The sequence below is a fragment of the Artemia sp. Qi Xiang Cuo genome, chromosome 13 (genome assembly GCF_049724085.1).
Source record: "Artemia sp. Qi Xiang Cuo chromosome 13, ASM4972408v1, whole genome shotgun sequence".
Classification (NCBI taxonomy): Eukaryota; Metazoa; Arthropoda; class Branchiopoda; order Anostraca; family Artemiidae; genus Artemia; species Artemia sp. Qi Xiang Cuo.
Window position 1 is genome coordinate 57206636 of NC_142806.1, and position 72089 is coordinate 57278724.

The 72089-nt window shown below is 36.1% G+C and overlaps 1 protein-coding gene across 1 annotated transcript; it reads left to right on the top strand.

Moving 5' to 3' along the window:
* Positions 1-8176: 8176 nt before the first annotated feature.
* LOC148945460 (opsin, ultraviolet-sensitive-like) lies at positions 8177-44782 on the top strand. The gene is made up of 3 exons (XM_089099235.1): positions 8177-8285; positions 41120-41250; positions 43950-44782. The coding sequence occupies exons 1-3, from the start codon at positions 8278-8280 to the stop codon at positions 44780-44782; spliced, it is 972 nt and encodes a 323-aa protein (XP_088955361.1). The 5' UTR covers positions 8177-8277.
* Positions 44783-72089: the final 27307 nt, after the last annotated feature.

Genomic DNA, 72089 nt, shown 5'->3' on the forward strand with positions numbered 1-72089 from the left:
TTTTACCCTCGGAATATATTACAAGCAGATCTTTTGACTGTAGATGTGATTCAAATACGTCATAATAAGCCATAAAAGTATATTTTACTCGCAATAAGTGGTTTTAGTCGGTATGTATATGCAGTTCCATTGCAAGCAAAGAGAGGCAATGAAGCTGCTAAGGCCCTTGAAACCATCTTAGAACAAGATTCATATAAAAAAATTCAAACAGACTGTGGAAGTGAATTTTTTAATGCCCATGTTAAGAAGGTTTTATTGAAATATAATACAATACTCTATCATAGTCATAGTCCTATAAAGGCGGCATTGGCTGAACGTTTAATACGAACTATTTACTTTTAATTTCAAGATATTGTACATTGAAAAATACTGCTGCATTTATTCATGAGTTAGATAAAATCATGTAAACATAAAACAAACGTTTTCATCGATCCTTGTTTAATACTAGCCCTCAGGAAGTTCATCATAGTGACAGTACACATTTCCTTAAATGATATTCTAATGAAAAGGCAGGAAAGAAAAAATTTAATGTTGGTGATACTAATCGAATCAATCGTACAAGAAATATTTTTGAAAAGGGAAATTACTTGTGGTCTACTGAACTTTTTAAAGTTTCAAAAATTCTAGATACTAAACCAATAACATATTGGCTTCATGATATGAAAGATGAAAAGATTCTTGGCGGAATTTATGATTACGAATTATAAAAATATAGAAACAGTGGAAACTATCAAATTGAAAAGGTATTAAAGACTCGTACAAACAAGGTTAAGCGACAGTTGCTTGTTCTCTGGCAAGGATACAACTCTGATTTTGATTCGTGGATACCCGCTGAAGACGTTCATAATGTCATAATGTTTTTATCTGACATTCATATCCAATGTTTCTGATCCTCTATATGAAGATTTGAATAAAACGAGCGATTTTTGGACAAAACTTTCCCCTGCCATTAAATTTGAGGGAAGGTATGAAGTTGCTCTGGTGGATTGCATTCTTAAAAAAAGATATGATATCCTAAGAAAGGATCGTACATATTATATAAAAATAAGACCCCATAATTGGCCAATTGTTGACGATCAACATGTGATTAAAACAAGAATTCATTTGAATACCCCTTTGCCACATTATCATATAAGGAGTTTGGGAGTATGAGTGAATTATGTCGTGCTATGAAGAAAAAAAATTCCGCTAGTAAAAATGGTGCCTTTCAATTCAATTATTCAAAAGAAGTGGGAAAAATATATGTTAGTTCGCCCATTGACAATGAAAAGGCTATTCTCAATGATAATCTAGGAGAAGTGCTTGGTTTTAAACATAATTTAATGAACGGTAAAAGTACGTGAAGCGCTAGTGGCATGAATGATTTCATTTCCGCAGAGTATCCACATGGCTTCTCTTCGGACAGTTGTATATTTCTTTATGCATCCTTTGTCGAGAGATCGAGAGTTGGTAATACCAATGTCCCCCTGTTGCGTGTTCTTGAACGACAAACCTCTAATGACCATATTCAACACTACAATATAAAGCACCTTCAATTCGTTCCAGTCAATACTTCGAATTTGGAGCTCTATCAGTTAACATTAAGAAGCAAATTGGGTGATCCTCTCGCATTATCAAATGGTTTGGTTGTAATTACAAGTCATTTTCGACCCATTCAGTGAAATGGTTAATATAACTCAGTTTGTATGTCCTGTTACTGACTCCTGTGTTGCTACTCTTGGACCACAGCAGTTTGGGCATGGAATGGACTGTTATAGGGGTCGTTTGTCAATGTCCGGGTACGGTCTCGGCAGTTGTTTTGTTAAGCTTTTTCGCTCATCTCTACCTTCGGCTAGAAAATATATTGTATTGGTTGCAGCGGATTTTGCATCCTCTATATTACATGATTGATCCCCACGGAAAGATATTCAAGAAAGTGTTTCGCAAAATCTCTGATCGAGCTCGTGATCACTCGATAAGCAATTGAAACAACAAAGAAAAGGTTTAGAAAGGAAGAAAAAGGCCTCATCACTCATCAGTCTCAAGTCAACCCGGAAGCATAAAGCATCAAAGAAAATAAAAAGATCCAAAAAGGATTTCTTTTCCTAAGATGACATATCTACCACATAAAGATTCTTACCCTTCAGTCACCTCACTCTAAGTCTTTTCAACGCGGAAAATGTAGATATCAGTGTAAAACATGGATATTATGAACAATTTTACCCGCAACAACAGCTCTCCGAAAATGTACATTTTCAAATGTATTCTGATTAATACTACTTTATCGATTTGAATTCGACATTTACTGATTTAAATGTCATTGTTAGAAAATCAAACAATGAAAAACCAAGTGCCACTGAAGGGTTACCCTGCGAGAATTGTGTACTACATAATTTATTTCGACAAATAAGTGTCTACATAAATGGAACATTGGTGAGCACGAGAAATAGTTTTTAAATTATGCAATATATACACAATTCATGTTGATGACACCAATTTTCTATAAACAGTTGAGGGGTATGACTATTGGATATGAATATAAAACGAATACTGATACTACTAATATTCTTAGAGAGGTGACAACTAAAGATTTGCATTTAGTTGGGAAACTACTTCATGAACTATTTAATATACCTCAATGGTTGCCTCCTAATGTAAGAATTGATATAAAACTACAACTTGCACCGTCTAATTATATTATGCGAAAAGTACTGAACGCTGCACTAGATGTAACAGTCTTTCTCACCTCGGCAATAATTTATGTTCAAAAATAAAAAGTTATGAGTTCTGTGGCTTTGGCAGTTGGAAAATTAAGAGCCAGTGGTAACAATATCAAATTACTTGTATCTCCTACAATTACAAATTAGCGCCATATTGCTACAGGTACGCGTACCTATTCCGATTTGTCATTTATCAATGGTGAAATTTTATCAACATCGGCAGTGGCTTTTGTAAAAAGTTCTGGCAATGTTGGATCATGGACAGATTCCTCAAATAAATTTGAACTATTTGGACTTTCATCGCTTGTATGTAAAGTAAATTGAATCTCACTCTATAATTTTCCTTTGATAAATCCTGCAGGATCCTCTATGAATTGAAACTGCAATCCCTCGACCGAGATTCTCAATTATTCGAAAAAGATATAAATGAAGAAATGATTGCGAAAACGCATGGCATTATTGTATTAGATTTGTCTGGTACTCAAAATATGAATATCGTCCGGACGGGAAATGTGCGAATAGAGTGTACCTTTGCCAAACCGTTGTAGAAAAGCATTGCATTAATCTCGCTAAAATCAATTTGAAACTTGTTGGGAAATTACCCCTGACGGCAGTGTTTTATTAGACTTGGCACCATGAACACGGAACAAATAATCGAAGTATTTAACATGGACCTCTAGATGTCCCAATATAGATCTTGTTTCCTACCTTCAGATTTCCTGGAGCATATTCAACATGTTCACAATACCCTACTTATTGTTAATAGCAGCCAATCGAGCGTAAAGACGGGGCATTGGCTATGCATCTTTCAAACAAGAAGCAATATAGAATTTTTGATCCGCTTTGCTTGCCGTATACATTCTACAAACCTCAAATTAAAAATTTTGTCGAGCAGAGCGGAAAATATATTATTCAAAATCAGAAGCGGGTACAAGATTTATAAACAAAAATCTGTGATTTTCATGCCCTATTATATTTTATTTTTGAAGTTGTGGACATACTTCCATAGAATTTATCAATATTTATGGTGACACATCCTCGATTGAACGACTTTCTAGTAGAAAATACTCTTTCTTACCTTAATAATATAAATTACGGTAGCATAAGTGTAAAATGCTTTATAAATGTATGTAAATTTGTTTATTGATAAAATTTGTATACAAAACATTTTGTACATTTAGAATTCTTCTTCTACGTATAGGTAATCATCACATACGATAAGTGGTGGTAGCTCCTCAGGCTTCAACTTGTATTCGTCTTGACGTGCAAAGCCAGGCTCATATTTTCTACAATATAGGGTAATTTCATTTTTATTAAATCTCTTTGTAAAGTCAATAATACTACTCTGATTCATATGATAAAATTCACGTGTTTCAATTTGCTTATTTGAAGCAATCTCACATACAAAATTCTCATATGAAGAATCACTTTCTGTAAAAGCCAAATAAAAGTCATTAGGTTTGTAATCATAATAACCAGTTTTTTCACAGCAATGTTGTAAAAACCAGACTCTTTTATTATTCCAACAGTTGAAGCGTAGATCAGGTTCTTCTTTCCAAAATAATTTAAAGCCATGACGATACCAGTCTCTTAAAAATAAACTGAACTCACGTTTAGGGTTTTTCGAGATCAGGCCAGGATAAGTATTTTTCAATTGATCGCATTTATCATAGTGACAATTCGAGCATAAGAACCCTCTATTATGAGAGTCGCAAATCTCTTCAAGACAAGAATTACAGTCTTTAATTTGCAATGCATATCCTCTATGCAATTTACATGGATTAAATAATTTAAACTTTTCATTTTAGTCATCAGCAAAAGTACAATTCTCACAGGATTACCAGCTGCCCAAAGGATACAAGCATAACACATAAAACATTTTTCGATGTTGACAGCTCCACTTCCAAAAACAAACTGACTCTCAAACAACATCTCTTAGGAGCGTTACAAAATGGCCGTCTATGTACTGGATAAGAGCAAAACCACAGTTTCATTTTGTCTTGTCTCAAACAATATATCAATAAGTTGAGCAAAAGCCTGGGGGGTCACGACGACAAAGTTTCATAGTCCAAAAAAAGGGGAACCGGTTCCCATTATATCGATAAGCATTTCTCCAGAAAATATCTTTCTTTGAATAGATAATTCCAGAAAGTCATCATCCAAAACTAACCACTTTTCCAAATTTACCAGATTATTCATGATTTTCTTTTTCTCAAATCTATCCATTTTATTACTCTCTCTTCTAAATACAGATTGTTTTCTATAAATGTTTCTCTTCAATATATTTCGCCAGCGCATTTAATCCATCTTGTAGTCTCTGTATATGTGCTATGTTTACCTTAGCTGCGAAACACAATTGTTCTTCTGACTTGAATTTGCATAGTGTTATAACATATCCATTATACATCGTGTACCATTCTAGGGTTAGTCAAGAACCCCATGTAATATCTACCACCACCTTGAACACTCTAGGTCCCGTTTCATCAACACTTTCAATATTCAATAGTATATAAGCATCCATGTTGACTGTCCCACTTCTAGAAATAAACTGATCCTCGATCAATAGGTTCAACCACCAGGGAACGTGTCTATACATGATTTTGTCTAGTAGCAGGGAAGAGGACGTGTCCTTGAAATCTTTGCTGGAAATGCCTAATCTTGCCCGGACATGCCTAATTTTGCCTGGACATGCTAAATCTTGCCTGGACATGACTAATCTTGTCCCGCGCATGCCTAATCTTGCCTGGGCGGGAATTTTGCCTAGAAACAGGTGCAAGGGTCTCCATTTAGAATTCCCTATTATACGGACCACATTCCAAGTAGTTGAAACACCTAAGAATTTTATATAAAATTGTGACACCTGGTCATGAAAAATCTTGCCTGGGTGGGAATTTTGCCTAAAATTGGGACACCTGGTCACCAAAAGAGGAAATCGCCGTTAAACATTCTTTTTGAACCTCTGGAAGAAAAGAGTAGTCCCTAGGGATGTCACAGAAACCTCAGCACCCCACTACTCCTATTACTCCTTGGGATGTCAACTTGGGTAGTATTTTAATAGTTTTGAGACCTGTAGGCATCTAAAATTGGGATAGCAATTTGGAATACCAATTCTGGTACCCAAGGATAACTAGTAAACAAAAAAAAGATGGCAATATAGTTTTTCCATTTGTATAGGGTAAATCCACTATGCATACGTATCAGCATAAGTACTTAGTTCCGATGACTTTGATTAAATGATTCTGGTGGAGCGGGGCGGGGGAGGTAGATGCTGGATTAGCAGAGATTCTTATCAATTTTTCCCTATCTGCAATATTAATTTCTCTCCCCTTGAAACAGGGAGGCAACCCTTTTAATTCAAAGAGCAAAAATGAGCTTTTTGCAACAATGGACAGCTCAATAAAGAACCCATAAGATTATTTATTACCCATATTATCACCCATGAGAATGTATGTATTGTTCGCTTCGTAACACAAACGTTTAGTAAAAATATCTAATCAAACCGTTAAGTTATCAAAACCATGTTTTTCAAGCCATTTCAGATCAAGATGCAGTAATAAAACCTTATGAAAAATCATCAACATCTGCAATCAGAAGCTCAAAACCCTTTGAAAAAAAGAAAAAAAAGAAAAAAAAACACGCCGAATGTTAACAAAAATCCATAGATTTTCAACTGAACACGAAATAATTAGCAATCATTAACGTTTGATTAATGGAAATAAAAGCCTTACTGCCCAATTAGTAGCCTACTATTAGGCTACACCTGACTATTCAAATCCATTTCTCAAACTTTGCCATCGAGCCATTTTCTCTCATTTGTTGGTCGATAAACTACAAGTACAAATTCTCTCATAAGTGATTGGACAGCACGATGGGGCTTGATCCATACGAGATAAAGCAGCAAAATTACTCACAGATTATACTCCAAACTTTCTTGGAAATTAATTAAAAAACCGTTCTTTAAAATACGTTAAGTTGAAAATATGGATATGAGATGTGTGGACACGCTATGATTTCCAGTTATTCATATTGAAAGGTTCATATGAAGACTTGACTCCGGAGCACAAATAATCAAGATTGACGAAGAGTTTCTCAAGTGCTACACACTCCATATGAGCCGGATTTATATCACAAGTTGCAGGTTTTCGACTGCTACCTAGAGTAGCTGGTCTCACACGTAAAGATGTAGAAAATAAAGATTAGTTTCCTCATTGTTATGAGCGCCAAAATTAGCAATCGGCAATCCCGATTTTAGAAAGCATTTAATTTTTGGTCATTAAATTAGCGAAATTAGCCAGCAGCCGCTCCCACTTTAGATCCAAAAATGTCCAACCTGGGTGCACCAGAATCAAATTTGGTTACCAGAAAAACGTGTCTTACGTTCCTTTACTAAAATCAGCTGCAAAAATTTTATTTGAAGTTGTATTGCTTCAATGGTCGTGTCTAAACATTTTTATAGCCGGAACACCCACCTTAATCGGAGCTACATGAAATTTATTTAACTTGTTTTAGGAATTCATACATTTGATTGGCTAAAGTTACTTATAGAATTTTATGTATAGGCTACCAGTTTTCAGTGGTCGTAATATCAACAGAATGACAGGAGAATCATGACAGGAGACAGGAGACTCACAGATAATACATTCACAACAATGAAGCTTACCTCCTAACATTTGTTTTTGTGTGTTCATTCATGTGTCATTACAGAAGTAAATTTGCTGTTTACAGTTCCATAAACGTCTCGGGGAGGGAGTTAAAGACCATTTTCCTTCCCTTGATGATACGGTTCAACTTTTGACAGTCCTGATATTTGAATTAAGTAAAACATGTGTGTAAGAGTTACATTCAAACAGTGTAGAGCAGTTGGTTAAATTTTATTTTCTGGCACGGTTGTAGATATCAGAAACGGTTTACCAGTACCAGTGCTAATCACCAAAGTGGATGCATTCTAGATCTCTTGGCCTTTAGGAGTTCACTCGAGAACCCCCATTATTGGATTTCAGGTTAATGGATATTGTTCATTTTGTTTTTAGTGTTGTGAAGTGTTGTCCACATTTACTTTTAACAAATTTTTTTTAGTTTTAGTTTGTGTTTCTTTTTAATACGCGATAACCCATTAAGCTTACCGCAATTAGTGTTGATAAACAAATAATATATTCTGAATATTTTTTCTAAGCTAGTTAACAATCTTGATTAAATACTCTTTGCCTAGAAGCATTGATTTCTTTTTATGTAGCTACTAGACCAGGTGTTTTCCCTATTTGTTCCACTCAAAATTCCCTGATTTCTATTGAAATTAAGCGCAGGTACACACCGCCAAAATTCTTCGAAACTGTCGTAGGTTTGATCATTTGTTTCTCGGCTCTTTAGAATGAATAATACAACCGATGTATTTGTTCTACTGTACCCAGTTGATTATTGGGAGGAATTTGGCCTTTTCCCAAAAAGTGATTTGGGAATAATAAACCAGCATTGGAAGACATTTCCCCCGCAGAGCCCTGGGCAGCATTTGTTATTGGCATTGTTATATATCTGTATCACCTCTGTAGGGGTCGGAAGTAATCTAACTGTAATATTACTTATGATCAGGTAAGATTTGAAAGTTTTATTGCGTGTAAAAAACAAAAGTAAAAAAAAAAATTACTATATGAGAATTTAATAACTGGCCAAAAAAGTTTTTTTTTTTACGGACACCATAATGTTTTAATGTGTTTAGTATAAAGTTGGAATCAATTCTATTTTTGTTTTTAAGAATTTCTTTTGAGCCATAGATACTCTGACACAGCCTTTTATATTTTCTTGCGGGAAAATGATAAACGAGAAGCAAAAAACATCACGACACTTTTGTTCTTTTAAAACCTCTTGCAGTAAAGTCAATGAGGCGATTAGGTATAAACGTGTTTAACCTCAAAGTTTTTTTTAGAGGGGGGGGGGGTGGAGGTTATATGACTTTTCAAAAGGCATCCCAATAGCTAAATAAACACAGTGTCAGTTTCAAGAGATGTTGTTACATGTGATCTATCAAATTTCACCGGAAAATATCTGCACAAAGGGAGCCGTTGAGGGACCCTGGTTAAGATATATAGAATTTAATAAATTTTGCTGCTATAAAATGAAACTTATTATAATAAAACAGTTGATTTTCTCCCTTTAGTGTTTTTTCTCTTTTATCCCCTTTCCTCTGACTTGTTTTTTCCAATAAACATGTCCAGGGCGAAATCTTAAATGGCAAGAAAATGACACTTCTAGGGCTTTGAAAAGCTTCACTTTCAAAGCCTGATTGAATTTTTGATTGAAACCACAACTTTTTTTTATTTTCCAATTATCCCTTTCTATCTGTGTAGCCACAGTAGCCGCCAAGTTGCCAAAAAAACAACAAATTTATCAACTGAAAGTAAGGAGCAGCATTAAAACTTAAAATAAACATATATTATCGCATATATGAGGGGGTTAGTCCCCTCGTCCATACCTCGATCTGTACCCTAGTAGAGATGCATTATTGAGTCGTGACAGAACCACATGGTTCTGTCGGCATTTTTAATTCTGAAGGGAGTCCTAATAAGGGCATAGCCTCCCGAGGGAGAAAAATTACGTAATGGGGTTAATGACGTCTTTTTCCAAGATCAATTTATTTGATGTTTCTATATGTAATAGCTCCGGGGCGAAGGTTGCACATGCGCATTTAATTCTAACGGGAACAATGTTATTGATCTGGGACTCGAGGGGGACGTGAATTTCCGAGAACTTGACAGATCAATCAATCAATGACATCATCTGTCAGACTTTAAAAATTTTCGCCCTAGAAACATTTCTCCAGGAATAGATCCAAATCATTAATGTCTTTGCCTCGGGAACAACTCTTTTGGTCGAACTCCAAAGGATATTAATAACCAAAGGCCATGGAAACAATTAGGCAAGAAACATCTTAGCGATGAATTGTTTTAGCGCGCGAAAAGGTTTCTTATTAATTTGAAATGCGTTAGCGCAGAGATGCCAATAACAAAGGAACACGTTGAATTTACGTTTAGGGATTATTTGGGCGAAACCGTTTTAGACAGGTTATGGAACTATTTCGGCGAAACAGATAGAGACATTTTAAAAGAAGATTTTTGAAGAGATTTTGGAAGAGGTTTTGAGTGTGGTCGTTATAATACACAAGTTTCATTTGAACAGTGTTGTGAGGTCCTCTAACCCAACCCCAAAGGGTTCCAATCCTCCTACCCCCACCCCGAAGGAAGCCCCCGGTCCTCAAAAGCCCCCCAAGCTCCCAAAGGCCCTCCACCGGTCCCAAAATGTCCCCCAGGCACCCAACTGTCCCTCCGGACCCTCAAAGGCCCCCCAAGCTTCCAAAGGGCCACCGGCGTCCCCAAAGGCCCACCCAGACCCCCAAAGGCCATCCCCGGGCCCCCCAAAGGCCCATTGAGCTCCCAAAGGACCAACGGGGTCCCAAAGGCCCTCCACCGGCCCCCAACTGCCCCAAAGGCCATCTCCTGGTCCTCAAAGGTCCCCCGGGCTCCCAAAGGACCAACGGGGTCCCAAAGGCCCTCCACCGGTCCCCAAATGTCCCCCACGCCCCCAAAGGCCTTCCCTGTGCCCCAAAGGCCCCCCCAGTGCCCCAAAGGTCCTCCCCTGGTCCTCAAAAGCCCCCCAAGCTCCCAAAGGCCCTCCACCGGTCCCCAAATGTCCCCCAGGCCCCCAACTGCCCCCCGGACCCTCAAAGGCCCCCAAGCTCCCAAAGGCCCACCGGCGCCCCCAAAGGTCCACCCAGACCCCCAAAGGCCATCCCCGGGCCCCCCAAAGGCCCATCGAGCTCCCAAAGGACCAACGGGGTCCCAAAGGCCCGCCACCGGCCCCCAACTGCCCCAAACGCCCTACCCTGGGCCTCAAAGGTCCCCCGGGCTCCCAAAGGACCCACTGGGTCCCAAAGGCCCTCCCCCGGTCCCCAAATGTCCCCCAGGCACCCAAAGGCCCTCCCTGTGCCCCAAAGGCCCACCCAGACCCCCAATGGCCATCACCGGCCCCCCCCCAAAGGCCCATCGAGCTCCCAAAGGACCAATGGGGTCCCAAAGGCCCTCCAACGGCCCCCAAATGTCCCCCAGGCACCCAAATGTCTCCCAGGCCCCCAAAGGCCCTCCCTGTGCCCAAAGGCCCTCCCTGTGCCCCAAAGGCCCTCCCCCGGCCCCCCAAGGTCCCCCGGACCAGAGAAGCGCCACCGGGATAACACACACACACACACACACACACACACACACACACACACACACACACACACACACACACACACACACACACACACACACACACACACACACACACACACACACACACACACACACACACACACACACACACACACACACACACACACACACACACACACACACACACACACACACACACACACACACACACACACACACACACACACACACACACACACACACACACACACACACACACACACACACACACACACACACACACACACACACACACACACACACACACACACACACACACACACACACACACACACACACACACACACACACACACACACACACACACACACACACACACACACACACACACACACACACACACACACACACACACACACACACACACACACACACACACACACACACACACACACACACACACACACACACACACACACACACACACACACACACACACACACACACACACACACACACACACACACACACACACACACACACACACACACACACACACACACACACACACACACACACACACACACACATAAACACACACACACACACACACACATACACACACACATACACATATACACATAAATAAACACACACACACACACACACACAGAAACACACACACACACAAACACACAGACACACACACACACACACACATACACACACACACACATACACACACACATACACAAACATACACACACACATACACACACACATACACACACATATATACACACACACACACACACACACATACACACAAACACACACACATACACACACACACAAATACACACATACACAATACACATGTAATTTGCTATTTCTGACTTTTCATAACCGGATTTCTTAGTCTTTCCTAGGTGTGTGGTGTCTGAAACCTATGATTTGGGATGTGTGGGTTGCTATTTTTTGACTTTTCTGAGCAGGATTTCTTAGCCATTTGTAGGTGTGTGTTGACTGAAACCTATGATTTGGGATGGTTAATTTGCTATTTTTGACTTTTCTGAGCTAGATTTCTTAGCCTTTCATAGGTGTGTCCTTTCAGAATATATGATTTGGGAGGTATAGTTTGCTTTTTGGACTTTTCATAGCTAGGATTCTTAGTCACTCATAGGTGTTTGTTGTCTGAAACTTCGAGTTTGGGATGAGTAGTTGGCTATTTCAGACTTTTCTGAGCTAAGGTTTCTTATTATTTCGTAGGTGAATGCTGTCTGAAACTTATGATTTGGGATATGTAAATTACTATTTCGGGCTTTTTTGAGTTAGATTTCTTAGCCGTTCTTAGGTGAGTGTTGTCTGAAACCTATGATTTGGGATATGTAATTTGCTTTTCTGACTTTTCATAACCGGATTTCTTAGTCTTTCGTAGGTGTGTGGTGTCTGAAACCTATGATTTGGGATGTGTGGGTTGCTATTTTTTGACTTTTCTGAGCAGGATTTCATAGCCAATCGTAGGTATGTGTTGACTGAAACCTATGATTTGGGATGGTTAATTTGCTATTTTTTACTTTTCTAAGCTAGATTTCTTAGCCTTTCATAGGTGTGACCTTTCAGAAAATTATGATTTGGGAGGTATAGTTTGCTTTTTGGACTTTTCAGAGCTAGGATTCTTAGTCACTCATAGGTGTGTGTTGTCTGAAACTTCGAGTTTGGGATGAGTAGTTGGCTATTTCAGACTTTTCTGAGCTAAGGTTTCTTAGTATTTCGTAGGTGAATGCTGTCTGAAACTTATGATTTGGGATATGTAAATTACTATTTCGGGCTTTTCTGAGTTGGATTTCTTAGTCTTTCATAGGTGTTTGATGTCGGAAAATTATGATTTGGGATGTGTAGTTTGCTATTTCAGGCTTTTCTGAGCTAAGGTTTTCTAGTATTTCGTAGGTGAATGTTGTCTGAAACCTATAGTTTGGGGTGAGTAGTTGGCTATTTTAGACTTTTCTGATCTAAGTTTTATTATCATTTCGTAGGTATGTGTTGTCAGAAAATTATGATTTGGGATGTGTAGTTTGCTATTTCAGTCTTTTCTGAGCTAAGGTTTTCTAGTATTTCGTAGGTGAATGTTGTCTGAAACCTATAGTTTGGGATGAGTAGTTTGCTATTTTTGACTTTTCTGAACTAGGTTTCTTAGTCTTTCGTTGGTGTGTGTTGACTGAAACCTATGATTTGGGATACGTAGTTTGCTATTTTTGACTTTTCTGAGCTGGATTTATTAGCCTTTCCTAGGTGTGTGTTGACTGAAACCTATGATTGGGATGAGTGGTTTGCTATTTTTGTCTTTTCTGAGCTAGATTTCTTAGCCATTCATAGGTGTGTGTTGTCTGAAACTTATGATTTGGGATGTGTAGTTTGCTATTTGAACTTTTCTGAGCTATGATTCTCAGTCCGTCATAGGCGTTTGTTGTCTGAAACTTCAATATTTGGATGAGTAGTTTAGCTATTTCAGGCTTTTCTGAGCTAAGGTTTCTTAGTCTTTCATAGGTGAATGATGTCTGAAAACTATGATTTGGGATATGTAAATTACTATTTCGGGCTTTTCTGAGTGGGATTTCTTAGTCTTTCATAGGTGTGTGTTGTCTGAAACCTATGATTTGGGATGGGTGGATTGCTACTTTTGACTTTTCTGAGCTGAATTTCTTAGCCTTTCATAGGTGTTTGTTGTCTGAAACCTATAGTTTGGGATGACTAGTTTGCTATTTTTGACTTTTCTGAGCTAGGTTTCTTAGCCGTTCTTAGGTGAGTGTTGTCTGAAACCTAGGATTTGGGATATGTAAATTACAATTTCGGGCTTTTCTAAGTTAGATTTCTTAGTCTTTCATAGGTATGTGCTGTCTGAAACCTATGATTTGGGATGTGTGGGTTGTTATTTTTGACTTTTCCGAGCTGGATTTCTTAGCCGTTCATAGGTGAGTGCTGTCTAAAACTTGTGATTTGAGATGGTTAATTTGCTATTTCCGGCTTTTATTAGCTAGGTTTCATAGCCTTTCATGGGTGTGTGTTGTCAGAGAATTACGATTTGGGATGTGTAGTTTGCTATTTGAACTTTTCAGAGCTAGGATTCTTAGTCCATCATTGGTGTTTGTTGTCTGAAACCAATAGTTTAGGATGACTAGTTTGCTATTTCAGGCTTGTTCATTTTGAATTTCTGTCATGAAATGCAAGAGTTGGAAAATTAGTGTCTTAGTCCACCAGCACAGAATTAGGGACAAATAAAACAAGCCAGAACGGTTGAAATACAATATCTAAGAATTGTGGTCTAATTCCACCATCCTGAATGGTGGAACTCCACTAGCTCAATATTGGGGTCTCAGTCCACCAGCCTGAATGGTGAAAATTCACTAGCTCAGAATTAGGGTCTTAGTCCACCAGCCCGAATGGTGGAAATTCACTAGCTCAGAATTGGGGTCTTAGTCCACCAGCCTGAATGGTTGAAATTCACATTAGACGACACAAAAACTTACACACACACAAAAACTTACACACACGCACAAAAACTTACACACACACAAAAACTTACACACACACACACATGAAAACTTACACACACACAACAAAACTTACACACACACGACGAAACTTACATACACACTCACACAAAAACTTACACACACAGACACACACACAAACTTACACATGCACACGAAAACTTACACGCACACAAAAACTTACATGCACACAAAAACTTACACACACACACACACACACAAAACTTACACACACAAACAAACACTAAAACTCACACACACACACCAAAACTTACACACACACAAAAACTTACACACACACACACACTCACACACACAATTACACATGAACACAAAAAAAAACTCACACACATGTACAAAAAGATACACACACACACACACACACACACAAAAAATAAAACACAAACAAAAAAAAAAAAACACACACACGCACAAACTAACACAAAAACACAATTACACACACACACACACACACACAAAAACAAACAAAACAAAAAGAACAAATAAAATAAAAAAAAAACTTAACTGCACAAACACAAAAAACAAAACAAACACACAAAACTTACACACACAAACACACGAAAACTCACACACACACACGCCAAAACTTACACACACACAAAAACTTACACACACACATTCGTCGTGTGTGTGTAAGTTTTGGTGTGTGTGTGTAAGTTTTCATGTGTGTGTGTGTGTAAGTTTTTGTGTGTGTGTGTAATTTTTTGTGCGTGTGTGTAAGTTTTTGTGTGTGTGTAAGTTTTTTTGTCGTCTAATGTGAATTTCAACCATTCAGGCTGGTGGACTAAGACCCCAATTCTGAGCTAGTGAATTTCCACCATTCGGGCTGGTGGACTAAGACCCTAATTCTGAGCTAGTGAATTTCCACCTTTCAGGCTGGTGGACTGAGACCCCAATATTGAGCTAGTGGATTTCCACCATTCAGGCTGGTGGACTAAGACCCCAATTCTGAGCTAGTGAATTTCCACCGTTCAGGCTGGTGGACTGGGACCCTAATACTGAGCTGGTGGACTAAGACCCTAATTTTCCAACTCTTGCATTTCATGACAGAAATTCAAAATGAACAAGCCTGAAATAGCAAACTAGTCATCCCAAACGATTGGTTTCAGACAACAAACACCAATGATGGACTAAGAATCCTAGCTCTGAAAAGTTCAAATAGCAAACTACACATCCCAAATCGTAATTTTCTGACAACACACACCTATGAAAGGCTATGAAACCTAGCTAATAAAAGCCGGAAATAGCAAATTAACCATCTCAAATCCCAAGTCTCAGACAGCACTCACCTATGATCGGCTAAGAAATCCAGCTCGGAAAAGTCAAAAATAGCAACCCACACATCCCAAATCATAGGTTTCAGACAAAACAGACCTATGAAAGACTAAGAAATCTAGCTTAGAAAAGCCCGACATAGTAATTTACATATCCCAAATCCTAGGTTTCAGACAACACTCACCTAAGAACGGCTAAGAAACCTAGCTCAGAAAAGTCAAAAATAGCAAACTAGTCATCCCAAACTATAGGTTTCAGACAACAAACACCTATGAAAGGCTAAGAAATTCAGCTCAGAAAAGTCAAAAGTAGCAATCCACCCATCCCAAATCATATGTTTTAGACAACACACACCTATGAAAGACTAAGAAATCCCACTCAGAAAAGCCCGAAATAGTAATTTACATATCCCAAATCATAGGTTTCAGACATCATTCACCTATGAAAGACCAAGAAACCTTACCTCAGAAAAGCCTGAAATAGCGAAACTACTCATCCCAAACTAGAAGTTTCAGACAACAAACGCCTATGACGGAGTAAGAATCATAGCTCTGAAAAGTTCAAATAGCAAACTACACATCCCAAATCATAAGTTTCAGACAACACACACCTATGAACGGCTAAGAAATCTAGCTCAGAAAAGACAAAAATAGCAAACCACTCATCCCAATCATAGGTTTCAGTCAACACAACACCTAGGAAAGGCTAATAAATCCAGCTCAGAAAAGTCAAAAATAGCAAACTACGTATCCCAAATCATAGGTTTCAGTCAACACACACCAACGAAAGACTAAGAAACCTAGCTCAGAAAAGTCAAAAATAGCAAACTACTCATCCCAAACTATAGGTTTCAGACAACATTCACCTACGAAATACTAGAAAACCTTAGCTCAGAAAAGCCTGAAATAGCAAACTACACATCCCAAATCATATTTTTCTGACAACACATAACTATGAAAGGCTAAGAAACCTAGCTCAGAAAAGTCGAAAATAGCAAACTACTCATCCCAAACTATAGGTTTCAGACAACATTCACCTACGAAATACTAGAAAACCTTAGCTCAGAAAAGCCTGAAATAGCAAACTACACATCCCAAATCATAATTTTCCGACATCACACACCTATGAAAGACTAAGAAATCCAACTCAGAAAAGCCCGAAATAGTAATTTACATATCCCAAATCATAAGTTTCAGACAGCATTCACCTACGAAATACTAAGAAACCTTAGCTCAGAAAAGTCTGAAATAGCCAACTACTCATCCCAAACTCGAAGTTTCAGACAACACACACCTATGAGTGACTAAGAATCCTAGCTATGAAAAGTCCAAAAAGCAGACTATACCTCCCAAATCATAATTTTCTGAAAGGACACACCTATGAAAGGCTAAGAAATCTAGCTCAGAAAAGTCAAAAATAGCAAATTAACCATCCCAAATCATAGGTTTCAGTCAACACACACCTACGAATGGCTAAGAAATCCTGCTCAGAAAAGTCAAAAAATAGCAACCCACACATCCCAAATCATAAGCTTCAGACAGCATTCACCTACGAAAGACTAAGAAATCCGGTTATGAAAAGTCAGAAAAGGAAATTACATAGCCCAAATCATAGGTTTCAGACATCACGCGCCTATGAAAGACTAAGAAATCTAACTCAGAAAAGCCCGAAATAGTAATTTACATATCCCAAATCACAAGTTTCAGACAGCATTCACCTACGAAATACTAAGAAACCTTAGCTCAGAAAAGTCTGAAATAGCCAACTACTCATCCCAAACTCGAAGTTTCAGACAACAAACGCCTATGAGTGACTAAGAATCCTAGCTCTGAAAAGTCCAAAAAGCAAACTATACCTCCCAAATCATAATTTTCTGAAAGGACACACCTATGAAAGGCTAAGAAATCTAGCTCAGAAAAGTCAAAAATAGCAAATTAACCATCCCAAATCATAGGTTTCAGTCAACACACACCTACAAATGGCTAAGAAATCCTGCTCAGAAAAGTCAAAAAATAGCAACCCACACATCCCAAATCATAGGTTTCAGACACCAAACACCTATGAAAGACTAAGAAATCCGGTTATGAAAAGTCAGAAATAGCAAATTACATGTGTATTGTGTATGTGTGTATATGTGTGTGTGTGTATGTGTGTGTGTTTTTTTGTATGTGTGTATTTGTGTGTATGTGTGTGTATTTGTGTGTATTTGTGTGTTTGTGTGTGTGTATGTGCGTGTGTATGTGTGTGTGTATGTGTGTGTATGTTTGTGTATTTGTGAGTGTATGTATGTGTGTGTGAGTGAGAGTGTGTATGTGTGTGTGTGTGTGTATGTGAGTGTTTTAGAGAGTTTTTATTTGTGTTTTGTTGTGGGTAGGTGTGTCTGTTTGTGTGTGTGTGTGTGTGTGTGTGTGTGTGTGTGTGTGTGTGTGTGTGTGTGTGTGTGTTTGTTATCCCGGTGGCGCTTCTCTGGTCCGGGGGACCTTTGGGGGCGGGGGGAGGGCCTTTGGGGCACAGGGAGGGCCTTTGGGCACAGGGAGGGCCTTTGGGGGCCTGGGGGACATTTGGGTGCCTGGGGGACATTTGGGGGCCGGTGGAGGGCCTTTGGGACCCCGTTGGTCCTTTGGGAGCTCGATGGGCCTTTGGGGGGGGGGGGGGCCGGGGATGGCCATTGGTGGTCTGGGTGGGCCTTTGGGGCACTGGGTGGGCCTTTGGGTGCCTGGGGGACATTTGGGGACCGGTGGAGGGCCTTTGGGACCCCGTTGGTCCTTTGGGAGCCCGGGGGACCTTTGAGGACCAGGGGTTGGCCTTTGGGGGTGTGGGTGGGCGGTTGGGGCACTGGGAGGGCCTTGGGGTGCCTGGGGGACAGTTGGGGACCGGTGGAGGGCCTTTGGGACCCCGTTGGTCCTTTGGGAGCCCGGGGGACCTTTGAGGACCAGTGGAGGGCCTTTGGGGCAGTTGGGGGCCGGTGGAGGGCCTTTGGGACCCCGTTGGTCCTTTGGGAGCTCGATGGGCCTTTGGGGGGCCCGGGGATGGCCTTTGGGGGTCTGGGTGGGCCTTTGGGGGCGCCGGTGGGCCTTTGGGAGCTTGGGGGGCCTTTGAGGGTCCGGGGGGCAGTTGGGGGCCTGGGGGACATTTGGGGACCGGTGGAGGGCCTTTGGAAGCTTGGGGGGCTTTTGAGGACCAGGGGAGGGCCCATGGGGGTCTGGGTGGGCCTTTGGGGCACAGGGAGGGCCTTTGGGTGCCTGGGGGACATTTGGGGACCGGTGGAGGGCCTTTGGGACCCCGTTGGTCCTTTGGGAGCCCGGGGGACCTTTGAGGACCAGGGGAGGGCCTTTGGGGCAGTTGGGGGCCAGTGGAGGGCCTTGGGGACCCCGTTGGTCCTTTGGGAGCGCGATGGGCCTTTGGGGGGACCGGGGATGGCCTTTGAGGGTCTGGGTGGGCCTTTGGGGGCGCCGGTGGCCCTTTGGGAGCTTGGGGGGGTTTTTGAGGCTCCGGGGGGACAGTTGGGGGCCTGGGGGACATTTGGGGACCGGTGGAGGGTCTTTGGGAGCTTGGGGGGCTTTTGAGGACCGGGGGCTTCCTTCGGGGTTGGGGTAGGAGGATTGGAACCCTTTGGGGTTGGGTTAGAGGACCTCACAACACTGTTCAAATGAAACTTGTGTATTATAACGACCACACTCAAAACCTCTTCCAAAATCTCTTCAAAAATCTTCTTTTAAAATGTCTCTATCTGTTTCGCCGAAATAGTTCCATAACCTGTCTAAAACGGTTTCGCCCAAATAATCCCTAAACGTAAATTCAGCGTGTTCCTTTGTTATTGGCATCTCTGCGCTAACGCATTTCAAATTAATAAGAAACCTTTTCGCGCGCTAAAACAATTCATCGCTAAGACGTTTCTTGCCTAATTGTTTCCATGGCCTGTGGTTATTAATATCCTTTGGAGTTCGACCAAAAGAGTTGTTCCCGAGGCAAAGACATTAATGATTTGGATCTATTCCTGGAGAAATGTTTCTAGGGCGAAAATTTTTAAAGTCTGACAGATGATGTCATTGATTGATTGATCTGTCAAGTTCTCGGAAATTCACTTCCCCCTCGAGTCCTAGATCAATAACATTGTTCCCGTTAGAATTCAATGCGCATATGCAACCTTCGCCCCGGAGCTATTACACATAGAAACATCAAATAAATCGACCTTGGAAAAAGACGTCATTGACCCCATTACGCAATCTTTCTCCCTAGGGAGGCTATGCCCATATTAGGACCCCCGTCAGCATTAAAAATGCCGACAGAACCATGTGGTTCTGTCACGACTCAATAATGCATCTCTACTTACCCTAAAGTTCAAATTTTGTTCCAATTCTGTAATAATTACCCCTGAATCATAAAAGACGTCTAATTAGAATAAATAGCTCTTTTGAAAGTACTAAAAAAAAATTAGCTTAAAGAGCAAAGTATGCGAATCCCTCATATACGCAAGAAAACAAGTTTAAAAAAAACTTTGTTTTTTATTTAAACAAAAAAATTAAGTCATTCCCAAAGACATAGCTATTATATTTTTTGACTATGCTGAACAAAATGGGTATCTCAAAATTTTGATCGGATAACTTTGGGGAAAAATGAACTGGGGAAGGGGCCTCGCTGCCCTCCAATTTGTTGGTCACTTAAAAAGGGCAATAGAGCTTTTAATTTCGTTTGAATGAGTCCTCTCGGTCAATACGATCACCCCTAGAGATAAAAAAAAAGAAAAAAAAAGGAAAACAAAAAAACAAATAAATACGCATCCGTGATCTTTCATCTGGCAAAAAATGCAAAATTTCCCATTTTTGCAGATAGGAGCTTGAAACCTCTAAGGAAGGGTTCTCTGATACGCTGAATCTGATGGTGTGATTGTCATTAAGATTCTATGACTTTTAAGGGGTGTGTCCTCCTTTTTCTAAAATAAGGAAAATTTTCTCAGGCTTATAACTTTTGAAAAGTAAGACTAAACCTGATAAAATTATATATTGGAAATCAGCATAAAAATCCGATTCTTTTGATGTATCTATTCGTATGAACATTATGTTTTTTTAGAGTTTCGGTTACTATTGAGCCGGGTAACTCCTTATTTACAGTTTGTTACCACGAATTGTTTGATAAGCTATTTTAAAAGTTCTAAATAAAAGCTGAGCGTCATATATATATACTAATTTCTGTGTGTTTTAAGTTCTAATGCAACTCTATACTTTCAGTTGAAAAAACTTGTTTTTAAAAATTTAATTTCTGGTCGTTTGTTTTTAAATAATGCTGCGAAACCCGGCTCCCCCTCCATGGAACCTTTTTTCCCACAAAAATTTCCCCAGAGAAAGATCCTCCCACATAACCCCCCCCCCTCCCCAAGAAAAGTCCCCCCTGAAAAACATCTGTGTGCCTTTGAATAACCAATGATATATGTAAATGATGGGCAAAGTTCATATCTTGCAGCCCATTCCCCCGAAACTGTGGAGTTCAAGTCAGCCTCAAAGACATAGTTATTAGATTTTTCGACTGATGAAAAAAATGGCTAACTCAAAATTTTGATAGGGTGACTTTGGGGTAAAATGAGGGTAGGAGGGGTGCTAGCTGCCCATCAATATTTTTGGTCACTTAAAAAGGGCACTGAAACTTTTGATTTCCTATCAAATGAGGCCTCTCCCGATCTACTACGATCACTGGATCGATACGATCACTCCTGGGGAAAACAAACAAATAAACACGCATCTGTGAGTATAGTCCTTCTTTTGAATTCCAAGGGGCCCCCGTACCAAACAGGTTGTGTGTGTACTTTCAAGTAATTGGGTTACCAGGGTCATTTGCCTATTACAATGAGCTCTACATGGCTTGGCAGACATGTTTTTTTTTTATTATGACATTGACTTTTTGTGTGTCAGTCGATTAGAGAAAGTTGGTGGTTATTCAAATATAATAACTTTATTGGTCGTTTTTATAAAAAAAAAACTTGTAATGCTATAATGTACTTAATTAAAAAAAAAAAAACTCGATAAAATGTCCCCACACTGCATTCCAATTTTCATTATGCTTTAAGACATTGTTTATAGTACACCATATATTTTTAACTTTTGAAAACATTGGATTTCTCGATTTTCAATGTGAGTACACTTTTCATTCTTTTATTTCCCAAAAAAAATAAAGGAAAACGTTTTACTAGTAAATTGAAATTTCAGAGGGACAGCCCCCCTCCCCTCCAACAATACAAAATCTTAAGAATATGACGACTGTATTTGATTGAAATGTCAAAGCACGCTTTTTTTTCTATTATGTAAATAAAATCTATCCATCATAGGTATGTTTATAAGTTTTAATTGTTTTGAAAAACACTTCTTTATCATTCAGAAATAAAGCTTTTTCCTAACATGATGTATTTTTCTGCTTTGAATGAAAAGCTTGCGTGTTACAAAGAGTGTGAGAGTTTTTTTTTGGGGGGGGGGGGGGGGGGTTAAATTTCGTATAGTCCTTCTAATGAATTCAGGGACTTTATGTTCCTTCCGGTTTTTCTGGTAGGTAAACAGATCATTACACCTTTGCCGAGAGGAACGAGTATAACTTGATTGGTGATTAGCATTTGCAAAAAAGGGGTAATTAGTGAGTGGAAAATTTTTTAATGCTTTTACAATCGGAGATGTTTGATTAACCTTTGCAAAAAAAAGGGGTAATGGGATTTGTGAATTGGAGGAGATTGGCTGAAAAGTATTTTGAGGGAGTTGAGTTGCACGAGGGTTGACTTGCACGAGGGTTCAGTTACATACGGATTCAGTTACACGGGGATTAGTTAAATGAGGTCGAGTAGCACGGAGTTGAGAGACTCAGTTGCCTAAGTCCGTGTGGTTTCTCTTAACTTGTTTGTAATTAAAATAGAAATTTTTTTTTTATATTTTTTTTTTTTTTATATATTAAAATAGCTTTACTTTTATTGATAGACTCAGTTGACTTATTCCTTGTGGTTTTTTTCTTCACTTGGTGGTCATTAAAAAAGAAATTTTTGTGTTAAATAAGTAGTTTTTGTATCTTTTAAAAGAGCTTTACAGGGTTTGAGAGACTCAGTTGTCTAATTCCGTGTGGTTTTTCTTCACTTGGTGGTCATTAAAAACGAAATTTTTGTGTTAAATAAGTAGTTTTTGTATCTTTTAAAAGAGCTTTACAGGGTTTGAGAGACTCAGTTGCCTAATTCCGTATGGTTTTTCTTCACTTGGTGGTCATTAAAAACTAAATTTTTTCGTTAAATAAGTAGTTTTTGTATATTTCAAAAGAGCTTTACAGGGTTGGAGAGACTCAGTTGCCTAATTCCGTGTGGTTTTTTCTTCACTTGGTGGTCATTAAAAACGAAATTTTTGTGTTAAATAAGTAGTTTTTGTATATTTTAAAAGAGCTTTACAGGGTTTGAGAGACTCAGTTGCCTAATTGCGTGTGGTTTTTCTTCACTTGGTGGTCATTAAAAACTAAATTTTTGTCTTAAATAAGTAGTTTTTGTATCTTTTAAAATAGCTTTACAGGGTTAGAGAGACTCAGTTGCCTAATTCCGAGTGGTTTTTCTTCACTTGGTTGTCATTAATATCGAAATTTTTGTGTTCAATAAGTAGTTTTTGTATATTTTAAAAGAGCTTTACAGGGTTTGAGAGACTCAGTTGCCTAATTCCGTTTGGTTTTTCTTCACTTGGTGGTCATTAAAAACAAAATTTTTGTGTTCAATAAGTAGTTTTTGTATCTTTTAAAAGAGCTTTACAGGGTTTGAGAGACTCAGTTGACTAATTCCGTGTGGTTTTTCTTCACTTGGTGGTCATTAAAAACGAAATTTTTGTGTTAAATCAGTAGTTTTTGTATCTTTAAAATGAGCTTTACAGGGTTTGAGAGACTCAGTTGCCTAATTCCGTGTGGTTTTTCTTCACTTGGTGGTCATTAAAAACGAAATTTTTGTGTTAAATAAGTAGTTTTTGTATCTTTTAAAAGAGCTTTACAGGTTTTGAGAGACTCAGTTTCCTAATTCCGTTTGGTTTTTCTTCACTTGGTGGTCGTTAAAAACGAAATTTTTGTGTTAAATAAGTAGTTTTTGTATCTTTTAAAAGAGCTTTACAGGGTTGGAGAGACTCAGTTGCCTAATTCCGTGTGGTTTTTCTTCACTTGCTGGTCATTAAAAACGAAATTTTTGCGTTAAATAAGTAGTTTTTGTATCTTTTAAAAGAGCTTTACAGGGTTTGAGAGACTCAGTTGCCTAATTCCGTGTGGTTTTTCTTGACTTGGTGGTCATTAAAAAAGAAATTTTTGTGTTAAATAAGTAGTTTTTGTATCTTTTAAAAGAGCTTTACAGGGTTTGAGAGACTCAGTTGCCTAATTCCGTGTGGTTTTTATTCACTTGGTGGTCATTAAAAAAGAAATTTTTGTGTTAAATAAGTAGTTTTTGTATATTATAAAAGATATTTACAGTGGTTGAGATAATCATTTGCATTATTCCTTGTGTTTTTTCTTTACGTGTTGGTCATTAAAAAAGAAATTTTTGAGTTAAATAAGTAGTTTTTGTATATTTTAAAAGAGCTTTACGGGGTTTGAGAGACTCAGTTGCCTAATTCCGTGTGGTTTTTCTTAACTTGGTAGTCATTAAAAACTAAATTTTAGTGTTATATAATTAGTTTTTGTATCTTTTAAAAGAGCTTTACGGGGGTTGAGAGACTCAGTTGCCGGATTCCGTGTGGTTTTTCTTTACTTGATGGTCATTAAAAACGAAATTTTTGTGTTAGATAAGTAGTTTTTGTATCTTTTAAAAACGAAATTTTTTTGTTAAATAAGTAGTTTTTTTGTATCTTTTAAAAGAGCTTTAAGGGGTTTGTTGGGATGTGTAGTTTGCTTTTAGGACTTTTCAGAGCCATGATTCTTAGTCTCTCATAGGCGTTTGTTGTCTGAAACTTCGAGTTTGGGATGAATAGTTTGCTGAGAAGTTAACTTTAGTATTTTATGGTTTTATGTGCCTGAAATCATGAATTAGAATAGTTAATTAGCTGTTTAGGTTTTCAGACATAGTTTTTTAGATGTTCATGGGTGTTGGGTTCCTGGAGGGTTTTATGACTCCTCCTCTCAATGGATTCAGATGGTTTTACGACTCGTCCCCCTAGCCATAACTCCATTCAACCTTGAGCGAGGATATAAAAGTTTGATGAAGTATTTTTCTACTTAACAACTACATTAATAACTTCCAAGATGATAGGACAGTATGACACAGAATTTATCAGTTACCGAGAGTTCAATGACTCCTCCCCACAATGAATTCAGATGGTTTTAAGACTCATCTCACTAGTCATAACTCCGTTCAACCTTGAGCGAAGGTATAAAAGTTTGATGAAGTATTTCTCTACTTAAAAACTACATTAATAGCCTCCAAGATGATAGGACTGTATGACACCGAATTTATCAGTTTGAAAAAATCATCTTGTGGTGTTATATTCGAATGTGCTTTTTTATTATTGTCTATGGATCTCGAAGAAATTGACTGTTATCATTGGTTAGTGAACTATAATCTGTTTGAGTATGATAAAAGCTTGTGGAGTACTACATTACGTTGTATAAACACACTGGGATTCTATGATAGAGTGATTACACCACTTAATAATACTGGTCTGGAACTGAGATATGTCCAGGAGGAAGTCAGTGAAATTTGCAGCTTTTTCGGAGTTGAAGCACTCTACGTAAAGGGCAATGTACCTACAGATAAAGTTTTAATTCAAAAGTGTGACCCTAGGATTCCACTTTTCAATCTAGAAGAGATTAAGTGTCCTAAATTTGAAGGGGGTTATCACCGTCCTGAAGACGAGGTTAGGTTCTTGGCACAGTGGATACCTAAGAAGATACCCGATCGTGATAAATCCATAAGACATGGTAAAAACTATTCTATATCATAGGACCACCGTTTGTGGATGTTTAAGAGTGAACTCTAAGTACTATTTTTATGTAAAAATTTGTTTTTGTTTTTTTTTCTCAAAAAAAAAAAATCTGTTAATACATTTAAGCAATAAATATCTTTAAGCTTAACCCGTCTTTGTTCTTTAGAATAGTTCTATTTTAAGCAAGTAACAAACTCTTTCCTGAAGTCAACTCTTGGATACACAATGCAGAAACTTCATTTAAGAAACTATGAAAAAAATTGTAAGTAAGTAAGTAACAAATTCTTTCTTAAAGTCACCTCTTGGATACACAATACAAAAATTTTCATTAAAGAAATTATGAAAAAATTTTAAATAAGTAGCAAATTCTTTCTTGAATTCACCTGCTGGATAAACAAAGACATTTCGTTCAAGAAATTATGACAAAATTCTAAGTAAGTAACAAACTCTTTATTGTTTACATGACTTAAATACACGATGTAGAAATTTAATTCAAGAAATTATGAAAATATTCTCAGAAAGTAACAATTTCTTTCTTGAAGTCATCTCTTGGATACACAATATGGAAATTTCATTCAGGAAATTCTGAAAATATTTGTAAGTAAGTACAAAACTCTTTATTGATTTCACCTCTTTGATATACAGTTCAGATACTTCATTCAAGAAATTATGAAAAAAATCTCAAGTAAGTAACTTTTTTTCTCTTTATCACAAACAATTTTCACTTAGCTAAATGATGTAGAAATTATTGAAAAACTCTCAGTAAGTAACAATTTCTTTCTTGAAGTCAACTCTTGGATACGCAATACGGAAATTTTATTCAAGAAATTATGAAAATATTTGTTAGTAAGTAACAAACTCTTTATTGATTTCACCTCTTGGATACACAGTACAGATACTTCATTCAAGAAATTATGAAAAAATCGCAAGTAAGTAACTTTTTTTTCTCTTTATCACAGAAAATTCTCACTTAGCTAAATGATTTAGAAATTTAATTCAAGAAATTAAAATAAATTCTCAGTAAGTAGCAATTTCTTTCTTGAAGTCAACTCTTGTATACACAATTTCATTCAAGAAATTATTAAAAAATTGTAAGTAAATAGCAAATTCTTTCTTAAATTCACATGTTGGATTAACAAAAATAAATTTCGTTCAAGAAATTATGACAAAATTCTAAGTAAGTAACAAACTCTTTATTGTTTTCACGAGTTAGATATACGATGTAGAAATTAAATTCAAGAAATTATGAAAAAAATTCTCAGTAATTAACAATTTCTTTCTTGAAGTCAACTCTTGGATACGCAATACGGAAATTTCATTCAAGAAATTATTAAAATATTTGTAAGTAAGTAAAAAACTATTTATTGATTTCACCTCTTGGATATACAGTACAGATAATTCATACAAAAAATTAGGAAAAAAATCGCAAGTAAGTAACTTTTTTTTTCTCTTTATCACAAACAATTTTCACTTACCTACACGATGTAGAAATTTAATTCAAGAAATTATGAAAAAATTCTCAGTAAGTAACAATTTCTTTCTTGAAATCAACTCATGAATACACAATATGAAAATTTCATTCAAGAATTTCATGACTTAGATACACGAAGTAGAAATTTAATTCAAGAAATTATGAAAAAATTCTCAGTAAGTAACAATTTCTTTCTTGAAGTCAACTCTTGGATACACAATACGGAAATTTCATTTAAGAAACTATGAAAAAATTTTAAGCAAGTAACAAACTCTTTCGTAACAAACTCTTTCCTGAAGTCACCTCTTGGATACACAATGCAGAAACTTCATTTAAGAAACTATGAAAAAATTGTAAGTAAGTAACAAATTCTTTCTTGAAGTCACCTCATAGATACACAATACAGAAATTTCATTAAAGAAATTATGAAAAAATTGTAATTAAGTAGCAAATTCTTTCTTGAATTCACCTGCCGGATAAACAAAAAGACATTTCGTTCAAGAAATTATGACAAAATTCTAAGTAAGTAACAAACTCTTAATTGTTTTCACGACTTAGATATACGATGTAGAAATTTAATTTCAAAGAAATTATTATGAAATTCTCAGTAACCCCACCGGTTCCTACACATTGCAAAAAAGTGAGCTGTACGAAAACTCCACGTTTTCAACCAGACTGGTTTTTTAGCTAAATCTTTGGAAACAGCCCTGCCTCTATTTCTGATCGTTTAAGTTTTGATGTTAGTGTTGTCCGTCAAAAGCTATGACCTTGAGAAAAGAGCTTGAGAAAATTGCCTGATTATCGAAAAAATGAGAAGCCACATCGTGTCTCAGGGACAAGCATAGAGTACAATTCATTCAAAAAATTATGAAAATATTTGTAAGTAAGTAATAAACACGTTTTGAAACTACATGCTATTTGCATACCTTTCCTTGGCACCTTTCCAAACGAGCGGGGATACCCCACTGGTTCCTACACATTGCAAAAAGTGTGCAGTACGAAAACTTGGCACCTTTCCAAACGAGCGGGGATTCCCCACTGGTTCCTACACATTGCAAAAAGCGAACAGTACGAAAACTCCACGTTTTCAACCAGACTGGTTTTTTAGGGACCAATCAGGAGAGACATGCACAGTCGACATAGCTTTATTTCATTTTTTAAGGTTAATTTAGACGAGGTTACGTGCGCGCACGTAACTTGTTTGTTACTTACTTAGAATTTTGTCATAATTTCTTGAACGAAATGTCTTTTTGTTTATCCGGCAGGTGAATTCAAGAAAGAATTTGCTACTTACTTACAATTTTTTCATAATTTCTTTAATGAAATTTCTGTATTGTGTATCCATGAGGTGACTTCAAAAAGAATTTGTTACTTACTTACAATTTTTTCATAGTTTCTTAAATGAAGTTTCTGCATTGTGTATCCAAGAGGTGACTTCAGGAAATAGTTTGTTACGAAAGAGTTTGTTACTTGCTTACAATTTTTTCATAGTTTCTTAAATGAAATTTCCGTATTGTGTATCCAAGAGTTGACTTCAAGAAAGAAATTGTTACTTACTGATAATTTTTTCATAATTTCTTGAATCAAATTTCTACATCATGTATCTAAGTCATGAAATTCTTGAATGAAATTTCCGTATTGTGTATTCAAGAGCTGACTTCAAGAAAGAAATTGTTACTTACTGAGAATTTTTTCATAATTTATTGAATTAAATTTCTACATCGTGTAGGTAAGTGAAAATTGTTTGTGATAAAGAGAAAAAAAGTTACTTACTTGCGATTTTTCATAATTTTTGAATGAAGTATCTGTACTGTATATCCAAGAGGTGAAATCAATAAAGAGTTTGTTACTTATTTACAAATATTTTCATAATTTCTTGAATGAAATTTCCATATTGTGTATCCAAGAGTTGACTTCAAGAAAGAAATTGTTACTTACTTAGAATTTTTTTCATAATTTCTTGAATTTAATTTCTACATCGTATATCTAACTCGTGAAAACAATAAAGATTTTGTTACTTACTTAGAATTTTGTCATAATTTCTTGAACGAAATGTATTTTTGTTAATCCAACATGTGAATTCAAGAAAGAATTTGCTACTTAGTTACAATTTTTTCATAATTTCTTGAATGAAATTGTATATCCAAGAGTTGACTTCAAGAAAGAAATTGTTACTTATTGAGAATTTTTTAATAATTTCTTGAATTAAATTTCTACATCAAGTAGCTAAGTGAAAATTGCTTGTGATAAAGAGAAAAAAAAAGTTACTTACTTGCTATTTTTTCATAATTTCTTGAATGAAGTATCTGTACTGTATATCCAAGAGGTGAAATCAATAAAGAGTTTGTTACTTACTAACAAATATTTTCATAATTTCTTGAATGAAATTTCCGTATTGCGTATCCAAGAGTTGACTTCAAGAAATAAATTGTTACTTACTGAGAGTTTTTCAATAATTTCTACATCATTTAGCTAAGTTAAAATTTTTTGTTATAAAGAGAAAAAAAGCTACTTACTTGAGATTTTTTTCATAATTTCTTGAATGAAGTATCTGAACTGTATATCAAAGAGGGGAAATCAATAAAAAGTTTGGTACTTACTTACAAATATTTTCAGAATTTCCTGAATGAAATTTCCATATTGTGTATCCAAGAGATGACTTCAAGAAAGAAATTGTTACTTTCTGAGAATTTTTTCATAATTTCTTGAATTAAATTTCTACATCGTGTATTTAAGTCATGTAAACAATAAAGAATTTGTTACTTACTTAGAATTTTGTCATAATTTCTTGAACGAAATGTCTTTGTTTATCCGGCAGGGGAATTCAATAAAGAATTTCCTACTTAGTTACAATTTTTTCATTATTTATTGAATGAAATTTCTGTATTGTGTATCCAAGAGGTGACTTCAAGAAAGAATTTGTTACTTACTTAAAATTTTTTCATAGTTTCTCAAATGAAGTTTCTGAATTGTGTATCCAAGAGGTGACTTCAGGAAAGAGTTTGTTACGAAAGAGTTTGTTACTTGCTTACAATTTTTTCATAGTTTCTTAAATGAAATTTCCGTATTGTGTATCCAAGAGTTGACTTCAAGAAAGAAATTGTTACTTACTGAGAATTTTTTCATAATTTCTTGAATCAAATTTCTACTTCGTGTATCTAAGTCATGAAATTCTTGAATGAAATTTTCGTATTGTGTATTCATGAGTTGACTTCAAGAAAGAAATTGTTACTTACTGAGAATTTTTTCATAATTTCTTGAATTAAATTTCTACATCGTGTAGGTAAGTGAAAATTGTTTGTGATAAAGAGAAAAAAAGTTACTTACTTGCGATTTTTTCATAATATCTTGAATGAAGCATCTGTACTGTATATCCAAGAGGTGAAATCAATAAAGAGTTTGTTACTTACTTACAAATATTTTCATAATTTCTTGAATGAAATTTCCGTATTGTGTATCCAAGAGTTGACTTCAAGAAAGAAATTGTTACTTACTGAGAATTTTTTTCATAATTTCTTGAATTTAATTTCTAAATCGTATATCTAACTCGTGAAAACAATAAAGAGTTTGTTACTTACTTAGAATTTTGTCATAATTTCTTGAACGAAATGTATTTTTGTTAATCCAACATGTGAATTCAAGAAAGAATTTGCTACTTAGTTACAATTTTTTCATAATTTCTTGAATGAAATTGTGTATCCAAGAGTTGACTTCAAGAAAGAAATTGCTACTTACTGAGAATTTATTATAATTTCTTGAATTAAATTTCTACATCATGTAGCTAAGTGAAAATTGTTTTTGATAAAGAGAAAAAAAAGTTACTTACTTGCGATTTTTTCATAATTTCTTGAATGAAGTATCTGTACTGTATATCCAAGAGGTGAAATCAATAAAGAGTTTGTTACTTACTAACAAATATTTTCATAATTTCTTGAATAAAATTTCCGTATTGCGTATCCAAGAGTTGACTTCAAGAAAGAAATTGTTACTTACTGAGAGTTTTTCAATAATTTCTACATCATTTAGCTAAGTGAAAATTGTTTGTGATAAAGAGAAAAAAAGTTACTTACTTGCGATTTTTTTTCATAATTTCTTGAATGAAGTATCTGAACTGTATATCCAAGAGGTGAAATCAATAAAAAGTTTGTTACTTACTTACAAATATTTTCATAATTTCCTGAATGAAATTTCCATATTGTGTATCCAAGAGATGACTTCAAGAAAGAAATTGTTACTTTCTGAGAATATTTTCATAATTTCTTGAATTAAATTTCTACATCGTGTATCTAAGTCATGTAAACAATAAAGAGTTTGTTACTTACTTAGAATTTTGTCATAATTTCTTGAACGAAATGTCTTTGTTTATCCAGCAGGTGAATTCAAGAAAGAATTTGCTACTTATTTACAATTTTTTCATAATTTCTTTAATGAAAATTTTTGTATTGTGTATCCAAGAGGTGACTTTAAGAAAGAATTTGTTACTTACTTACTTACAATTTTTTTCATAGTTTCCTAAATGAAGTTTCTGCATTATGTATCAAATAGGTAACTTTCAGGAAGGAGTTTGTTACTTAATAACAATAGAACTATTCTAAATAACAAGTGCGGGTTAAGATTAAAGATATTTATTGTTTAAATGTATTAACAGATTTTTTTTTTGAGAAAAAAAAAACAACAACAAATGTTTACATAAAAGTAGTACTTAGAGTTCACTCTTTAACATCCACAAACGATGGTCCTATGATATAGAATAGTTTTTAACATGTCTTATGGATTTATCACGATCAGGTATGTTCTTAGGTATCCACTGTGCGAAGAACCTAACCTCGTCTTCAGGACGGTGATAACCTCCTTCAAATTTAGGACACTTAAACTCTTCTAGATTGAAAAGTGGAATCCTAGGGTCACACTTTTGAATTAAAACTTTATCTGTAGGTACATTGCCCTTTACGTAGAGTGCTTCAACTCCGAAAAAGCTGCAAATTTCACTGACTTCCTCCTGGACATTTCTCAGTTCCTGACCAGTATTATTAAGTGGTGTAATCACTCTATCATAGAATCCCAGTGTGTTTATACACCGTAATGTAGTACTCCACAAGATTTTATCATACTCAAACAGATTATAGTTCACTAACCAATGATAACAGTCAATTTCTTCGAGATCCATAGACAATAATAAAAAAGCACATTCGAATATAACACCGCAAGATGATTTTTTCAAACTGATAAATTCAGTGTCATACAGTCCTATCATCTTGGAGGCTATTAATGTAGTTGTTAAGCAGAGAAATACTTCATCAAACTTTTATACCTTCGCTCAAGGTTGAACGGAGTTATGACTAGTGAGATGAGTCTTAAAACCATCTGAATTCATTGTGGGGAGGAGTCATTGAACTCTCGGTAACTGATAAATTGTGTGTCATACTGTCCTATCATCTTGGAAGTTATTAATGTAGCTGTTAAGTAGAAAAAAATACTCTGTCAAACTTTTATATCCTCACTCAAGGTTGAATGGAGTTATGGGTAGGGGGCAGAGTCCTAAAATCATCTGAATTCCTTCAGAGGAGGAGTCATTAAACCCTCCAGGAACCGAATACCCATGAACATCTAAAAAACTATGTCTAAAAACCTAAACAGCTAATTAACTATTCTAATTCATGATTTCAGGCACATAAAACCATAAAATACTAAAATTTAACTTCTCAGCAAACTATTCATCCCAAACTAGAAGTTTCAGACAACAAACGCCTATGAGAGACTAAGAATCATAGCTCTGAAAAGTCCTAAAAGCAAACTACACATCCCAACAAACCCCTTAAAGCTCTTTTAAAAGATACAAAAAAACTACTTATTTAACACAAAAATTTCGTTTTTAAAAGATACAAAAACTACTTATCTAACACAAAAATTTCGTTTTTAATGACCATCAAGTAAAGAAAAACCACACGGAATCCGGCAACTGAGTCTCTCAAACCCCGTAAATCTATTATAATATATACAAACAAAAATAAAAGAAAACTATTAGTTATTTATTTAATATTTCATAGCTACTACAAACCTCCCGGAATTATGAAACGGAGTCTCTCAAACCCCGTAAAGCTCATTTAAAAGATAGAATAACTAATTATTAAACACCATATATTCGTTGTTAACGACTATCACGTAAAGAAAAATCACACGGAATTAGGCAACTGAGTCTCTCAAACCCTGTAAAGCTCTTTTAAAATATACAAAAACTACTTATTTAACACAAAAATTTCGTTTTTAATGACCACCAAGTGAAGAAAAACAACACGGAAGTAGGCAACTGAGTCTCTCAAACACTGTAAAGCTCTTTTATAAGATACAATAACTACTTATTTAACAAAAAAATTTCGTTTTTATTGACCACCAAGTGAAGAAAAACCACACGGAATTAGGCAACTGAGTCTCTCAAACCCTGTAAAGCTCTTTTAAAAGATACAAAAACTACTTATTTTAACGCAAAAATTTCTTTTTTAATGACCACCAAGTGAAGAAAAACCAAACGGAATTAGGCAACTGAGTCTCTCAAACCCTGTAAAGCTCTTTTAAAAGATACAAAAACTACTTATTTAACACAAAAATTTTGGTTTTAATGACCACCAAGTAAAGAAAAACCACACGGAATCAGGCAACTGAGTCTCTCAAACCCTGTAAAGCTCTTTTAAAAGATACAAAAACTACTTATTTAACACAAAAATTTCGTTTTTAATGACCACCAAGTGAAGAAAAACAACACTGAATTAGGCAACTGAGTCTCTCAAACCCTGTAAAGCTCTTTTAAAAGATACAAAAACTACTTATTTAACACAAAAATTTCGTTTTTAATGACCACCAAGTGAAGAAAAACCACACGGAATTAGGCAACTGAGTCTCTCAAACCCTGTAAAGCTATTTTAATAGTTTCAAAAACTTCTTATATTACACATTATTTTGGTTTTTATTGACCACCAAGTTAAGGAAAACCACACGGAGTCAGGCAACTTAGTCTCTCAAACCCTGTAAAGCTATTTTAAAAGATACAAAAACTACTTATTTAACACAAAAATTTCGTTTTTAATGACCACCAAGTTAAGAAAAACCACACGGAATCATGCAACTGAGTCTCTCAAACCATGTAAAGCTCTTTTAAAAGATAAAAAAATTACTTATTTAACACAAAAATTTCGTTTTTAATGACCACCAAGTGAAGAAAAACCACACGGAATCAGGCAACTGAGTCTCTCAAACCCTGTAAAGCTCTATTAAAAGATACAAAAACTACTTATTTAACACAAAAATTTCGTTTTTAATGACCAACAAGTGAAGAAAAACCACACGGAATTAGGCAACTGAGTCTCTCAACTCCGTGCTACTCGACCTCATTTAACTAATCCCCGTGTAACTGAATCCGTATGTAACTGAACCCTCGTGCAAGTCAACCCTCGTGCAACTCAACTCCCTCAAAATACTTTTCAGCCAATCTCCTCCAATTCACAAATCCCATTACCCCTTTTTTTTGCAAAGGTTAATCAAACATCTCCGATTGTAAAAGCATTAAAAAATTTTCCACTCACTAATTACCCCTTTTTTGCAAATCCTAATCACTAAACAAGTTATACTCGTTCATCTTGGCAAAGAGTGTAATGACCTGTTTACCTACCAGAAAAACCGGAAGGAACATAAAGTCCCAGAATTCATTAGAAGGACTATACGAAATTTAACCCCCCCCCTCCCCCCCCAAAAAACTCTCACACTCTTTGTAACACGCAAGCTTTTCATTCAAAGCAGAAAAATAAATCATGTTAGGAAAAAGCTTTATTTCTGAATGATAAAGAACTTATTTTCAAAACAATTAAAACTTGTAAACATACCTATGATGGATATATTTTATTTACATAATAGAAAAAAAAGCGTGCTTTGACGTTTCTATCGAATACAGTCGTCATATTCTTAAGATTTTGTATTGTTGGAGGGGAGGGGGGCTGTCCCTCTGAAATTTGAATTTACTAGTAAAACGTTTTTCTTTATTTTTTTTGGGAAATAAAAGAATGAAAAGTGTACTCACATTGAAAATCGACAAATCCATTGTTTTCAAAAGTTAAAAATATATGGTGTACTATAAACAATGTCTTAATGCATAATGAAAATTGGAATGCAGTGTGGGGACATTATATCGGGTTTTTTTTTTAATTAAGTACATTATAGCATGACAAGTTTTTTTTTTAGAAAACCGACCAATCAAGTTATTATATTGGACTTGTCAACAACTTTCTCTAATCGACTGACACACAAAAAATAAATGTCATAATAAAAAAAAAACATGTCTGCCAAGCCATGTAGAGCTCATTGTTATAGGCAAATGAACCTGGTAACCCAATTACTTGAAAGTACACACACAACCTTGTTGGTCCGGAGGCCCCTTGGACTTCAAAAGAAGGACTATACTTCTGTGATCTTTCTTGTGGTTAAAAAATACAAGATTTCAAATTTTTTTACATAGGAGCTTGAAACCTCTATAGTAGGGTCTTCTAGTATGCTGAGTCCGATAGTGTGATTTTCATTAAGGTCACTTGATGTTTTGGGGGAGTTTTTTCCCTTGTTTGAAAATTGGGCAAATTTTCTCAGGCACGTAACTTTTGATGGGCAACATTAAATTTGATGAATTTTACATATTTGGAATATTATTTAAATTTGGTTCAGTTGATAGAACGATTTTGGGGAAAAGGGGCGTGAGAGGGGGGGGGGCTAAGTTGTCCTCCAATCTTTTTCGTCGCATAAAAAGGGCACTAAAAATTATAATTTTCTTTTAAATGAGCTCTCTCCCGATGTTCTAGGACAATTGGTTTGATACGATCACTCCTGGGGAAATGAAAAAAAAAATAAATAAACACGCATCCGTGATCTTTCTTCTGGCAAAAAAATACAAAATTCCACATTTTTGCAGACAGGAGCTTGAAACCTCTACAGTAGAGTTTTCTAATAAGCTAAATCTAATAGTGTGATTTTCATGAACATTTCAAGACGCTTAGGGTATGTTTTCCCCTTTTTTGAAACTCATGCAATTTTTCTCAGGCTCTTACCCTTTTATGAGTAACCCTAAGCTAAATAAATCTTATATATTTAGAATCAGAATAATAAGCCGATTCTTGCGATGTATTTATTGATATCATCCGTTTTACAGTTTCAGTCACTATTGGGCCACGTCGCCCCTTTTATTACAGTTCGTTGCCACGAAGTGTTTGAAAAAATGCTTTATGCTGAAAGATATGTGCTTTAAGCCCTTTTCTCCTTGATAACATTATTAAATCACAGTTGGTCTGACAACAAAAAAAAGGATATTAAAGAATCAGTGTACTTCCATTAGTCCTTTTTTAATTATTTTTTTTCGAAGATTACCACGACTAGAAAGCTGATATACCAACTTCAGATGCCTTTTTTATTTTGTTTTTTATTAATTATTCCTCTCCCACCCAAAAAAATATACAAAAAAACAAAAATATATGACAGTTTTATTTCAGCTTATTTTTACATTACATAAAATAAACACACTATTTTAAAATAATCAAAAAAGCTGAAATATCGACGCTGCCCCAATTTTAATTTTCATTCTTTTCCTTTTCGTTCCATTTTCTCCATTCTAGATTTTTGGTGCTAATAAAAAATCAAACAACAATTAATCTAACCTCCGTTTACCTAACTGGAAACGCTGCTCTCACTCATACACACACTTCCCCCACTCAGAAACTCAAACTCTCCTTATTACTCCTTTGTTTCCCACACACATATTTACGTTTACAACCCAAAATCACAAAAATATTTTCTCCACTCTTCACTTGAAACTAATAATACAATTTTCCTTTCAACTTGACTCTTTAAATATTCCAAAGTCGCTACTTTATTTCTTTTTCTTCTCCTTCCCACATAATGGCACATTTTTCCAATAGTATAACATAGAGAATTCTTCTTTTTTACTTTTAACTCCAAATTTATATAAAAATTTCACCAGCTTCGTCTTTTCTTCATCACTTTGAACCTTAATTCCGTACCTTTCACTCAAATTAAAAACAAACTGAAATATTCCTTAATTTTCTTTACCCTTCACGAACTCGTGGTCTAAACCATCATCCACTAGTTCCAAACAAAAGAAGCACTTTTTATCTTCATCTGTCAAGAAACGTGACATTCTATTTTGGTATGGTAAAATCATATGTATCACCTGAAACCTAAGCACCCTTCCTTTTGGCTCCATAGGGAATGAATGCAGATTCCTAAATGTATTTTCAAAATTTACAAATGATTCTTTTTTTTACGTGGTACCTACCATATTCGACTTCGTGAATTAATATTCTGGTAATGTCCATTATTATTTCTTTACTATCTGCCATGAGAAGCCCTTTCTGTTGCAGTTGCTTCAATATCTGGACTGAAACTTTTATGCAAGCTGAGGCATTTGTCTCCGAGTTAGTTGGAGTTGGCTCATTTAGTATGGGAAGCAACTAATTCGTGTCATTTCACAAGTGAACTTGGGATCCATTTAAAAATTCGAGTGTCATCCGGGTAAGCATATTTTGGTACTTTTTTTGAAAATTCAGAACACCAAGACTGCCCGATTTCTTTGGGAAAAAGAGCATCTTCGTACTCTCTTTTTCTAGCTTACCGCCCCATTTGAAACGCCACATATAAGTTTCGATTTTGTTTGTTATAGGTTCCAGGATGGGCATTATTGGGGCCCGATAGAGTATTCGTGATACGCAATACATGTTGACGAAAGTTGATCTCTGAAACAAAGTAAGATTTCTGACTCTTTCGTCGCCACATAGAAGATGCTGAATCTCATGCAGTTTCTTGCCCCATGCATTTTGCCAGCAATTCCCTCTGACTGATAATTCAATTCCAAGTATCTTCACTGATGGACTGACTTCTAGCCAAGTCTCTTTTTCCGAGTCCCTGGTCCAGCTGGCCTTTGGGTTTTCAGCTAAAGGGAGGATCTTGCCCCTTTTCTATGAATCCTTACAGCAAGGTTTTTCTCATACCATTCTAGGCCCAGCATTACTGTTTTAACGTCACTTACTCCATCAGCAAAGAAATTGACATCATCAATAAAGGCTTCTGACTTGAGAACTACAGTTGGCAGTACTCTTATTACCGTTATTCTAGGTTCTCTGTATTTTATTAGCGGGTCTAGATATATCTCGAATAAAAACAAAAGGCTTGGATCTCCCTGTCGAAGAGATATTTCGAGGGGAAATTGTTCAGTGAGGCTGCCGTCAACAACCACATTTGCTGCTACATGACAGTATAGATTCTTGAAAAATTCCACAAATTCACTACAAAATGAGTACTTATTCGTCATCAATTTCCACAGAAAATCACGGACCACTTAATCAAAAGCTTTGGTAAAATCAACAAATATTAACACCTATTTAAGATCATTTTCTGATAGCTCTTCTCTTCTAAGGAGGAAGTCCCTTAAAGTAGCAATATTATGCTGGATTTTCAGATCTTTTATGCCCCCGTGTCGAGTCTCACCCGGCAACTCTCTTATCAGTTTTTTGAGCCTATTTATTACGAGTTTTGAACATAATCGGGTATCACAGGAAAGTAGAGAGATGAGCCTCCAGTTATCAATACTTTGTATATCTCCTTGTTTGGCACTAATGTGATAATCGCCAGAGTCTGTTCTGCTGTCGCTCTTTCACGAATAATTTCTTTCATTGCTGGTAACAGAATTTCCAAATTTTTCACTAAACAAACTTTGTAAAAATCATAACTTAAACCGTCTCCTCATGGGGCCTTTCGTGTTTTAGTAGAATTCAACCCTTTCTTAAGCTTTTGTTCAGTTATGGGCTGACTCATTATTTCGTTTTCCTCACTTTCCTCTTTTTTCTTTACTTTTTCTTTACTGTTTTTTACGTTTTATCTTCTTTTTTCAATACTTTTAGGAAACTTTTTCTTTACTTCCAAATCATCAAAAGCGCTTGCCTCTCCTCCTTCTTTCCTTTAATGTATCTCGAAGAAAAAGTCATAAACTGTCTTTTTTATTTCTTAATGAGTTTGTATTATCCTTCCGTCGGGTGTTTTAATAGTTTCGATTCTGTTTTCTTCTCGATTCCTTTTGGCTTTCAAAATGGTTGCCAGGCTTATTTGCTCGCCTTCATACAGATCGTTTCGCCGATTTTTATCGTCCAGTTTTCAAACTTTTCTTGTTCAATTTCTTTCAACTGTCGTCTTATTTCATGGTATTCGAAAAATGGATCTCCTGTCTTCTGGTCTATTTCATCTTTCAGTTGGCTTAGGATTTTTCGTAAAAAAATGTTCGCGGGCTAACTGCTCTCTTTCACTTTCCTTCTGTAGGTCTTTTTGAAAATTTGTGATTTACTGTTTAAAGTTGATCCATGTCATGAGGTGGCTTTCTTTCTGTTTTCTTCCAGTAAGTATTTGTCTGATTTTTCCTCGTATTATTTCTTCGTTTTCTTTTTCCTTGAGAGTATCTGGATGTAGTTTCCAGTACTTGTCCCTGACAAATCTTGTTTTCATATGCCTTTTTGGTCCTTAAATGGTCCTCAGATGCCTTTTTGGTACTTAAATGAACAGTCTACTACACCGAATTTTAGATTGAAAGAGCACTGACCTAGTTACCGAAAGCCCCATTTTAGTTGGAATAGTCATTATGAACCCATATACCTTGCTGGCGAGGAGCCCCCGATTGAACAAGATTTTTTTTCAGTAATCTGTCGACTTCCTCTGCAAAAACAACATAAGTAAATAAGACAGCGAAAAACAACTCTCTTAGCAAAAAAATAAACTAAATTACTAAGTTCATTGAAATGCATAAAAAAAAATATATATATTTGATGATAAAATCCACACCAACCAAATCACAAATGATAGGCTAGTAATTGGAGCAAGAGCTCTAAATCAAACGTAAATTACTAACATAGACAGTGAAGATACTTTCCTTTTTAGATTTAAAAAAATATTTCTGAGATGTTCGATAACAATAAGGAAAATTTTGCATCAAGCAAAATCAGACGTTCCCTTTAATGTTACTTGAATCGTTTAAAGTTGGTAGTTTAATAATAAAAAAATATTCTTATGTTAATTTGGATTTTACGGAGATCTAACTCCATACTTATTCTCTTGTCTCCAGTAAATCGAGTGGTTATGATTAACTATGATGGCAAGCCTTTTGATGTCAACGCATAAAAATGTTTTATACAGGTTTGTGGAATAATATTATGTAAAGCTTTTTTGGCTTGAAAGACTGGTGACACGCGTCGAGGTGATTAGTTTAGATTCGCCACCACAGGATGTCATCGTACACGAGGAAAAAACGATTAAAAGTCAAACAAAAAAACGATCAAATGGGGGTAAGTCCAAGTATTAGATAGTGAAACCAGATTGCCCAAATACAAGTTGAATTTCTAATGAAGGTGGCAAAATCTTCTTCGTCTTCTAATTGCAAAACCTGGTACGTCGAAAATACGTCGCATACACGGGGAGATGTAACCAATCTGTATATAACTATAAATTCAACATTTCTTTGCAATTACAAGACCTAGTGGATTTTGCCACCTTCGTTAGAAATTCAACTTACATTTAGACAATACTAAAGAAGAAAATTTACAACTCAAGACTTTGTATGAACCCAGTTAATGAACTCTCTCGGAAAAATCTAGTGGATGAACTGGAAGCAATTATTTTGTTCTGTATAAATATGTTAGTTTTAATTTTAGTGACTTAGTATATCTGCTGATGACGATCACTGCATGTGGGGTATTAATATCCAAACCTTTGTATCTGTTTTCACTATCTAATAGGTAAACTTATTCCCATTCAGACGTTTAGATGTTCGTCATAAAAAGATAGTGTGGTGTTGGAAAACAAATATTGCTAAGGATTTTGCTTGTATACTTATACGGCTTTTGAATATGGTTCGAGCTAAATATGTATTATTGGCCCTAGATTTACAGTGCCATATAAATGTTCTCTTTTATAGAACGAAACATCTACTAACATCTTCTAACGTTCTTGTCTTGAACCTTGCAATAAGCGATATGGTCATAACCATGCAATCCCCAATAGTTGTTGTTAACAGTTTCTGGAATGGACCAGTGCTTGGAGACATTGGTAGGTAAAAAAAAAAATATACTTTAAAAAATTATCCGAGTTCCTAATACAAACATTGAGCATTGCATTGGAAGTTTTTGAGTGTAAAAACTTAGTAGCTTAATTAGTAACTACAAGTCGAGCTTACATTTTAAAGTACCAACAAGACTAAAGATGAAATCTAATTCTTTGTATTGGTTCTGTGGAAACTCCCACAACCATATATGTCTGTAGTGGGGCCATAATGATTTTAACGACTCCCATAGCCAGGATTCCTACGACACCCTGGAAGTGTGCCCCTGGATTCCTACGACGCCATGAAAGACACGCCCCTGGATTCCTACGCTACCCGGAAGAAAAACCCTCGCAATACAAGTGGTACCTGTTTCAAGCGGTGAACAGGTGTTCGGGAACGTTTACTTTGGGAGGACACACCTTCGTCATTCCATGAGAGCGCTGTTTCCACGGGAGCCAGCATTTTTTACGTCACAGGAGAGTTTACTTACAGTTGTTCTTCTTAAAGAACCAAATGATCTTCCTTTAAAAACCTATGAAGCCACCTTAAACCTAAGATTGTCCTTTAAAAAACCAAAGGATAGGGTAAAACCCTTAAAAAACCTAAGGGTATAAAGGAAGTAGGGCGAAAACTTCATGAAATCCTTTACCCCATTATTCTTCTTGAAAAAAAACCTTTTCTTCTCTTTAAAAACCTGCATTACCTAAGATTTTCCATTTAAAAGCCTGTGAAGGTTCCTTTACCCTAAGATTCCCCTTTAAAAACCTGTGAAGCCTCCTTTACCCCAGGAATTTTCTTAAAAACCATCTTTCCATTCGAAAAACCTGAGATTTCCTCTTGAAAAATCTACATTACCTCTTTAATTAGATTCCCCTTTAAGAACCTACATTAGCCTAATATTACCCAATATACAGATGCTTCCTCTAATCTTTTCAGCAAAATAATTATGATTACTTTTGTAGCCATATCAATGAGTGATATCCCTCGGTATTTGCAGCTGTTACAGTTGTCACCCTTTTTAAATACTGGGGATATTACTAAAACCTTCCAATCGGAAGGGAAGATCTATTCTCCTATATCAGACTGAAGAGGGGGTCTAGTTGCTCGGCTAAAACGTGTGGCAAGGCTTTGTAGACCTCAGGAGGGAGACCGTCTTCACCAGACGACTTATTGCTTTTTAGCTGTTTGACGTGTTTTGGATCTATGAAGCTGAAGATGGTGCCCTTCCGATTTAATACCATGGTTTTTTAGCTGCTGGTGGCAGCATCAGTGTTGCCTCTTGTCAATCTATATTTGAATTAAGCAGGCCTTTAAAGTGATCCTTCAAGTGATAAGGTTTACCTAGTACGTCAGGAATCATGTTCACTTGAGTCTTTTAAGGGACTAGCGATGGGTAACTTTTTCTGGTTATTTCTATGAGGACTATCATATTGTATAATGAAAAACTTAAGACATATCTGCCTTATACGATTATTTGCAAATTTCTGAACTATCTTTGAATTTAAAAGGGAGCTTAGCGTTATTGAATTTGTCGAATTAGTTTTTGTATATTGTTTTTCAAGGTTCGGTTTGGAAACACTGGTGAAACTTTGCCCATAAATTCTAACCTTTAATATTCTGTAACAACCAAATGTAAAATCATTGAAAACCCTGGTTTCAAGGTATGAATAGATCTAAGATGGATCCAGGTGGCCAAACGTTTTCATATTGTTATCCTTGGTGATTTAAGCATATGTTTTAGGGCTCAGCGAAATATGTTGTAACGACTGACTATCACTTTAATTAACCTTCCTACAGTGGTTTTACCCTTTGCCCTAGTTCGCCGCTTACGCAATTACTTTCTAATTACTGCCCTTTCAATTGTTTGGGCAAATAAGCCATTAGAAGTGCATACGAACTAACTAATTTTCTTTTCTATTTTTGCGAAGGACTTTTAATTTAAAAAAACTAATTTTCTCTTCATACAACTCTTTTTTAGCTATCATAGAAAGAAACCAATTATCAGAGTGGTCAATGATTTATATTTTTATGACTTTTTCTCAATTAGTTTTCTCTTCTTAATGTCTTTTTGTAAGAGTTGCTCTGACTGTGGGCAGGTACAAAAGAAATTTTTTTGAGGAGGGGGAAATGCTACATTTTTCTAATAATTTGAGTAGAGAATGCCCCCCAACAATTTTTTTATACGTGTTATTGACTAAATAGCATCAAAAGTCTTGGAAATATTTAGAAAAAGCAGGTACAACCTTTAGTTCTGGTCAGTTTATTGCACTAACAGTACTTAATTCTTTTGCATGACAAAAAAGATTTGGGATTGCTGGCTTTATTAATGAAGTGGAATAAAATAAAAGTATACAAAGTAGAAAACCAGGAAGTTGTGGATGTTTTGTACAAGAAAATCACTGTAAACAAAAATCTATTACACTTCCTCTCCCTAAGTACTTCCTCCTTTCCCCAAGTGCTAGAAAATTACTCCTTCGTGACACATACAACTTAATCTATTCACTATTTTGACGCACTTTAAATAAATATCTTGTCCCCCAACCACCTTGCATTGCTGGTATTCAATTTTTTTTTAATTAAAGGAACATCTTTGGAATTAATTTTACTTTGATCAAAATTCATCCTGGGGGAATGTATTTTTTCGACAAATTATGTCTGTGGAAAGGCTTTTTACAAATTTTGATACTGAATTACACTTTTTCAGGATGCCAAATTTATGGTTTTGTTGGTGGATTGGCAGGAACAACATCCATCGTCAGCTTGGCAATTCTTGCTTACAACAGATACCGGGTCATATCAAAACCCTTTGACCTTGAAAGAAAATCAACACAAATAAAGTCTATGTTTCAAATAGTTTTTACATGGTTTTATTCACTCTGTTTTGCATCATTACCTTTGTTTGGAATAAGCCGATATGTTCCAGAGGGCTATTTAACGAGTTGCAGCTTTGAATACCTTACTGATAATCTCAAGAACAGAATTTTTATTCTTGCTTTCTTTTTCGGGGCATGGTGTGTGCCATGTTTTCTTATTTTGTTCTCGTATATTAATATTGTCTCTGTAGTTTACAGGAGCAAATTCAAAATCTCCGAAGATGTGGCTGATAATGTGTATCGTCAAAAACTTGAAATTAAAATTACTAAAACAGTTTTTGGCCTAATCACATTATGGATGATTGCCTGGACACCTTATGCTATTGTAGCTTTACTGGGAATTTCTAATAATAAGGAATATATAACACCTTTCTTATCCGTGCTATGTGGCACATTTTGCAAAATTTCAGCTTGCAGCAATCCCTTTATATATGCCATAACCTATCCACCAATGAAAAAAGAAATTACTAAAATATTCAATAGTCTCTGTTTAAGCAGTAAAAGTGAAGTTGAACATTTGGGCTTCACTAGACGAAAAACTTCTGATACGGATTCTGAAATTAGTAACTTATTTCTACGGGGTTATGAAACTAGTTTTTCACAATATATTACAAATACGGTCACAAATGAAACACATCTTGTAGATGACACTCAAATCTGCTAAAATAACATATTCCGCATAAAACAACTTACGAATGATGGAGAAAAGGCAACTTAACGCACAAAGCATAACACGTAAGCAGTTATCACAGAAACACCCAAACCCAAGCCAAGTAATGCTTACAACTTCTTGCCAACTCCTTACCAGCCAATTGATTAGAAAATGGAAAAGGTACAAGTACAGCTTAGGCCATATAGTATAACATAGGCAGAACAACATATAATCAAAAAAATAGAATCCAAAGTAAAACAATTTTGCCGAGGCAGCCCTTCAGAGAGTATTTACTTGGAACAAGACGCTGAAATAAATATGTAATTTGGTTGGGAGATTAAATCTGTAAAACTATTTTATAAAATAGCAGACATAGTCTCCAATCTATTTTCCTATCTTAGTGGTCAATGTTATGTTTGTGATTTTTTAATAGAATTTTCAATATTTTTGTTCAAAATCTGAATATTTCGCAAGGTTTTAGCAAGACATTTAATAGTACACAGTTAGAATATAGAAGCCCTTGGATTGACTGCACTTGAATATTGGGTCCAGCTTATGTATATGTTGAGTTTTGTATTTGTGTACTTATTTTTTTATATCGAATATACTTTTTCTGTATATCCCTTTAAGAGCTAAAGATGAATATTTTTTTTTTACTATAGTCAAGTCATTTTACAATAATAATGATAATAATAATTTATTTATGCCAACTCATGAACAAAAAATTACAAGCGGAGTACAAAGAGAGAAAAAGGAAAAAAGCAAAGAAACTACAATAATCAAAATTATACACACTATAATACCACACTACCTAATCAGCACAGTCATAAAGTGTGTGCACCGGCAATAATTCGGATAATTTTTCGAATGATCTTTTTCTAGCCTGATTTTCCAGATCTGGCAGTACTTCAGTCGGGTCACGCAAATTATACGAGCTCAGGAGACCAGTGTTACGTTGGTATAACGGTAGACGCAGCAAAAATTTCAGATACTTGCAATAAACTGATCGAAGTTTCATTTTTTCTGTTGCTGCTAACCAATCCCATAGCGGTGAGATATATGGAATATGATGCAATGCAATCGCTGAATAAAGTCGTGATAGCAATTTTATATTGTAACTATACTTGAGTGCTGCTAACTTAGCATAACTAAATCGAATCACGGTAGATACATTTTTGATAAGCAGGGTCCTAGAACTGATGATGCTAGAGCCATACGTAACACCAAGGTACTTAAGTTGATGCACCAAAAATATTTTCGTTCCTTTAATGATGACATAAGGCTCAATTCTAGATACTAGACTACGCAAAGGTGACCGCGGATAAATTACCATGAACTCTGTTGTTTGGGCATTCACTTTGAGACCTAAGCCATTATACCTACCAATCAGCTGGTCACGGTTACTCTGGAGGCTTGCAAGTTTACTACTTATCATAAGCACATCATCAGCGTAACATAATAAACTAAATTCACCAAGTCCTAGGAGGAACCTTCCATATATATGCTTTGTTACTAACGAAGTAAGAATATTGAATATCACCGGACTAAGAAATGATCCCTGTCAAAGCCTTCTAAAAAGCCTTGTAGGATTAGATCATTCTTGACACAGTTATCCATGATCAGAAGACAAATTGAATTGTCTTATATGAAACAATTCAATTGTCTTATTTGTCTTATTTGGAGAGACAATTGAATTGTCTCTCCAAATCGTTTGTATAGTTGGGGGGGGGGGGGGCTGGGAATTTTTACTTTCCTCATAAACCAACAAAAATGTTCAAAACTCCCAACTGATGGAATTCAGCACGATGATTATTTCACAGCAGCCCCCTTCCCCAGAGAGCAAGAATAACTTTCATGTATTTTAATCAAGGTTTTTCTATCTAATTGGGATGCTTAAACTCGTTTATCAAATACATTTAAGTCCCAAGGCATTGCAGATATTTAAGCAAGCATTCAGGGAAATATTTTGGTGAGCCCATTGTATGGGCAATTTATTTCCCCATTGTATGGGGAAAAACCATCTGATCTTTACACTAATATTTTGATTATAAATGACTTATGATTAAAGAAAAAACTAATCAAAACTATGTATAAATCTGAAAATTTTTGAGGGAAAAGCACCATTGACGTGCGTATGTGCCTGAAGTTCTCTTTCTGACTACTTGATTAAAAATACTGCCTAATTCGTGATAATAAGGGGAAGGAAAAGTTCCTCACCTATCCAAAGCGCCCATTTGATTAAACCGAATGATTATATGCTAGGGTCTAGGTTGGAACCTTTTCCACATCCCAGTCTTTTCACAAAATATATTCCTTCAGCACATTAGATCTAACGTATTGTAGCAATAAATAGTTTAGATGGCTCTGTTTCTTCCAACAACAAGAAGTGAACTTTAAGATATTTGCTATTTCTTTCGAACAGAGATTTATCAAGCGACATAACTAGTGGGATTGTCTATGCATTGTGCATGTAGCTGTACCAACGTTTAACGCAATTTTGCAAGTAGCAACTTACTCCTCTGTCAAAACCGATTTACTTTTCCTTACTCACTCGTGTAATACTTCTTAGGCATGAATGTAAACTATCTAAAATCAGCTTTATTTTTGCCATTAGGTTGTGAGAAGTATTTATATTTGGCAATTAAAGAGGAATAGCCATCAGCAATCTTTTCTTAGAAATCTCTCCGTTGATAAGTTGATAGAGTAGATGAATGATTTTTTATTTTGTGTCTTTGACGTCCACCTAGGTCGTTAATATCGATTATATATTTAGCTGTTTTTTCTTACTACTTTTTTTTTTTTTGGGGGGGGGGGGTAAAAATGGCTGTTATTGATTGTGTATATAGGGTTTTGTAAAGGGTACTGTTTACCCATGCAAGTTTATAAAGTTCCGGTTGGTTGTTAATGTGATTATTTCTTTCAACACAACCCTTTTCTTTCTTCTTTTTCCTAGGGTATCCAAAGACACCCAAGAATCTATCTTTTCACAATTTTGATGAAGATTTTGAAGTTCCAAATTTTCTTTTCCTAAGCTGATTTCTTTTGAATATTTACCTCTCTGAAACGCCGTTTGTTTAATCCATTGTTTTTTACATTCAGCTTGTATTGAAGTTAATATACACGCTGAAATATTAAGGAAAAATTAAATCAAAATGATGGTTTTGCATTATAGGGTAAAGCGATAGAAAAAACGGGAATATTACACAATAAAATTAGTATTCGGGGTTATATCGTTATTTATGTATCTTTGCATTTAATAGCAACCCAAGAATTTGAGAATGTTTACCTTAGATATTAAGATCGAGCTGGTTTTGTAACACAAAGATTATGCTAAGAAATATACCTCATATAAAGTGCTTTGAAAAAAAATTATTGTCATTCACCAAAAGTTTATTCATATATTTTTGAGTTTAATTGACTTTCATAATCCTTGACCTCTATCAAGTTCTGGACGACCTTTTTCCAGAATTAGGGGTGAAAATGGGTTTTGTTTCGCTGATGCATAGAACGTCACCAATTTTATTTGTTTTGCTTCCGTAAAGCCTTAGTTTATCCTTCTACGCCTAAGTAAGTTCCCTTGTTTCTTCATGCTTTTGTTTAAGAACCCAAATTTGAAGTAGTACCCATTGTCAAAATAAAATTTTTACCAGAGTAAAAAGTACCCACTGACAATTTCACCTTTCACCACCTTAGGGGTCTTGAAGGCATGGCTGTCACCCTGCTTTTGCTCTACCATATCTTGAAATCCTTATTTTGATTGATAATATCTATGTGTTGATGCGTGACTCTTTAATGCTCATGCAAAGGCTTTCACACCCTGGAAACTTCCCTGCCCACGGAAAGCTACCCCGTGAAAAAAGCTGAAAATTTGTCTTCCCACCCTAAAATGCATGCATGCTTCCCAATAACAAATACTATACCTAAACAATGGGAAATTTTTATAACTGAAAGAAGCTTCCGGACTGTGGGGGTGGGGGAGGGGGTCTTAATATATCCGAAGGCATAGGTTATTGGCCTTTCAACCATGATGAACAAAATAGCTATCTCAAAATTCTAATCAGACGATTTTGAGGGAAGAGGGGAGGGGGCATAGATTGCCCTCCAATTTGTTTTTCACTTAAAAAGGGCACTAGAACTTTAATTTCCACTCAAATGAACCCTCTCACGATATTCTAATCCCACCGGTTCTACGATCACCACTGGGGAAAAAAACAAAAACAAAAACCAATAAACACGCATCCGTGATTATTCTTCTGGCAAAAAATGCAAAATTCCACATTTAGCAGATAGAAGCTTGAAACCTATAGAGCAGGCCAGTAGGGTTATCTGAAACGCTGAATCTTATGGTGTGATGTTCATTAGGATTCTTTGACTTTTATGGGATTTTTCCTCCTTTTGACGAAAATAAGGCAAATTTTGTCAGGCTCGTAACCTTTGATGGGCAAGAATAAACTTAATGAAACTTATATATTTGAAATCAGCATTAAAATCCGAATCTTTACTGTTCCTTACCACGAACTGTCTGACCACCCAGAGCTCATTTCAACGTCTGGAAAATGCAATATAGCCTTAAAAAACACCTGTTACTTTAGTAGTATCGCCAGTCTGCTTTGAAGCGCAGCCCACCCCAGATTTCAAGCACAGCCCTTTCCCTTTTCCCACAGGATACAAGCGCATGCCCTCTGAGGCACGCGACACACCCTCGCACCTGTACAATGCGGTCAGCGGTTTCTACCACAGCCCTCTGACGTCACGTCATGCCTAGGAAAAATAGCATTGGATTTCTAGGACAACCCTCTGACGTCACATCATCCCTAGGAAAACTAGTATTGGACATATACCGAAGCACTCTGACGTCACGGTATACACCCCTTTATATTTCTGTGACACACCCCTGGAAAAATTCCGAGCACATGTTCTGTTTGTAGCTGGCAAAATTCCCGCCTTATTTCTATGCAAATTCCCCATGTCTAGACGCTTATACATGTCCAAACATACCTCCCCAGGAGGTAGAAGCCATATTGTTTTTTCCCAATTACATGTTCAAAGATACCTCCCCGGGATGTAGAGTCCCCCCACGATGTTTTTCTATTAAAAGCCATAGAGGACTTTCCCTTCAAAGATCCCCATGTATTCTGGGCACGCTATAAATAGGCAGGTTAAGGACGAAACAGCATCGGTCTCTTATAGCTAGTTGAAGACGCAACAAGTATCTTAAATAATGGACAATTCCTGCAATTAGGTAAGTACCTTTCTCTATTAGAACTTTTTCTTATCCCCGAGTTTTTCCCTATTCCTCCCCCCCCCCCAAAAAAAAAATCCTTCCACTATGTTTTAATCATACCCATTTTAAAGCAAAGAATATCTTCTTTTCACTGTGTAATAACCCATCCCCCCTCCATTCATTACCAATTAATTCTTTCAATAGAGCTATTTCCCTTTTTACTCAAAAAGGGCCTTTTTTCTACCTCGAGTGTGAAAGCTATTATAGCTCGATTATTTGATTAGAGCATTTCTAGTGCTCTCTTAGCTCTGATGTCATCCAAGCCCCATACAGATAATACCACATTTTTAAATGCTGGAGGGAGGGGTCCTATAACTAAAAAACAATGCTTTCCAATAATTTTTTTTTCTTCAGTAGAAGGGAGTACTAATTTATACTAAATTGTCTTTTCTTCTGTAAAAGGGGGACGCCAATTTATCTAAATACTGTCTTCTCTTCTAGAGTTTCTCCTCTTTCCCGCCTCCATCAAAGAGGGCAAAACAAAATGAAGCCAAACCGGTGCAATTCACAAGGTCATCTGTCGTCAAATATGCCGGCGCTATCATGACCAACAGTCGAGCGATGCCAGACCCTTCCAGGGCAATGCCACGACAACCTCAACTCTCCGTCAAGCGATGTCCAGCCCTATCATGCAAGATGCCTCCCATCAAGAGATGCCTGGGACCTCGAAACACTCCCTGGGCCAACCCCCAACGCAAGCCCCTGTAAAGCCAGCCAGAAAATGAAAGAGAGAATGGGCGGCTGCTCACACGATGGTGAGCCTCGCTGCTCCAACCCCCAAGCTCGTGACATCGCTGTCCCACCTGCGAAAGACCGTGAGGTCGCTGGTCCCTCTAACCTCCACCATGAGTTGCCGTGGGCTTCAAGACCCCACAGCCAAGCGATGCCAGAATTTCAAGAAATAGGTATTTTTTTTCAATCTAATAAAACCTATCTTTTCGATAATATTCCAACTTAATAATGATGTCTTTTATATTCTCAGCCTACTAATGGCTTTCTATTCTTTTAAGTGCCCCCCTTAGTTTAATAGACTCCCGCAAAAATAACTAAAATGAGGCTGTTTACCAGCTTTTCTAGCGCTACTCGCTAGATTTTGGTGGGAGTCATCTGTGCCCCCCCTCTCCCTAGTTTAAAAACTCTAAATAAGCCTGTTTTTCAACTTTTTTAAGCCTGTTTTTCACTATTTTCTTATTACCTTATATTCACTGCCTACTAATGGCATTTTGTCGCTATTTTCTAGTCTACTCTTGACTTTTCAGGTTCCATACCCCCTCCACCCTTAGTTCTAAGTACTCTAAATAAGACTCTTTTCGACTTTTTAGGGCAGTTTTTCACTTTTCAGAGACATTGTCAGCATTTTACTCTAAATTCTATTATCCATTTAAGAGTGTACTCTTTTTATATTTTACCTTTTTGCTAGAATATTGAAGATCCAATTTATATACCCCCCTAGTTTTAAAAGACTCTGCCTCACCCCCAGAGAGAATGTAATTTTTTCCACTCTTTTCTAATTTTGTCCCGTTAGTTTTAAAGTGTTAGTTAGTTGTCCCGTTAGTTATTAATAATGTCCCGTTAGTTTTAAAGACTCTAAATAGGGCTGTTTTTCAACTTTTTTAGGCCTATTTTTTCACTATTTTCTTATCACCTTATATTTTTAGCCTACTAGTGGCTTTCTATTCTTTTAAGTGCCCCCCCCCCCCTTAGTTTAATAGACACCGGCAAAAATAACTAAAATAAGGCTGTTTATCAGCTTTTCAAGCCCCTACTCGCTAGTTTTTGGTGGGAATGTGTCATATGTCCCCCGCTAGTTTTAAAAACTTTAAATAAGCCTGTTTTTAAACTTATTAGGCCTATTTTTTCACTATTTTCTTAGTACCTAATATTCACTGCCTACTAGTGTCATTTTGTCGCTTTTTCTAGTCTACTTTTGACTTTTCAGGTTCCATACCCCCTCCAGCCTTAGTTTTAAAGGACTCTAAATAAGGCTCTTTTCAACTTTTTAGGGCAATTTTTCACATGTCAGAGACACTGTCAGCTTTTTACTCTAAATTCTATTATTCATTTAAGAGCGTACTCTTTTTATATTTCACTTTTTTGATAGAATATTGAAGGTCCAACTTATATACTCCCTCTAGTTGTAAAAGGCTCTGCCCCTCCCCCAGAGATAAAGTGATTTTTTCCACTCTTTTCTAATCTTAAAGTGTCTACATTTGCCTTTTCAGCTTATTTATTTCCCATTAGTTTTAAAGACTCTAAATAAGGTTGTTTTTTCAACTTTTTTAGGCCTGTTTTCTTATCACCTTATATACTCTGCCTACTAATGGCATTTTGTCGCCATTTTCTAGTCTTTATGTGCCTACTTTTCAGGTTCCATACCCCCTCCATCATAGTTTACTAGACTCTGAATAAGGCTCTTTTCAACTTTTAGGCCAATTTTTCACTTGTCAGAGAAATTGTCAGCTTTTTACTCTAAATTCTTTTATACATTTAAGAGCGTACTCTTTAGTTTTACCTTTTCGCCTTTTTCCATGCAATCAGAATACTGAAGGCACAAGCAATATGCTATTGCACTTCAAAGGAAATAGCTAAATAAGTTATTTCAGGGGTGTCGTAATAATGGGGACATTCATTTTATAGCTAAGAACATGACTCGAAGAGTCTAGGTGGATATTACCCCCTTTTACGTCCATTTATAGCTAAAATTTTTCATTTTTTGCTTGGCCGAAATTAAACTACTGGTGGCCCAATTTATTGGAGGAGGAGTTGGGGCACTGGAGGAAGCCTATGACGAAATGTTAGCGTTCACCGAGAATCTGCTTGCCAAATGGCCAGAACCAAATTCCCCCTCGGTAAGTTTTACCATTCTTAAATGCTAGTAAGAAGGTCCAACCAAAAAGGGTCTTTTAGAGCATTGTATCATTTATTAGCAGTAGTGTGGGCATAGGAGGTACCTTTCAATGCTTCATAATACATACAAAGGGTACCCAATTAAAGGGGCGTTACATTTATAGCAGTAGTGTGGCCCAAAGGGGTACTTTACATGGTTATTAGTAGAGGCTGTGCAGTTCCAAGGGAGCATGTTACCAATGATACAATAAGTAGTAAGGGTCTATGAGTTCAAGGGGGCATTATACCCTTCTATGGTCATTCTATACTCGTTCTCTCTATTTCATAGGGCCAACATGGTCTAATCAGCTAATATGCTCTTATTATACTTCTAGGTTCACACAACACCAACAACAGAACCCTCTATTGAGATCTTGTTACCGCCACCTCAATTCCGCCATAGTGTCCATCAAAGTGAACACGAGGGGGGCTTAAGTGTGGGGGCAATTCTGGCTAGTGAGTTCTCCGACATTGACTTTGATGCTATAGCGCGATATCTCGGCCTCACCAATGACTTTTTAGATAGTGTTTTATATGAAGTGCAAATAAGCGAGATCGAGACAACGCCCGCCATGGAGAATGATTTAGGGGAGCAGAGTGGTGCTGGCTCGCCTCCATTGTTGCCTAATTTTTATTCATCAGATACCGATTTGCGCAATATTCACGTATATAGGGCTGAGTTTGATGATCCATTGAATTCCCTATCAAGTGGTAGGATTCGCATGGATCCTATTGAAACCGCATACAACTATGTCAGCATGGTTCGGACACTTCTCGAAAACCATATGAGGGAGGCGGGAGGATGGGACTCAATAATGCACTAGCATCATATACAAACAAGAATATGGACGCTGCATCCGGACCTGCAGAATTTTGAGGATGTGTTTTCGGATTGGGTGGGTGAAATTTTTAATATGATGGAGGGTTATAATGAGAATGGGAGTGGGTTATCGGTTTCATTTATTGAAAAATTGGAATTAAATATAACTAAATTTAAAAAAGAATTTGTTTTAAAGGGTGGCAGGGGGAAAGCTAACTTTGAAAGTATAAGGCAAATTCAAAAGGTTCTAAAGGTGTACAATACTTTAGTTTTGACACGGGCTGGGAGTGTTTAAAATATTCCGTCCTTGTGGCAAAGCATAAACCTCTGCAAAAGGATGTTAGTAAGACATACTTGGACGATTGGGCAGTAAATGGCGATGGGGAGGGTTCTTAATATCCGAAAGTAGATTTTAGTTGTTTCAAGGGGCATTATCCAATAACACTTAAGGGGATTGATATTTTTGAAAGGGCAAATGAACATTTAAAGCTTGGGGTTATAGTTTTACAGTTTGATGAAGAATATAATATGGGGAACTTAGTGATAAAAAGGGGTAATTTATTCCGTAAGGGCACCGTCTATTGAATCAGTGACACACTGGGTATGGCTTCCCTACGAACATGCCAAAGATGCTGAGTTAATTGGAAATTTTTCTCAAATACCGCATAATAGCAGAGTTTTAAATGAGGGTAATAGTTTTAATCAAGGGAATGCCTGCTACTACTATCCAATGTGTCTATCAAGATTCCGTAGTGAATTGAAATTAAATAGTCATTTAAGACGCTGCAAGCGTCATGGGTACCATTCTGTGGAAACGGTTTCAGGGGACAATACCACCTTGTGGTTCAAAAGCCTTCAGAACACGCTGTTTCAGAGAAACACGGTGTCATTGGACTTTTTGGCTGCGCTCACGGAAATGTGTCGGTTCCGTCAGGTTTGAATCATGTGAACAAACATGAAGCCATTGCGATCTCCTTTGGGCATGCGCGAAGAGATTCAAGTAATACCACGCAATTAGTAGATTTTATTGAGACGTTGGGTGGAGAAGATTGTGTTGGCACAGCTATGGTTGCTCCAATTAAGACAGCGAATGAGGGACTTTCACGTCTGCGCCAAACATGCTATCCAATAAATCTATCACCAGATGATAAGTTGGCTATTAATTGTAAGAAAATTTGTTGGGTTTGTAAAAAGAAAACTAATGACGGGGGTGCAAAAGCCCGGAACCACGATCATTTATGGCAGGAAACTTCATCAATGGGGAGTAACTTTCGGGGGGTTACGCATAATTCGTTTGATTTAAATGTTAGACAGCAATACTTTTTACCGGTTTACATACACAATTCAAACTATGATTTGAAATTCATATCACCAGCGTTGGCACGATTACAGAAAGGTGAACTCATTCAAGTACAGAAAAACGACGATTTTATTAGTTTCCCCATCCTCAAACAGCACTTTCCAGACAAAGAACTGTATGATTTATTAACATGTAAAGGCATATATCCGTACAAGTACTAAAGCTCCGCCTCGAAGCTAATTGAGGAAAAATTACCGCCCATCGCAGAGTTTTATGATTCACTCCGTAATCGTAAAAACACCACTACCTACTATGAGTTTTCCAAGAGGGTTCGGGCATAGGAAGGGTGTAAATAGGGTCTGATTATTGTAAAATGTACCTGGCAAGTGATGTTTCGATGTTGTTGGATATTGTCTGTAGAAAAAAGGACACAATTCACGAAGAGTTTGGGTTGGGTTTGGGGTATTATTTTGCCACTCCTCATTTGGTTATGAATTTTATTCTTAAAATCAGTGAAGCTGAAATAGGTCTGATCACCGTTGTGGATCAGCAGTTATTTGTAGAGACATCCATGATCGGAGGGAATGTTTTCGACAAGAATTGTATTCTTGACCGACCTGACTGGACAACGCAGCAGTGAAAAGTCAGACCCCGTTTTTTGCATATGAATTTCCTTTATCCGTCGGCAATTTATCACTTTTATTTTCAGTGTAGGAATTATCAATGGCTTGACGACTCTTCTGCTCCAAATCTCCCCAACACTCACACGGTTGACGAGAATGGGCCACAAAGATGATTTTTCGAAATTGGCGGTGAAATACCTCTAGAACTTCATGACTCGCTTAGAGACTTGTTTTCCCTTGCATTAATACGCCGGTTCCAATGGTCTCATTGAATTTCTACAATTTAGCTTTAGCACAAAATAAAGGTATGCATTGGACACCTTCAAAACAAAAGCTTATTGCCGACCTTGAGCCGAAACGGAATATTGTTGTACAGCACGTTCTTCTGCGGTGGAGGCTTGCCGACGGTTTTAATATCATAAGGATTCGTAGAGCCCTCCAATTTCATCAAAAACCTTATATGAAGATTTTGTTGACATCTTTGTCAATAAACGGTCTCAAGCAAAAACAAAGGTTGAAAAAGAAATCTTTAATCTCATTTTAGATTTAGCCTTTGGTAAACTGTGCGAGAGCGTGCCTAGCGGAAGTCATTGTAACGTTGTGACTGTATTAAACGAATGTGCCCCATTCATTGCGAGTCCAAACTTCACAGCATTCACGATGATAGACTCCACTATGGTCCTTTTACATAAAAAAAAGAAACGTAGTATTAGATAAAAACATTGCCGTTGGCAGGGCCATTTTAGAAATTTCGAAAATCCTCATATTGGAGTTTTATAACAATGTGTGTAAGCGCCAATGACCAAGGGATGGGAAAAGTTCAGGTGTATTATGGAGAAACCGATTCACTCCTTTTGAAAGTTAAAACGAATAATCGGTTACACGATTTGGAAAACTGAGGGTGCATTAGCTTACGGATGGATTATACAAATTGGGATGAGTCCCTCTATCCGAAGCTAGTGAAACACCATGCCCCAAATCAATTGTTGAAATTAAAATCAGAGACGGGATACGACTTGGTATCGCATGGTTTATTTCTCAGTCCGAAGGTGTATTGCGGGGAAACGCACAATGAGACTACCAAAAAAGTCTGTAAGGGGATGCCCTTGCACTATGTAAAAGTGGTGTATTGCGTGGAATCGCACAATGAAACTACCAAAGAAGTCTGTTATGGGATGCCCTCGCCTATTTAAAAGAAATTTTCACCATGAGTGTTTATGGGAATTGTATAGAAAATAAGTTAGTTGAGAGAGAGTGCCATGGCCAATCGCTCTTTAAAGCATAAGAACTATACAGTTCGGGCTGATAAAAACGCCATGTCCACCATATCGGAAAACGTCTTTGTACTCGAGGGTGGTGTGAAGGTACTACCACTTGGCCACTCCCTTACTTCAGATCGAGTTGAAAGCGAAAATTATAAAAGCAACTCGGTCTAGAGAAAGCTCTATAGTTGTTGGAGGGGGAGGGAGGCCGTCTGTGGGGGATCGAAGGCCGTTTTTCTGTCACCAGCTCATTCTTTTTTTTATAGTCATTTTTCCAATGTTGTATATTTATTTTCTTTATATTTATATATATTTAGAATTTGTTTTCGTTGCCCAAAGCGGTAATTTTGAAGTGTTTAATTTTGAAGTGTTTATTTACTTTCTCTCTCCCTGTCCGGGCCTTGCTGCCGGCTGCCACATCCTACGGAGGAGCGTCCAGCCCTCCGAGTGGCATGTTCAAGTGTTTATGTACATTGTAAATATATATTTTCAGGTTGATGTTTATATTTTTAAATTTAAGAAGCCATGTATATTCTATTTCCTTTGAATATTTATTCATCAGACTGAGGCTAGAATAGGTTAGTTGCATTTTGACATTGGAGGAGTATGTATCAATATAAAACATAATTTAGATCTTTTCTTTGCAGACCGTCCATGTCCGGTAAAACAACACTTTGAACGAAAATAATTCAAAATCGTGATAAAATGTTTTTAGAAAATCCGAAATATGTATATTATTGCTAAAGTGTCTGGCATGAATCTTATGAAAAAATAAAGAAGATTGATCCAAGCATAAAGTTCATACAAAGACTTGGCATGTTTACTGGTATTTTGCCAAACTCGTGGTTGATTATTGATTTCGCTGAGTCTACTGAAGAATGGTCACAGGAAATGTTACTACTATTGACGTTCCGGTCCCATCACGAAAGAATTTCTGTAACTGTTGTGCTCCATAGTCTTTTTCATCAGAGTAAATGTATGAGAAATCTTTCTTTGAATTGTACTTACTATATTATCTGTCGAGTTGATCGCGATTCAATTTCTCTTATAACTCCAAACAAGCAAATCTACCCTGCCGAACCCAAATTTTTACTTTCGGCCTACAATCAAGCAGCTAATAAGCTTTATGGTTAAATATTATTGGACCTGAATCAAAACACGCCCGAAAAGTTGCGTGTAGTCAATGATATTTTTGATAATGAAATTACTGTATATCTACCGGTGAATAGTAAAAAAGGTCAATAGTCTCTATCCTGACGTTGAAGAAGCTATATGGACAATGACATTTTCCGTGCTAGCCAATTCAAAACCGCGGCTAAGGAAAGCAATACTAAAACATGGTGTTGACAAGGAATTTATTAATCTGTTGTCTTAACTCTGTTTAAATTTAACGGGAGGTAATGTTCAACTGTCAGATGGCTTTAAGCAGCATTCAAAGTAACATCGGTCACTTGTACGCACTCTAGCTTGCAAAAAGAAAGCAAATAGTGAAAGAAAACGTCTTGTTCAAGTGGGTGGTATTTTCTTTTCGTTGTTACTACCGATAATCGCCGGACTTGTAAATAGTATTCTCTAGAAATGGCTAAACCTTATAAATTGAAGCCATTTGAACTTGCTCTTTCACCCAAAGAGCACTTTGAATACAATCTTGATAAATTTATTAACAAAGAGACAATTGCGGACGATGAGAAATTAATTTTACTTCAAAATGCCATTTGTCGGGTGAAAACCGCTCAAAGTCAATGTCATTGATCAACCTTCTAAAAATTGTAAAACTTTGAAAAAAAGAGGATTTATTAACAAGTATTTTAGACTTTTTGCCTTCATCCTATCGTGAACAAGGTAAAATACTCTAGACGTATCCCACTGAAAATGAACAAATTGACGAGAAAAAGAGTGAAGTTATAATCCAGGGCAAGACCTACAATTTAATTAATTTGTTAACGGATCTGATTGCAAATTTAAAAGAGTCGCATCCATTGATACTCATCTAAATAATCTTTTAATGTCATCAAATTTTCCTAAAAGTCTTATTGCCAATATGAAAATTCTAAAGAAATTAAAATAACATAGTCCATCAACTACACTAAAAGAAGAATAAGATGATTTCAAATCTTTCTTGGGAAATACTAGTACACTTAGTGGCAATTTGACAACGGTAGCTAGACAAAAGCGAAGACCTATTGATTCACTCGACAGTATGCAAAAGGGTAGCGGACTGTTCACACATCGTTTACGTTCAAAACGAATCAAGTTTTGAAACGTGTTTATGAAAATATTGGAGAACCAGGATAGGGTTCATGGTAATCACTATCGAAAAACTAAAGCCTTTTACCCTCTGTATATATTACAAGCAGATATTTTGACCCTAGACGTGATTCAAAGACGTCATAATAAACCCTACAAGTGACCTTGCAATAAGTGCTTTTAGTCGTTACGCATATGCACTTCCATTACAGACAAAAAAAGGTGTTGAAGTTGCTAAAGCCCTTGAATCCATCTATGAACAAGATTCGTATAAAAAATTCAAACAGATCATGGAGGTGAATTTGTTAATCCACATATAAAAAGGATTTTATTGAAATATAATACAATACTCTATCATAGTCCTATAAAGGCGGCATTGGCCGAACGTCTAATTTGAGAATTCGACTTTTAATTTCAAGGTATTGTGCATTGAGAAATATACCTGCATTTATTCAAGATTTAGATAAAATTATGTTGATTTATAGTAAACGTCCTCATCGATTCTTATTCAATTTTAGCCCTATGAAAATTCATCATAGTGACAATACACATTTTCTTGAACAATATTCTAATGAAGAGGTGGAGGAGAAAAAATTTATTGTTGGTGATACTGTTTGAATCAATCGTAAACGAGATATTTTTGAAAAGGGAAATTACTTTGGAGCACTGAAATTTTTAAAGTGTCGAAAGTCTTTGAGACTAAACCTATAACGTATCGGTTTCGTGATATAAAAGATGAAGAGATTGTTGATGGTTCTTATGATTATGAATTGCAAAAAGTTGGAAATACCGAAATCTATCAAACTGAAAATATATTAAAGACTCGTACTCACAGAGGTAAGGGACAGTTGCTTGTTCGTTGGTTAGGGTACAACTCTGATTTTGATTCGTGGATACTCGCTTAAGATGTTCATAATGTCTTAAGGTTCTTACGTAACATTCATGTCCAATGTTTCCGACCCTCTTTATGCCATTATGAATAAAATGAGTGGTTTTAGGACAAAACTCTCTCATGCCCATACATTTGAGAGAATGTATAAAATTTCTCTTGTAGATTGTATTCTTAAAAATACATATGATATCCTGGGAAAGGATCGTGCATATGATACAAAAATTAGACCACTTGATTGGCCAATCGTTAACGATCAATATGTAATGGAAAATATGAATTCATTTGAATACCCCTTTGTCACATTATCATATAAGAAGTTTTGGGTTATGAACGAATTGTGTCGTGCTATCAAACCAAAAGACGTTCATATCGTAAAAATGGTGCCTTTCAATTCAATTATTCAAAGGAAGAGGGTAAATTCTAAATTAGTTCGCCCATTGTACATGAAAAGTTTATTCTCAATGATAATCTAAGAGAACTTCTTGGTTTTAAACATAATGTAATCGGTGGAAAAACCAATAGTACAGGAAGCGCTAGTGGCATGAATCGTGTCACTTTTGCAGAGTATTCACCCGCCTTCTCTTCGGACAGTTGTATATTTCTTTACACATCCTTTGTCGAGAGATCAAGAGTTTGTAATACCAATGTCCCCCTCCTACGTGTTCTTGAACGAAAAACCTCTAATGACCACATTTACCGCTACAATATAAAGCAACTTCAACACGTTCCAGTCAATACTTCGTATTTAGAGCTTGTCAGTTAACATTAAGACGTGAATAGGGTGATCTTATAGCAATACCAAAAGTTTCGGCTGTAATTGCATCTCATTTTCAATCCATACAGTGAAATGACTCATAGAACTCAGTTTGTATGTCCCGATATTGATTGCTATGTTGCTACTCTTGGACCACTGCAGCTGGGCAATGGAATAACCTATTATATGGGCCGTTCATCAAGCCTTGCGGTCTCGGAAGTTGGTTTGCTAAGCTGTTTCGTTCTGCACTACCCTCGCAGCAGTTGTAGCTAATTTTGCGTCCTATATATTACATGATCGGGGCTCTAGAAAGGATATTCAGGAATGTGTTTCGCAAAATCTCAGGTCGAGCGCTCGATCCCTTGGTGAGCGATTGAAACAACGTGAAAAGGTTTAAAAAGGGTTTGAAAGACCTCATCACTCTGAAGTCAGCCCGAAAGCGTAAAACATGAAAGAAAGCAAAAAGAACAAAAAAGGAATCCTTTTCCGAGAAAAATGGCATATCTACCACATAAAGATTCTCACCCTTCAGTCATCTCATCTCTAAATCTTTTCAATGCGGAAAATGTAGATGTCAGTGTAAAACATAAATACAATGGACAATTTTACCCGCAACAACCGCTCTCTGAAATTATCCATTTTCAAATTTATTCCAATGATGATTACTCTATCGATTTAAATTTGACATTTATAGGTTTAAATGTGATTGTTAAAAAATCGAAAAATAATAAACCAAGTGACACCGAGGGATTATCCTATGATAATTGTGCATCACTTAATTTGTTTCGACAGATTAGTGCCTACATAAACGCAAAATTGATGAACACGAGCAATATTCTGTCAAATTGTGCTAGCTATATACAACTTTTGTTTATGACTCCTTTGTCTTATAAGCAGTTGAGAGGAAAAGTAATGGCTTGTGAATATGAACAAAATACTGACACTACCAATATTCTTAGAGAGACCATAGCTATAGATTTACATTTAGTTGGGAAACTAAATCATGAAATATTTGATATACCTCTATGGCTGCCTCCCAATGTAAAGATTGATATAAAACCACAAATCACAACGTCGAATTATATTATGCTAAAAATACTGGACGCTGCACCCGATGTACCCGTCTCTCTCACGTAGGCAATACTCCATGCACGAAAACAACAAGTTATGAGTTCTGTTACTTTGGCAATTGAAAAATTAAGAGCTGCTGGAAATAATTTCAAACTGCTCGTGCCTCATACAATCACGAATCAACGCCATATTGCTATAGGTACGCGTACCTATACTGATTTTCATCTATCAATGGTGAAATTCCTTCAAAATTGGCTTAGCTTTTGTAAAGTGCTAGCGCTGTTGGTCATGGACAGATACCCCATACAAATTTGAAGTTTTTGGACTTTTATCGCTTATATGGAAAGTAAATGGAATCCCTTTCTACAATTTATCCTTTCATAAATCCTACAGGACCATCTATGAATTGACATTGCAATCCCTGGATCGTGATTCTCAATTATTAGAAAATGCTATAAGTGAAGAAATTTTTACGAAAACTCATGGCATTATTGTATTTGATTTTTCTGATACTCAAGATATGAGTATTGTCCGAACGGATAATGTACGATTAGAGTGTACCTTTTCCAAACCACTGGAGGAAAATATTGCATTAATATAAATTTGAAACCTATTGGATTATCCCTGACGGCAGTGTTTTATTAGACTTGGTGCCATGAACACGAATCAAATAATCTACGTTTTCAATATGAACCCCTACGTTTAAGATACTATTGCATAACTTCAGATTGTCTAGAGCATATTCAACATATTGACAATACCATTATTATTGTTAACAGCAGTCCATCCAATGTAATGACGGGGCATTGGTTATGCATCCTTCAAACAAGAATCAATATAAAATTTTTGATCCGGCTGGGTTGCCGTATAGATTCTACACACCTCAAATTAAAAATTTTATTGAGCAGAGCGAAAAATCTATTATTCAAAACCGGAAGCGGGTACAAGATCTATCAACTAAAAGCTGTGGTTTTCATGCCCTATTATATTTTTTTTTCGAAGGTGTGGACATACTTACAGTCAATTTCTCAAGATTTATGGCGACAATCCTCGATTGAACAACTTTCTAGTTGAAAATACTCTTTCCTGCCTCTATAATATAAATTTCGGTGCTCTGAAAGGGAAGTGCTTTAAAAATATATGTACATTTGTTTATTAATAAAACTTGCATTTATGTATTTGTATATATATATATATATATATATATATATATATATATATATATATATATATATATATATATATATATATATATATATATATATATATATATATATATATATATATATATATATATATATATATATATATATATATATATATATATATATATATATATATATATATATATATATATATATATATATATATATATATATATATATATATATATATATATATATATATATATATATATATATATATATATATATATATATATATAGTATATATATATATATATATATATATATATATATATATATATATATATATATATATATATATATATATATATATATGTATATATATATATATATATATATATATATATATATATATATATATATATATATATATATATATATATATATATATATATATATATATATATATATATATATAAAGCACTGTGTCCTTTATATTTTTTCTTCTACTTATAGGTAATCATCACAGACAATAAGTGATAGCAACTTATCAGGATTCAATTTGCATTCATCTTGGCATGCAAGTTCACGGTTACATGTTCTACAATATAGTGTAATTTCAGTTTTATTAAATCTCTGTGTAAAGTCAATACTACTACTTTGATTCATATTATAAAATTCACGTGTTTTGATTTGCCTATTTGAAGCAATGTCACATACAAAATTCTCATATGAAGAATCACTTTTTGTAACAACTAAATAAAAGTATGTAGGTTTATAATCATAATTGCCAGTATGTTCACAACGATGTCTTAAAAACCAGACTCTTTTATTACTCCAGTAATTGAAGCGTAGACCAGGTTCTTCTTCCCAAAACAATTTAAAGCCACGACAATACTAGTCTCTTAAAAAAAACTTAACTCACGCTTAGGGTTTTTCGCAATCAGGGCAGGGCAAGTGTTTTTCCATTGATCACTTTTATCATAGTGACAAATGGAGCATAAGAATCCTCTATTATGAGAGTCACAAATCTCTTCAAGACAGGAATTACAGTCTTTAAAAGGCATTGCATATCCTTATGCAATTTACAAGGATTGCATAATTTACACTTTTTTTTATAGTCATCAGCAAAAGTACAATTCTCACAGGATGACCAGCTGCCCAAAGTATACAAGCATAATGAATGTTATTTGCTATCGGTTTCAACTTATCGAATCACTAGAGGAATGAGAGGAATAACTGAAACTTGGTGTAATCTTCAAACAGATGTGCAATATCATTCTGTTTTGTCTCAGTCAACATATCTGTGAATTGAGTAAAAGCTTGGGGACCACGACACATAAGTCTCAGGCAATACTCCAGCGATGGAGACTCATTTTCATTACAGTATAAATCATCCTCTTAGTGAAGAATTTTGTCTGCACTAATAATATTTGAAAATTATCATCAAAAATTAACCATTTCTCCAAAGTAACAGATTACCTAAGATTTTCTATCTATTCACTTTAATCTTGTTCACTATTCGTTTTAATCCTGACAGTTCTCTCTCACCACTAGAAAGAAACTGACTCTAGGTCAATAAATATGGCTTTTACCACCTGGGGAGTCATGTTTGGACATGTGTAAGCATCTAGACTTGGGGAATTTGGATAGAAACAAGGCGGGAGTTTTGCCAGCTAGAAACAGGACGTGCGCTCGGAATTTTTCCAGGGGTGTATCACAGAAATACAAAGCGGTGTGCAGGGTTGCCACCCTGACCTAGAAGAATTTACTAAATCGGAGAGGAAAAATTTACTAGATCGCATCTGTTTTTACTAAATGGTAAAAAAATTTTTTTAGCACCATCAAGCGCACCATCAATCATCGATTTTTACTATAGAAGGATAATCAATACGATTTTCACAATCTTTTTTCCTTTTTTTTCTCTTTTCCTCTTTTCTTTCGTTTTCATGGTATGATTGAAAATTCCTGAAACCTACAAATTCAAAAATCCTTTTTTTGGATTATTTGGATGTACTACTGACTGCAAGACATCAGACAATAGTCTGGAATCTTGGATTGTGGAAATTCTGCCGGTGAAGCCGGGCTTTAAATTCATCAATGTTCTTCAGGTCATAAAATTCAGATATATTGAAAAAGTAAAAAAAATCAACGAAGACAAACAGCTACAGCTCATCACGAAGCAATTCAGGCGATGAAGTGCTCAGAATCTGAGGTGTGTTTGAAAGTGAAGGCTCTTGAAATTTGTCCCCCAGTTTCCGTTTTTAGGGTTGAAATCTAAACCCTTCAATTTTACATTTTTTGGAGGAAATTTGCCAGTTTTAAAACGCTAATTGGACTGTTCTTTAAATTCGGGATAAGCTGCTTACAATAATGTCTGGCAGATTTTAAAGCAATTAACTTATGATTTTTTTTTAAACTAATTTTTTCTGGAATCTTTCTCGTTCGTATTCTAGGGAATCAAAAACTAATTTTATCTGTCACTTCAAAACGGAAACGACGTAATCGGCCACCGGTTTAGTTGTAAAATTATGTAAGTTAAAAAGTACACCTCAAATTGGACTAGGGCTGCCAAGAAAAAGAAAACTTATATAACATAAAATAATTAGTTTAAAAACCATTTTGTCAATAGTCTTAAGGTCAGGTAAATCATTCAAATTTAATATAAAAAGAAAAAGATGTAGTCATAATTAAAAAAGTCGCACTTAAAAGGCTTTACTCGTCCTCGTTCTCATCCGAATTTAAAGCATCGACTAGAGTTGAATTCTGACTCAAGCGATCCGCCTGTTTCCATTTCTTGGTAGCCTGAGTCAAATCGCTGGGGATCACCCAGTCATGGACTCCACTTGACGACCTGAGGACAAGTTGCTTTGTTTTCATAAGGGCCGAAACAGTCGAGATATTTAGCTTATTCCAATTTTTGGTTTTTATGACGGACAAAATCGAGAACTGTCTCTGCTGCAGCACTTGAATGGGGCAAGCTGCAGAGAGTCAGAAAGAACTTTGGTAAGCATGGAAACAGTTCATTTCCTGCAGCATCTTTAAAAATGGACAAAGCTTTCCGAGATTTGCAAGGATTTTCGAGGTCCAACTGTAAAACGTGACGGAGAATCGTTTTCCTCCCTGACGGGAGCTCTTCCCATTCAGAGTGTAATGCCTCTCTCCTTTTCATTGTCTCTCCCTCCGTCTTGCAGGTTATGAAAGCTACCTTTTCAAATCGTACCATCAGAGGCACAACGGATAATATTTGTCTCTTGGGAGAGATTGCTTCATGACGATCAAGAGCTCTCAAATTAGACAGTGTTTCATCCCGATAGCTAATCCACTTACGTATCTGGTCAGCTAGTTCTATGTAATATATTTTCACTGTCTTTCTGAAAGCATCGAGTTCCTTTTGTTCGAGAGGCAACACAGTGAAATGTGCTTCTACATTTGCACCAAAGGCAAGCATATCATCAGGTAACTAGTTCTAAGGGACTAGGACGGTTCTGAAAACGTCCTGAGGGTTGACTGCAGCCGTTTTGACAAACCCTCTAAGCACTATCTCGTAGAGCTCATGGGCTGTGACTAAAAGAAGATGATTGCGTGTTACTGTGCTTTGGAATTCCACATTGAATTTGTTTATTTTTGGCAGCATATAATTCAGGAAGTGCAAGTATGCCTTGAACACTGGGTTCAACATTGCTTCATAGATAATCTTTGCTTTGGCGACATAGGATGTCTCTCTGGCGTCCCTATCTAAGGCATTCTACGAAAAAAAATGTAGCAATGCTGTCCAAGGTTCAAGCCTGCGCGCTACAGCAGAGTGAAGAGAGAGCCAGCAAAAACCACATATGGAGAACAGTCGATGATTTGGAACATAACCGAATCCATGATATTCTGCTAGTTCATCCTTTCTCTTAGGGCTATTCATGACAAATTCAATTAAATCCCGCGAAAAACTCTCCACTTTATTCGGGATTGGTTTTGCCCACGTGGAAGCACATAGTGCAGAGCTGTGGCAAATACAACCAAGCATAAACAATCCAGGTACCTCTTGCTCTAAAAGGGTGGTAAAACCTTTGTCTTTGCCCATATTAACAGAAGCATTGTCAAGTCCTATGCCAATTAAGTTGTAAATTGGTACATTAATGGCGACCAAATAATCAGTGATCAGTTTCCTTTGGCCCTCCCCACGTGCATCATCCACCTCCAGCAACCCCAGAAATTCTTCCTTTACTTCCTTGTTTTCATTTACATACTTTGCTATCAATACTAGGCTCTTTTTTGTCGAGCGATCTGTCGACTCGTCGGTAATCAGAGAAAAAATTCATTATTCAGTTCCTTCGATATAAGGTTTGTTTAATATGAAGAAGTTACATTGGAGATCTGAAGCGATGAAGGTTATTAGTGTGGCTATAAAGGGAAAGGGACTGGGCTTAATTGTGGTCATAAATATTGACCACGTCAAATGTAATATTATGCTCAAAAGCCATGAAATTACACCTTACGAGCCCTCCGATAGCGCCGCTTATAGCACTAAAGATTTAGTCAACAAGGCTTGCGCCACCCTCAATTAATGGGAAAGAATAAGGTGTGTAGCCATATAAATGTGATTTTTTTTTCTTCGAGCTATCTGGAGATCAGATTCTCTGGGAACGTCGTTGGAGATTTGCGAACTAATTACCTGATATCAGGCAGGCTACAGACATATAAAATGAAATAAACACAGGTAAAAAACAATAGATTTATTGAGACTTACATATTTAGGTGAACAGCAGTGAGTCACTTCCAACGACAACAATGGTGACTGAGACACAACAGTCAAAGAATTGCAAGGATCGCACGCCGAAATAATTCTATCTAAGTGGTCCTGATTCTAAATTACGAAGCCTTCCAAAAACCACTTTTACCCCACTATCAAATGTAGTTTTTTTCGTCCTGTTCTGTGAGAACTGGCTCACAATTGGTTGAATTGGCCCAAGGATACGAACCCTTTTGTCAATAATCTGTCTAAAATAGTTTTGATGATTCAGACGTTCACACACTCTTATCACTTAAGACTTCCTGCGAAAACATTGTATTTTGTAGTTTTTTTTATTACCACTCTTCTCGGCGAAATTCAGAACCCTCTCCCGTGATTAGCGCCGAGTTTTGGCTGGAACTAAAAGGCAGTTTTTCTTTATGCTGATTAAGAATTTAGACTCTTGGAAACGGGATTCAAAATTAATTAGGGGAAGTCGGAATTATCTTTAGAAGGAAAGAATCTTTGTATTTTAAATATGTCACATGTTACTCACGGTAAATATTACCCGTCCCATTAATTAATGACGTCTCGTCATTAGTACTTGCTTGCCTTTGGGCTTTTAAAATGTTCGCAATTTATTAACTATTTCTTCTATATAATTATTTTATATTTATGTTATGGCTTAATCAGGAGTGCTGAAAATTTTCTCTATTACTTTTCTTATTTTATTCTATGTCCCTATCTAAAATTCATCTACCGGACTAAGATTATTCATGGTTCTAGGCTAGCTACTATACTAAAGATTTTTTTTTATTCTACATCTAACACTGATTACTTTTACATTTCCAACAAGGTTTGGGCTATTCTATCTTCACATTTTTTTTTAATTCACTTTTTACAAGGGTTTTTTTTTTTTTTCCTGTCTATAGGGCACTCTTCTTTCTATTTATGCTACATTAAATGAATAGCTCCACAACGCTACACATAACTATATCTAGACATCTAACACTACATACAAGAACGATTTAAAACACAAAATATTTGGTTTACCATGTTCACTGGTAACATTAACACAATTTCAATGGGGAAGTTTGCTATGTAACGTTAATGATGGAATATTGGGATTTTTGAGTTATCAAAGTTATTAAGAAGTAACATATGTAAATTCACATCTATTTTATCCCTATTTGAGTTTTTAGTGTACTCAATCCTTCTGTTGTAAATTATTTTTCTTCACTCTTTTCGTCTTGGCAAAATTTTTTAAAGCACTTACGTTATGGTTTCTTCATGGGACAGTTCAAGCACGATTGTGTTCACCCGATGAGGTTTCTTTAATTGTCAACTGGGAAATGATGTTTCCAACTACAGGTGTGGGATATGTTATCAGGGTTCATTTTCACCTGCTTTTTGATAGTTCATAGGGTGCTTTATCATTAAGGGGTCAAACACTGGGAGTGCGTTTATTTTCTTCTCAGCATATTATTTTCGGAATATTTTGAGGCACATAGAGAATGTATTCTCGCATAAAATTTTTCATTTGTGTCTCTTATAAAACTGTTAGCTCATGGCTTGTGTCTATTAACCTTTGCGGTAATTCCTAGGTTAATCATGGGGGAATTGAAGTTTGGGTTTGGAACAGGTCGACATCAAACTATAGTGACTCCTTTAACATATTCTCTGTAACTTGTGGGAGGGGTATATTGTCACTGAGGGGTTGGTCACTGGGGTTAATTTTGGTTTCCAGGTCCATTGTTCAGAAATTATCTCGTAACATTTATGGGATAACAGAGATATGAATTTTCCACACAGAGGGGATAAGATGGATTTCGAGTGATGGTCGAAAGGGATTCGACGCGTAAGTCTGTGACACATAAATAGTTTTTGGGGTCATCAAATATCATGACTATACGGTCATATGGTATGTGGGTTCATAATGATTATCAAAGGCGATATTTATGTACTTATATCTTGTACTGGTCGATGGGGTTCTCAGAATTTATGTGATTATATAGTTCGATAAAGCACTGGATACTAAGAATCAAATAAAATTTTACCTGATACGTAAAATGGTTTATGGTCGAAAAAACAATGATCAAAGGTAGCTGTTGTTTTCGTAGACGAAGATGGGGTGAAAATTGTCTGGAGTGTATGGTGAGTACTCTTCGTTGGTTGAGGTATGATGAAAATAGATGCTACTAGGTTGTATCTGCGCTGTACAACTCATTGTAATGCTCTATATCCAATATGTCAATCCACTTCCTGTAATAAAAATAACGAGGCAGAATCACACGTTCTTTAAGGTAAATACTCATAGTACAAATAAGTCACGTATCGATTGGGTACATGAATTTTACGCTATTAGACAGAGTTAAATAAATACACTAATATTAGCACACAAAACGAGATTTTTATCATGTTGGTTGAAATATATATGTAAAGTTCCCATTGGGAAATTCAATACATAGAAGTTTCTTCTAAGTTGTTATAGCCTAACGACGATATAAAAGATTAATTCTTTAACTTTGAGTGTGGTCTGTTATTATGGTTTCTAATATACGCTACAACATAGACTTTATTTTAACTTCTTTCAACACTTAGCTAATTTTACATTAGGTTTAAAATAATCCTTTAAACAGAGTCTATGCTACATGATTAATTTTTTAGGTCTAATTTTACAACATATTTCATGCCTGCATTGTTCACACACGTCCGTGCTGTTTAGGAAACACATGTTGCAGCGTCATAACCACACGGTTTTACGTAAACAACCTTATAATGAGGGAAAAAGACATAGCGAGGACGAGTGGAGACCTCTATACCCACTCGTTTTCTAATGTCTTCCCTATTTCTTGGCTTAGACGTTCTCATTGGGTTCCGGGTTTAACCTCTGCATTTAAGCTGTTTCCCCGAGTTCTTCTCTTGATTTTCGCTTTCTTAGTCTCAGGATTTTTCCGTAATTACAAGTCAAAAGGGTTCTTTTTGTCAGGGAAGTCACAAATACGAAGCATACGGCCAATAGTATGTTCCACCAGAAATTGGTCAATTCTTTGAGTTCATTCGTGTTTCTTTCTTGTCTTGGTACTTTTTGAAACAAGGTCTCGAAGGGTTTGGGGTCTAATTTCATAAAGATCTTCCATGCGTCATGGCTAGCTAGCAATGAATTTTCATGCTCGAATATTACTCCATGTTTTACAATATCTTGGGCCACTGCGTAAACAACGAGGATTATGATGATATTCTTAAGCCTCATCTTATTTTTTGTTTCCAGAATTAATTTATCATTAATTTTACCCGTTTTTCGCAAAATTCGTTTTTTTTACTGCTTTGTTATTATTTTTTTTTCAAAGGCACTTTGAATTTTTAATTTAGGTTATCTTTTATTATTATACAATCATTTTGTGGCATTGGCCAAAGAAAAATGATTTGTAGGCGTAAAACAGAATAAATATTTTAGGATTAGATAAGTTAGGAAAGTAAAGTTAGGACTTCCGAGCTTTATTCTGGTCGTGATATACCTCTATGACTGGTTGAGATACAACTTTAAAGCGTAGCTAATAATTGCTATACAGTTTAATTTTACATTATATTTCACGAGTAAGAAACACATGAATAAGCAAGAGTGCAGCACATAATTACACTGGTATCCTATTTTATGTGTACGCCTAAAATAATTATAATCTGCACTAAGACAAAATATTTCATATAATTAGACGCTTCTGTACTGGTAATTTCTTGTTTTGGATAATATCCATCTTGGTTAGGACATGGGTCGATTTTCATAGAAAATCCGAAGGTGATCACGCCCAAAACAAATTAAAAGCTACATGGGCTTTGAGTTCCTCCCCAGGTGTCCCACAAAACGTGGTCCAACACCACTTGTCGTTTTCAGTCGACACCAAGCGTCCTACATTTGGTTATTTTCTGTTACCACCATTATCTCTGATCACTAAAATGTTGACCTCGCTCGGATTATTATTATTTTTTTTCATTAATACTGACTTGGTTAACTTTATTTGTACAGGGTTAGATTTATTATAGTGGATCACAAGTTGATTTTTATAAGGGATTTGAAAATTGTCTTTACATTAATTAGGGATATTTCCATCTGTCAGGTTTTTTAACAGTTCTTCCTGACCGTGTCGTTATTTTCTCCTCTGTCTCTTGCGGTTTTTTTCTTTTTCAGTTCTGCCTGCGAAATAAGATCAAACTTTTTTTTATTGTTTTTTCAAGAATTCTTGCCCTTTTAATTTCGTTTGTTTCGCGTGTGCGGCTGCTGAAGTCGGTCTTGATTTCCCTTTTTCTTTAACTA

Bases quoted from the DNA above. Each gene is read 5' to 3' on its own strand.
- LOC148945460 (XM_089099235.1), top strand. The intron at 41,251-43,949 runs GTAGGTAAAAAA...ACACTTTTTCAG, and splicing joins ACCAGTGCTTGGAGACATTG to GATGCCAAATTTATGGTTTT.